Source organism: Ranitomeya variabilis, chromosome 1 (genome assembly GCF_051348905.1).
Source record: "Ranitomeya variabilis isolate aRanVar5 chromosome 1, aRanVar5.hap1, whole genome shotgun sequence".
In the NCBI taxonomy this organism is placed as follows: domain Eukaryota; kingdom Metazoa; phylum Chordata; class Amphibia; order Anura; family Dendrobatidae; genus Ranitomeya; species Ranitomeya variabilis.
The window spans coordinates 769,986,211-770,058,299 of NC_135232.1; the positions used below are offsets into that span (position 1 = coordinate 769,986,211).

Sequence of the window (72,089 nt, forward strand, 5' to 3'; positions counted from 1 at the left end):
CATGGCCATGCGAACCTTTTATAGCTGTCGCAGTTCAGGACCTTCCTAGTGGACCAATAGGAGCGGCTACAGGACCTGAGCGTGTGACCCCCGACCTCCAATGAGAGGTCTTCCCTTGGGCATGCTCAGGAGGAGAAAAGCAGGACTTAGTCCCAGGAGCGCCGCCGAACAGTACTGGTTATAAGGCTAGGTTCACACTGCATTAATGGCAATCCGCTGACGGCATCCGTTACATAGCGGCACTAACGCTATGTAACAGATGCGTTAGCGCACAAATTGACTGCCATTATGTAGCGCATAGCTAACGCATGTCATAATCGGCATGCGTTAATGATGTGCCGTCATTCTGTGACGGACCCTCGGACGCGGTCTGCAGCATTTCGGGGTCTGTCACCGCTAGCACAGATGGTGCATCTGCGCTAGTGCGATCGCATAACGTGATCTTTAAAAGGCACTTGTGTTGCGCAGTCCATTTAACGCATGCATTGAATGGACTGCACTAACGCAATGTGAACCTAGCCTAATGGCTGGACCTGGAAGAGCAGCAATAACCAAACACGCAGTATCTCTCCGCGCCAGGCTCTGGGACTGACGTCTCCACTGCTGCTGGATAAGAATGGGAGACCGCAGTGGACATGGCTCAAGATTCCCCCTGTGCAGCGGCAGGAACTCGACGCCTGACACTTTATAGGCTTATATATCCATTCTTTGTCATCCGGCTGTCAACATTAACCATATCATCTTACTTCATTGCTTGTTACACCAGTATTTGAAACACTGCAAATACTGTATAGATGATTGTTATTAATTACCACCAAGTGTAAAAATTATGTATATGTTTGAAGTAATGATTGTATTTGTAAGTGATGTTTTTTTTACTGTCTATTTCTGCATATAGACCCTAAATAACCTCACTTTGTGGTGAGCTGCTGAGTCACTGTGAGTTAGAAGGAGCCTGCACTTCCTTCTAAGCTGTCACGCCAGCAGATTGTAAATGAATGGAAAAAACAACATTATCTTTCTCTTCTGATTAATGCCCTTTGGAACCTTTTTTTTACACAGAGTAAACGGTTCACAAAAGTTAAACCCAATAAATAAAATATATTTTCAGCTGCATGTAATATAATGGCACAATTTAATGGTTTTACAAACAAATTCTGCATTTTATTTCAAATGGATTACTCCATTAACAATTACTCTATTGCTCGGTTATATTAAAATATGTAGAAAACAAAATATGCACAATCTGACTCACGGATCAAAGCAAGTGCCCCATTGTAAGGCCCATGCCCATCTATCTCTATGAAATATGCCATAATTGTAAAGTTCTGCAGAATTTGTTGCCGCTATTTAAATAGTAATATTTATTTTAAATTATTATATAACCCAAAATCTCGACTGTCTTAAAGGTGTGGTCACATGAAGACAACCTTCGGTCTATATGCCCTATGTTCACATTATATAGTGGGGGAGTCAGCTTTCTAATCTGAATACAGCCAACCTCTAGAGTGAGAGCTGCTGAATCGGGATGGCTGGTTACCGCTTTTGTTTAAAAAGGTGCAAGCCCACCCACGCTTCTTTCCCTTATAGATTATCAGACTCTTTTATCCCTAAACTGGCTTCCTTTCCTTTTTCCCCATTTACTTTTTCCCTAAACCCGTGTATATGTGTATGTATTGCAGTGGATGTGTTAATATACTCACCTATTGCTGTTTTCTCTGGTATTCTGTGCCATTCTGCTGCTCTTTTGAGTGACATCACTACTCTCCAGACTCTCTGGGTCACTCCATGCTATATGTGAGATCCAGGAGTCTCTTTTATAATGTAATTTTTTTGAGCTTTGCTTAAAACCTCCATAGGCTTAGAGCACAGGGAGCAGTGTAACCTGGGGAGTATGAAGTGCAGTGACATCATTAAAAGAGGTCCAGAATGTTGATGGATACCAGAGAAGGTTGTGGTAGGCGAACATATTCATTCAATGACACTACAGTACATACACATACAATGGGTGAAATAAGTATTGAACATGTCATCAATTTTCTAAGTAAATATATTTCTACAGTTGCTATTGACATGAAATGTTCACCAGATGTCGGTAACAACCCATCCAATGCACACAGGCAAAGAAATCAATCCATATATGTCCATAAATTGAGTTATGTGTAATAATGGGAAATTACACAGGGGCAAAGTATTGAACACATGAAGTAAGAGAGGTGCATGTGTGGATTGGGTGGATGACATCTGGTGATAATTTCAGATCAATAGCACCTTTAAAAATATATTTACTAAGAAAATTGGTGACATGTTAAATACTTACTTCACCCTCTGTATACAGTTGAGCTGAAAAGTTTACATATCCCAGCAGAATTTTGGCTTTCTTGGCCCTTTTTCAGAGAATATGAATGATAACACCAAAACTTAGTGGTTGGGTGAGGCAATTTTTTGTCAAACTACTATGTTTTCTCTTTTTAAGTCATAATGACAACCAAAACTATCCAAATGACTCTGATCAAAAGTACACATACCCCATTTCTTAATACTGAGTATACCTCTAACATCAATGACAGCTTGAAGTCTTTTGTTGTAGTTGTGGATGAGGTTCTTTATTTTCTCAGATGGTAAAGCTGCCCATTCTTCTTGGCAAACATCCTCCAGTTCCTGTAAATTCCTGGGCTGTCTAGCATGAACTGCGAACTTGAGATCTCCCCAGAGTGGCTCAATGATATTGAGGTCAGGAGACTGAGATGGCCACTCCAGAACCTTCACTTTGTTCTGCTGTAGCCAATGACAGATCGACTTGGCCTTGTGTTTTGGATCGTTGTCATGTTGGAACATTCAAATACTTCCCATGCGCAGCTTCCGGGCTGATGAGTGCAAATTTGTCTCCAGTATTTGCTTATAACGTGCTGCATTCATCTTTTCTTCAGCTTTGACCAAGTTTCCTGTGCCTTTGTAGCTCACACATCCTCAAAACATCAGCGATCCACCTCCGTGCTTTACAGAAATGGTGTTCCTTTCATCATAGGCCTTGTTGACCTTTCTCTAAGTGTAACATTTATGGTTGTGGCCTAAAAGTTTAATTTTGGTCTCATCACTCCAAATTACCTTGCTCCAGAAGTTTTGAGGCTTGTCTTTGTGCTGCTTTGCATATTGTAGGTGAGATACATTGTGGCATTTGCGCAGTAATGGCTTTCTTCTGGTGACTTGACCATGCAGCCCATTTTTCTTCAAGTGCCTCCTTATTGAGCACCTTGAAACAACCACACCGCTTGTTTTAAGAGAATCCTGTATTTCAGCTGATGTTGTTTGTGGATTTTTCTTTGCATCCTGAACAATTTTTCTGGCAGTTGTAGATGAGACTTTGTTGATCTACCTGACCGTGGTTTTGTTTTTACAGAGCCCCTAATTTTCCAATTCTTAATCTTAGTTTGAACGCTGCTGACTGGCATTATCAATTACTTGAATATCTTTTTGTATTCCTTTCCTTTTTTATGCAGTTCAACTACCTTTTCCCGTAGATCCATTGACCATTCTATTGCTTTCCCCATGACTCATAATCCAGAAACATCAGTGGTTAGATGAAAGATTCAAGAGTCTGTCTGGATCCCAGAAACTCACTCAACTTTTATGCACACATACTGATTACAAGCAAAGAGGTCACAGATTACCTTTAGTAGCCATTCAAACCGATTTGTGTCAACTTCTGTGCATCTTATCAGTCCAAAATTACCAGGGTATGTAAATGTTTGATCAGGGTCATTTGGAAGTTTTGGGTTGCCATTATAATTTAAAAAGAGAAAACACAGTAGTCTGACAATAAATGGCTTCATCCAACCACTAACAAAGTAATGACTGCGTTTGCAATAGAAGGAAAAATGTCAGCAGCAAAGCACAGGTCCGGCCGAAAGTCAAAGTTGACTGAGAGAGACCGTCGGACTCTAAAGCGAATTGTGAGAGGATCGCAAGACCTCGGCTCTGAAAATCACTGCTGAGCTCAATGAACACCTACAGAACCCAGTTTCCATGAAAAATTAGAAAACCGCTGCTCTCAATGACAAGTGTTTCCAAGCATTTAGAGTGGTGTAGAAACCTCCAGAATTGGTCCCTCGAGCAGTGGAAACGTGATATTCTCAGATGAATCATTATTTACCCTATTTCCGACCTCTGGCTGAGTGTACGTTTGGAGACAGCCTAAAGAAGCATTCCATCCAGACTGCCTTCTCCAAACCGTAAAGCATGGCGGAAGTTCTGTGATGATCTGGGGTGCTATTTCGTGGAGATCCACTGGGCCAATGATATCCCTTCATGGAAGAATTAACACCCGAGATTATTTAGGCATTTTGGGCAACCAAGTGCATACAATGGGTCAAGCACTGGTCCTGGAGAAGAACGCCATCTTTCAGGATGATAATGCACCAATTCATACAGCTAGAATCGTTAAAGCATGGCACGAGGAACATTCTAATGAAGTTGAGCATCTCATCTGGCCTCCACAATCCCCAGACCTCAACATTATTGAGCATTTATGGTCGATTTTAAAGTATCAAGTTAGACGTCGATTTCCGCCACCATCGTCGCTCAAAGAACTGGAGGGTATTTTAACTCTAGAATGGGCTAAAATTCCTTTGGAAACAATTCACACCTTGTATGAATCCATACCTTGGAGAATTGAGGCTGTAATCGCCGCAAAAGGTAGACCTACACTATATTAAACTAACTTTTGTTGAGGTTTCCAGGTGTTTCCATTATTTTGTCCAACCCCTGTATATATATATATATATATATATATATATATATATATATATATATATATATATATATATATATATATATATATATATATACACACATACACATGCACCAGGATGAAAGACATACATATCAGGATAGGGGATGGGCCCGGTTCAAATCTTGCAACTGTGCTCAGACTCTAGTCGTGGCATTTATTAAAGAGCATGACTTTGTAGTATTGAACAGCACCTGGCTGTTTCATTAGGTATTGCACCTGTGCATTTGCTATTTTGTTTGGGTCCGCTGCACCCTGCTTATGCATTTGTATTGAGGCCCATTCAGACAGGTAAGCATCTCTGCCTGTTTTTGGTGTATTTTCTTGAATTTTTCCTTTTTTGGTGTTTTTCATGTTAGAGTAGGACTGTCAAAACGTAAGGACCCTTGGCGCGGGTTGCCGGCTTGCATATTATGGCCAGAATATCAACTAATACCTTACATATATCTATATGTTTTGTTTTGCACGTATATTTTTTGAAGGGTGCAGTTGGGCCCAAATGGTTCTGTACACTGTGGCCTCTGTTCACACAGGATGCATTTTAGCACTGGGCAGCCCGCCATAGGGCGTCATTAATAGGCTGGAGCCAGTTGCTTTGCATTCCTTGTGTGAACACGCCACATACAGAGTATGTATCTCAGTGCATTGGTGTACCACACGGCCAAACCCTGATTGAAGGCAGGCTGTTTCATTAGATATTGCACCTGTGCATTTGCTATTTTGTTTGGGTCCGCTGCACCCTGCTTGTGCATTTGTATTGAGGCCCATTCAGACAGGTAAGCATCTCTGCCTTTTTTTGGTGTATTTTCTAATATTGAACAGCCCCTACACTTTAGACAAACTCTGAATAAATCTATTGTACAAGCAAATATAAAAAAAACTGTATTATATCTGTAAATCAAGTACATGCAACACAGAGTATAAAAACTTTGTATTACTGTACATGTATATATTATATCAAATAAGTGCAACACAGTATAAAAGCTTTGAATTATATCTAAATATCATATAAAGTACTAGCTGTTTCCAGCCAGCTAATGTTCGGCATGCTCATTGCTATCTAATAAATGCTGCTAGTGATTAAACTAAAGTAAATAATGACAACATTCAATAGCGCTTACGCAGGCGGTAAATTAACTTAAAATTAAGTTAATAACAATAATAATAATTAAAAATCAGAATAATACTAATACATTTTATTCACAGTTTAAAATCAAAAGCAAACTGGATTTGTGTAGTAAATTGTGGGGACAGAGCCTTGTGTGGTAATGTGGAGGGACGGAGCCTCGTGTGGTAATGTGTGGGTACAGAGCCTCGTGTGGTAATGTGTGGGGACAGAGCCTCGTGTAGTAATGTGTGGGGACGGAGCCTCATGTGCTAATGTGTGAGGATGGAGCCTCGTGTGGTAATGTGGAGGGATGGAGCCTCGAGTGGTAATGAGTGAGGACGGAGCCTCGTATGGTAATGTGTGGGGACAGAGCCTCGTGTGGTAATGTGTGGGGACAGAGCCTCATGTGGTAATGTGTGGGGACGGAGCCTCGTGTGGTAATGTGTGAGGATGGAGCCTCGTGTGGTAAAATGGAAGGACGGAGCCTTGTATGGTAATGTGTGGGGACAGAGCCTCATGTGGTAATGTGTGGGGACAGAGCCTCGTGTGGTAATGTGTGGGGACAGAGCCTCATATGGTAATGTGGAGGGACAGAGCCTCGAGCTTCATATGGTAATGTGTGGGGATGGAGCCTCGTGTGGTAATGTGTGAGGACGGAGCCTCGTGTGGTAATGTGTGGGGACGGAGCCTCGTGTGGTAATGTGTGAGGACAGAGCCTCGTGTGGTAATGTGTGAGGACAGAGCCTCGTGTGGTAATGTGTGAGGACGGAGCCTCGTGTGGTAATGTGTGGGGATGGAGCCTCGTGTGGTAATGTGTGGGGACGGAGCCTCGTGTGGTAATGTGTGGGGATGGAGCCTCGTGTGGTAATGTGTGGGGACGGAGCCTCGTGTGGTAATCTGGGGGGGTGGGATTATGTGTGGTAATGTGGTGAGGGGGCGGGATTATGTGTGGTAATGTGGTGGGGGGCGGGATTATGTGTGGTGATGGGGTGGGGGTGGAGCTACTGTGCAGGGGCGGGATTATGTATGGTGATGTGGTGGGGGCGGGATTATGTTTGGTAATGTGGTGGGGGATGATGTGTGGTAATGTGGTGGGGGCGGGATTATGTGTGGTAATGTTGTGGGGGGGCAGGATTATGTGTGGTAATGTGGGGGGGTGGGATTATGTTTGGTAATGTGGTGGGGGGCGGGATTATGTGTGGTGATGTGGTGGGGGGCAGGATTATGTGTGGTGATGTGGTGGGGGGCGGGATTATGTGTGGTGATGTGGTGGGGGGCGGGATTATGTGTGGTGATGTGGTGGGATTATGTGTGGTGATGGGTGGGATTATGTGTGGTGATGTGGTGGGGGGCGGGATTATGTGTGATGTGGTGAGGGGGCAGGATTATGTGTGATAGCGTGGTGGGTGGCGGGATTATGTGTGGTAATGTGGTGGGGGTAGGGATTGTGTGTGGTAATGTGGTGGGGGCGGGATTATGTGTGGTAATGTGGTGGGGGCGGGATGTTGTGTGGTAATGTGGTGGGGGGCGGGATTATGTGTGGTGATGTGGTGGGGGCAGGATTATGTGTGGTGATGTGGTGGGGGGCGGGATTATGTGTGGTGATGTGGTGGGGGCAGGATTATGTGTGGTGATGTGGTGGGGGGCAGGATTATGTGTGGTGATGTGGTGGGGGGTGGGATTATGTGTGGTGATGTGGTGGGGGCGGGATTATGTGTGGTGATGTGGTGAGGGGTGGGATTGTGTGTGGTGATGTGGTGGGGGGCGGGATTATGTGTGATGTGGTGAGGGGGCGGGATTATGTGTGATAGCGTGGTGGGTGGCGGGATTATGTGTGGTAATGTGGTGGGGGTAGGGATTGTGTGTGGTAATGTGGTGGGGGCGGGATTATGTGTGGTAATGTGGTGGGGGGTGGGATTTTGTGTGGTAATGTGGTGGGGGGCGGGATTATGTGTGGTGATGTGGTGGGGGCAGGATTATGTGTGGTGATGTGGTGGGGGGCGGGAGTATGTGTGGTGATGTGGTGGGGGCAGGATTATGTGTGGTGATGTGGTGGGTGGCGGGATTATGTGTGGTAATGTGGTGGGGGTAGGGATTGTGTGTGGTAATGTGGTGGGGGCGGGATTATGTGTGGTAATGTGGTGGGGGGCGGGATTTTGTGTGGTAATGTGGTGGGGGGCGGGATTATGTGTGGTGATGTGGTGGGGGCAGGATTATGTGTGGTGATGTGGTGGGGGGCGGGAGTATGTGTGGTGATGTGGTGGGGGCAGGATTATGTGTGGTGATGTGGTGGGGGGCAGGATTATGTGTGGTGATGTGGTGGGGGGTGGGATTATGTGTGGTGATGTGGTGGGAGGCGGGATTATGTGTGGTGATGTGGTTGGGGGCGGGATTATGTGTGGTGATGTGGTGCGGGGCGGGATTATGTGTGGTAATGTGGTGGGGGTCGGGATTGTGTGTGGTAATGTGGTAGGGGTCGGGATTGTGTGTGGTAATGTGGTGGGGGGCGGGATTGTGTGTGGTAATGTGGTGGGGGGCGGGATTGTGTGTGGTAATGTGGTGGGGGGCGGGATTATGTGTGGTAATGTGGTGGGGGGGCGGGATTGTGTGTGGTAATGTGGTGGGGGGCGGGATTATGTGTGGTAATGTGGTGGGGGCAGGATTATGTGTGGTAATGTGGTGGGGGCGGGATTATGTGTGGTAATGTGGTGGGGGCGGGATTATGTGTGGTAATGTGGTGGGGGCAGGATTATGTGTGGTAATGTGGTGGGGGCGGGATTATGTGTGGTAATGTGGTGGGGGGCGGGCACAGAGACCACACTGGTGACACACTGATGGTAAAAACGGACACAGACCACACTGGTGACACACTGATGGTAAAAACGGACACACAGACCACACTGGTGACACACTGATGGTAAAAACGGACACACAGACCACACTGGTGACACACTGATGGCAGAAGTGGACACAGACCGCACTGGTGACACACTGATGGTAAAAACGGGCACAGACAACACTTGTGACACACTGATGGCAGAAGTGGACACAGACCACACTGGTGACACACTGATGGCAGAAGTGGACACACAGACCACACTGGTGACACACTGTTGTTGGATCTTTTTTCTCTTGTGTCCTTCACTGTTAAAAAAAAAAATGTGTCCATATAATCTTTTAAAATATTGTGTATATGCTATTTTGTACGAGTAATTAATAAAATATTTGATATATTTTATATGGGTGGTTTGTACTCCTTATGTCTTTTGTATATAGGTTAATTAACAGAGCCTGGATGTAATAAATGAATACTAGATTTATGGAATTAGGGTGTTGTCTCAGGTATTTATGCTAATCAACATATTTGAAGTCGGGAACATAGAGTACCGATGTGTCAGCAGACCAGAAAACATATATGTCGGCAATTCAAGGGTATGTGAGCATTTCTGTGCTTTTTTTGGAATGCATAAACAAGTAGAAAAAGATATATAACAAAAGTTTGGACGTAAGACATGAAGTATTAAGAACACAACATTTATTACATATTTATAAATATAACTGGTTGTACATTAATTACATTTTTACAAATATATTTACATTTAGCATTGTTTCTTCTTTTTGGCACAAGAAAAATAAAACATTTTTTTCAAAATTGAATTACAGCAGCTTTACAATTTACTAAATATATGCCACTGACAATAATATTACACAATATTATTATCTAAGATGGCAATATGAACCTATGCACACACACACATGCCATAACTTTAGCAGAGGTAGGCTGTCCAACAATGTGAAATACATATGCAAAAGTGAACTCAATTTTTTAGTCCACTAAAATTGCAGTAAAAACTATGCATAATAACATTCTGATCAGGATTAGAGGGGTTATTCGACAGCATAAAACGTTATTTGGATGTTTTTCACATGTAAATTAATAAAACTTGCTAATGTACTTTAATTCTGAATACTGCGCTCTTGCCCTAAATCCCATATTGTGGTCCTGGAGGCTCCATGTTAACTGAATTTCTGACACATACAGAGAGCTTCCTCCTCTCTCTCTTTGCTGGCACACAATGAAGGGGGCTGGCTAAGTTATTTAGATAAACCAGCTCCTGTCTGCATGGGTCAGATGGGCATCATTAGAGGAGTGCAGTGTTTTTAATTAAAATTAACAATTTTTCTTATCACTAGACAACCACGTGTGATATATGAGAATGATGTGATATCCAAAGTGCTTAATGTCAATCTTCTCCACCCTGCTGGTAACAAAGAATACTTGTGATTTTAATGAAGTGTGCACAAAGTCAACATTTATGTTCTAGACATGCAAGCAATATTATTTTTTACTAAAGTGTACACATTTTAAATTGGCAAATATACTGGCTACAGTAAAAAAAAAATCACCATTGTTGGAAAATATCTAGCAAATTGTTGAGGCATGTGTTTATAATTATGAATACAATTCTATCATAATCGAAAATGTTCATTACTTAGAAGAAATAAGTAACATCTACTTGCCTCAGGCCCATCTCACTGTACACTATTTATGATTATCAAAATGGCATAGACAAGAGAGGCTGTAGGCAAGGGAGTGCACAACTCGGGAAAGGGCCTCCTTCCTTCATTTGAAACTGAGGATTGGCAAGATGTGCTCAAATATCCCTGAATAGCAGACACTCACAAGCATAGCAAAAATATTGTATTTGTTTTCCTTTCTGTTGCAATAAATATGGGTTCCTAACAAATACTAAAGTGATATGTACCTTTTAGAAAAAAAAATTGGGACTATAGAAATCTGTTTATAAAGGGAACCTGTCATCAGCTGTTTTTACCGCTAATTAGTGGCATTTGTGTAAACATCTTTTAATGCTGATTAAATTCTTACCTTGGTTCTAGCATTTCGTTGGCCATTTTGCCACTTTTCCAGGGTTTAAATTATATGATGATGAGCTGCAAGGGCAGAGGTGTGGGACAATGCACTTACAGCTCTCCTGACTCCCTCCCTATTATGGTACCTACCCACCATCTGCCTTCAGTCTTTGATTGACAGGTCCCTCTTGTTTCAGTGGCCTGCCTCACCTGCCCAAGGTTTTGCACATGTATCTCATTGGCTGGGCCAGTGCACTGGTAATAAGTTCACGATTACTTTGCAAGAGGAAGACAACTGATGTGAGCATGCACTTTCCCCTGTGAGAAGATTCCAGGTGCTGATGCGAGTGGCACGAAATCAGGGGCAGGAAGAAGGATCATAAAAACAAGAGTGACCTGTCAAAGACTGGAGTCCAGCTCGGAATAGCTCACTGTGAAATGATAGAGGTGTTATGAGCTCGGATTATGCGTGTCTACTGGATTTCAAAGATGTCAACAATGAGGTCACCTGGCTGGAGCAGTCAATTAAAAGGAAATTATGTTTTTTTCAAATTAATATTTGGTTACTGGCCAGTACACCGTACCGCACAGGTGACTCAGGGTAATGGTTTTCCGCTCACAGAGTTTTTACTTTACAACTATAACAAGACCACCACCCATATTTAAGCTACAAACTTCATGGTAATGATTCATTTCTGCAGGAGCCTGCGATTACCTTATTAAGCAATTTTCTGATGTCAGGTTCCCTTTAAACTTCACTTCTGAGTACCAATCTAGGACCACCCATATGTGCTGCGTAACCTTGCTCTCCTGAACTTTTTCCTTGTAGGACCAATTCACAGATGCAGTTTTTGATCACTTCAAGACATGAATTAAAATAAAAACAGTGTATATTCACCTCCTACAGCTTGTTGTGTCAAGTGTTGGGGGCAGCCACAGCTCATCAATATCCTGTCAGGGCAGACATTTGCTCTGACTTCAGCCAGGGGGCTGCTCACACCCACACCCACACCTGTGTCAACCCAGTCTTTTCCGAACTAATACTGGAGATGCCAGTGGTGATGAGGTAAGAAAAGGCAGCTCTCACTGCTGTCTACTCTGTCTCTCTGATCTAACAATGCAAATATATAAGGGAATAATGGTGTGTGCACTCAGGTCAAAGACAGGGAGTGTGCACTCAGGTCAAAGACAGGGAGGTGCTGGTAAAACGGACCATGTGGCCCAAATAATCATGTGTCAAAAATTACCGCACACTCAGAATTGGTATGATCATTGCATCATACCAATTCTGAGTGTGCGGTAATTACTAACACTGAAAATAACAGGAGTGTTGGTGTTGAAGTAAAAAGGCTGCTCACACTGCTGTCCACCATGTCTATCGGATATAGTACTGGAGATACTAGGAGTGCTAGAGTAATAAGAGGCTGCTCACACCTCTTTCCACCATGTATTTCTAATCTAATACTGGGGAAACCAGCACTGCTGAGGAAACAAGAGGCACACTGCTGTCCACCGTATCTTTCTGTCCTAATACTGGGGATAACAGGGCTGCTGAGGTAAGAAGAGGCTGCTTCCACCTCTGGCCACCAATTCTATCTGAACTAGTACTGGAGATACCAGGTGTTCTAAAGTAATAAGAGGCTGGTCACACCTCTCTTTCTGATCTAAAACTGCGGATACCAAGAGTGTTGAGGTAATAAGAGGCTGCTCCCACCTCTGTCCACCATGTCTATCTGAACTAGTACTGGAGATACTCAGACTTCTAAAGTAATAAGAGACTGGATACACTGCTGTCCACCATGTCTTTCTGATCTAATACTTGGGTACAAGGACTGCTGAGGTAAGAAGAGGCTGCTGTCCTTATCAGTCTTTCTGAATACTGAGCAGAAGCTTTAGGCCATGTGCACACGTTCAGTTTTTTTCGCTATAAAAACGTGATAAAAACGCTAACATATGCCTCCCATTATTTTCAGTGTATTCCGCATTTTTTGTGCAAATGTAGCCTTTTTTTTTCATTAAAATGCGGAATTGCGGGGATTCCGCACACCTAGGAGTGCATTGATCTGCTTACTTCCCGCACGGGGCTGTGCACACCATGCGGGAAGTAAGCAGATTATGTGCGGTTGGTACCCAGGGTGGAGGAGAGGAGACTCTCCTCCACGGACTGGGCACCATATAATTGGTCAAAAAAAAAGAATTAAAATAAAAAATAGTCATATACTCACCTTCGATGGCCTCCGGAGTCTTCCCGCCTCTCCGCTGCATGCTGCCGCTTCGGTTTCTATAGCTGGCGTGCGGTGAAGGACCTGCGATGACGTCGCAGTCATGTGACCGCTCACGTGACCGCGACGTCATGGAAGGTCCTGAACCACACTGGCATCTATAGGAACGGACGCCTGCAGGTGAGTATAAACATTTTTTTTATTTTTTTTATTATTTTTAAACATTCTATCTTTTACTATAGATGCTGCATAGGCAGCATCTATAGTAAAAAGATGGTCACACTTGTCAAACGCTATGTTTGACAAGTGTGACCAACCTGTCAGTCAGTTTTCCATGCGATGCTACAGATCGCTTGGAAAACTTTAGCATTCTGCAAGCTAATTACGCTTGCAGAATGCTAAAAAAAACGCGAAAAAAACGGAAAAAAAACGCAAAAAAAAAATGCGGATTTCTTGCAGAAAATTTCCGGTTTTCTTCAGGAAATTTCTGCAAGAAATCCGGACGTGTGCACATACCCTTAGAGTATATGATATATATTATCACCAAGCCACAGCAGCAGAGCTTCCTATTACACTAGGTCACAAGGCACCTGATCTATTAACACTATTGGACTGTTTTCTGTTAGTATAATAGAGCATTGTCCATTGGAACCTTAGTTATTATATCCCTAGACTAAACTACGGTATATGGGAGTTGAAATTAGTTGCTATTTAGGAATTTATTCAAAATTATATTTTCTCTATTGATTTTTTTTTATATTCTCATAAAGAGTCCCCTTTAATGCCTCTTCAAGGACCAATGCAATGTGGGAGTTCAAATGACAGCTAAACTGTTAAGGGTATGTGCACACGTTGCAGATTTTGCTGTGGATCCGCAGCAGATTGGCCGTTGCGGATCCGCAGCAGTTTTCCATGAGTTTTCAGTACCATGTAATCCTATGGAAAACAAAATCCGCAGTGCACATGCTGCGGAAAAAAACGCACGGAAACGCAGCGTTGTTTATTCTGCAGCATGTCAATTCCTTTTGCGGATTCCGCAGCGGTTTACAACTGCTCCATAATAAGATTCCGCAGGTGTAAAACCGCAGGTGGAATCTGCACAAAATCCGCAAAAAAATTGCAGGAAATCCGCAGTAATTCCGCAGGAAATCCGCAGTGCGATTTACCTGCGGATTTTAAAAAATCAGTCCTAAAAAATCTGCAGAGTAATCTGCAGCATGTGCACATACCCTAATGGGTACGTAACATTTTAATGTAGTGCTGAGTGCTAACTAGAGATGAGCGAATTTGCTCGGGTCCCTGCTTATTTAGCAAACTATTGCATTTACCGAATAATCTGCAGAGGGAACCTGGCTTCCTGGAACGCTTCGGCCGATCAGCTGTTCAGCTCCGCAGCTGCATGTGTCGCGGCTGTGTGACAGTCACAACACATAAAAGGAGAGCCCAACAAACAGGCTCTCCATGCATGTGTTGTAACTGTCACACAGCAACGACACATGCAGCGGCGGAGCCGGACACCTGATTATTGGAACGCACCAGGTATCCGGGTTCCCTCTGCAGCTAATTCGATAAATGCTATAGCTTGGCAAATAAGCAGGGACCAGAGCAAATTCGATCAACTCTAGTGCTAACATCTCTGCTGTTTGCTAAAACGAAGGGGCAGAAGCTCTCGGGTAAGAGATGTGTCCTCTGCTTCTCTCTTCTCAGAGAGTGGAGCAAGTGGAACAAGAGCATAGAAAATCTATTAACAGAGATGTCAGAGGTTTTCTAGGTGCCTAGCTAAGTCACATGTGATAAAGTAAATCAAAGTATTGGCCTGTTACCAGCAGCAATCAGTGGCATTATTAAAGCAGCAATAGATCAGAACGGAAAAAGATAATAAATTAAATTAATTACATTCTAAACTTTCAATATGTTTTTCATGAATTTTCTTCAAGGTCTTTGTCAATATTTGGACAGGGTTCCATGGTTACTGCTACTCCCATACCGCTGCACCCTACGAGCATTTCGGCCACTTCTGTCCATGTGTTGCTTTTTGGGCAAAAACATTCTACTGAAGAAAGAAAACCGTCTGCATTAAAACCACCTGTAAAAAGAAGCATATACATATATTACTATCTAGCACTTTCAATTAACCCTTCAGGTTACAGCAAGTAGTATAAGTAGAATAAAAATAACATTAATAATATTAGAACAACAAAGATTATTATAAAAACAGTTGTCTTGTGTTGTTATAGTATAGATTGTGTGACCATTACATGGAGTATAGTATAGCCTGAATGCTTTTCATGAATAATATAATATTACAGGTTACGGGCACTGGATTCTGTGATGGATGTTGATCCAGGGAACTAGTCTGATTGCCCTATGTGGGGGCAGAAAGAAGTTTTTCTCCAACATGGAGCAATTAATGGCTGTCCCATGAGGTTTTTGCCTTCCTCTGGATCGACATGAAGTTGAATTCAATGGACTTAAAAATTCTACCTTCAACCTATGAAGCTATAAATTGTGCTAATTAATCTAATAATCTTTTGGAATAGCTACTTGCACTCCATAGAAGAGCCATAGATAAGAAGCTTCAAAAGAGGTTTAGGCTCTGGTTGCATAATGACTTTGGCAAGAGCACACACTGCACAGCCAAAGATCACACTTTGAAGATTCTACATTGCATCATGCAGAAAATAAATGTGGTCACATAGCGATAAACTACATATACAGTATACCAACAGGACTAGATTTATTCAGATTTAATTTATTGATGTTGGTGCAATTACCATCTGTATAGTAGTCCAATCTTTAGACATCATAATTCTGGTGTTTTGATTCTTTTTCTCACTATGCTGTTTACCGATCTAATTAATTTATTTTATATTATGATAGATCGGACTTTTGGGAATACAGTAAAACCAAATACGTGTTTTCTATTGTTTTATTTTTAACGAGCCAAAAGGGAAGGGACTTGAACTTTTGTGGGTTTTTTTTTTTCATATTTATAAAAAAAAAAATGTCTTACTTTTTACAGGATTTGTTAGTTCCCTTAGGGGAATTGAAGCTGCAATCTTTCAAAAGATTGTGCTATAAATAGTGCACCAGCAAAATCACGGTCTCCTATGAATGGCAGCCACAGACTGGCTTTCATAGAGGGATCGTGATGATAGACCTCCGGCTGTCATGGCAACCCATCGGTGACCCGCGATCAAGTGGAATGACATGGTCCCCCATGGGAGCGTGGAATGACATGCCCCACCTGACAGCGAGTGTCAAATGCCACTGTCAGAGATTGACAGCAGGATTTAACAGGTTACCAGCCATAGACAGAGCTTCACTCCGTCCGCAGCTGTTAAAGACACATGATTGTTAATTGAATAATGACATTTGACATATAAGTACGTCAAAGGTCGTGAAAGGGTTAAAAATGAAAGAATAATGACACGGTCCCCTTTCTCACTTTACCTAAACTCTATTGCGAACATATGGTCTTTCCGTAAACAGGAGATTTATGGTGAAGAACATTACACCTCTCTGATCTCTCTCTGAATGTCATGGAGGCTGTGGTTTGTGCTTCCCAAAAAATGTATCATCATCAGATTAAGAAACTGGCAGACTGGCATGGATAGAAGGCTGATCATGGTTGTTGAAAATTAGGGTGGCTTAATTAGACACTGATTTTTTTATGAAATGTCAGAAATGTATTTTTGTACATTTGGAGCTGTTTAGTTATCACTTTAACAGATGAAAATAAACAATTGAGATGGGAATATGTACGTTTTTCAACTAGTTACATAATAATTTTGTAGACTAATAGTTGCCCAATAATTCTGCACACAGATATTTTCCTAAGGCCGGGGTCGCACTACCATAGAATATGGGCGAGTGCTATGCGAGTAAACATTGCATAGCACTCTGACGAGTGTTAGTTTATGGGGCAGCTCACATCACCGTATTTTCTCTCAGGCGTATCTGACGTGCCTGTAATATTGCAGCATGCTGCGATTGTTCGCGTATATCGTCCAAGACTCGCCAATGCAAGCCTATGCGTGTGAGAAGAACTCTGACTCCACATGGACCATTCGTCTAGCATGCGACAAATACGCACACATTTCAGCCCATTGAGCCATTAAATTCAATGGGGAAAAGCAGTGAGAAATGTAAAGACATAGGCATGTCATACGGATGTCATACGGATGCATAGGTGCGAAAAAATCGCATCATCGCATTGCAAATGCTTTACACACGGTTGACCATATGGAGAACACTTGTGCAACTCTCGGCAGGGAGACTCGGTCTGATTTTTCATAAGTTAAGTGTGACTCCAGCCTATGGCCGGGGTCACAATAGCATAGAATACGGATGAGTGCTGTGTGAGAAAACATCGCATAGCACTCGGACCAGTGTTAATTTATGGGGTCAGATCACATCTGTGATTATTTTCTCATGCCGAATAGGCATGCAAGAACAATTGCAGCACGCTATGATTGGCACCGCAACTCAGCTGACTCTCGGCTCACTCGCACCCATATAAGTCTATGGGTGCAAGTGGCACAACTCCGAGTGCGGTCTGATTTACGCTAACACCGGCAGTGGAGGAGGTGGAAAAATTACTTTCTCCACCTCCACCACAGCTGTGCTCCAATTCTCTCTGTGCGAGAGGCTCGGAGCACAGTAGCATGACACTCGACTCCCGCTCGCAGCAGAGCAGGAGCCAAGGGTCATTAGCATCTCACATCGGATGCCATATGCTAGTGTGATCCCGGCCGAAGAAAGACATAATCTCGCTCTCATTTTCCTAAGTATTCAGGTTTCAGGTTTGTTAACCTTTTGGATTGACCGACAGCTCTGTAGTTGTTTAATGATAACATTAATCATCAAAGATGCAAATTACCTAATAATTCTGCACACAGGGTATATGGACAATAATGTACTGTTAACAATATCAAATATGTCATATTATTTATCCTCTTTGTAGTAAATGGTAAGATGTTTACTAAGTCATGCCCACTGTACTTTATTTTTAGTCATTTAGTTTACAGTTATGAATTAACGAGCTATGGCTATATACAGTATTTCAGTATTCTTCTGGGTATGGATCGCATTCTGCATTGCATGTGATTTCCTTATTTGTTATTGTTTATTATGGAATTTTTTAATAACTTGGAAAATAGTTTGAATTTTAATTGAAACAAAATATATAGTTTCTATTCCATTTATTCAAACATTTATTTTCTTGCAGGAATGCAGAATTCTATTGCATTTAAAGATTACATTACGGTACATGAGAAGTCACCCCGAGATGCAGCAAAGTATGCAAATATGGAAAAAAAATATTAAATAATTGTTAAAGAGATTTTCTAAAAAGATAAGCATTTTCTATGAGAGGATTCTAACTGCCAGTGATTTTAGTCATACAGTCAATGAAAAACTTACCAAGAGCATAAATTTTTCCTTGGTGTACAGCCAGACCATGTGCACTCCTTTTGTGTTTCATTGGTGCCACTGATTCCCAGTAATCATGGTCTATGTTGTACCGTTCTACAGTATTTAGCTGAATATTGCCATCATATCCTCCAATAGCATATAAATAATTGTCCAGACACACAACTCCTGTCAGAGGAAATCATTTTAATATTTTAGGTATGGGTCAGCATAAAAAGAGATAAAGCTGCTACAACTCTTAACTAGAGATGAGCGAACCTGAACTTAAAAGTTCAGGGTTAATACCAGACACTTGTGTTTGGTGCTAAACACTCAAAATGGACTGCTCCCGGATGTCTGTTGCAAAGTTCTGGGGGAAGAACGAGGGATCCGTTGCAACATTCGGAGTTCCGGGGGAAGAGAGAGAGATCTGTTGCAATGTTCAGAGTTCCAGGGGAAGAGAGAGTTTTCCATCTCAAAAGTTCCGTTCCCTATTCTTTTCAATGGGGTTCGGGTTCTGGTTCAAGTTTGGGCAAAGTTCTGGAACCAAACTTTAGAATAAAGTTTTAGTTAAATATATATATGTATAGCAAATGTGTTGGCCTTATTTATTAGGTAAATATTAGAGGGTCATGTCCTGCTCTTTGAGGTGCAACCTTTCTTTCGGGCTGCACAGCTCTCCTGCTCATATAATGGCTGCAGATAGAGGAAAATGTGACCACATTTTGGAGGTCCATCAGTCTTCTCCAACAGAAAGATAACTCACATGGGAAAGCAGCTTTCTATTTGGTGGCTGATGGACAGGTCTGCTCACATGCTTCCTCATCAACTACTATGTTGAGAACAGGAGCACTGTGCAGTCTTAGGCCAGTCTCACATATCCAGATAATTCCGGTACCGGAAAAATCGGTACCGGAGTTATCCGTGTCCGTGTGTCCGTGAGCTCACGTGGCACATCAGTGTGGCACACGTGCGGCAGCCGTGTGCCACCCGTGTGCCGACTGAGTACCACACGGACCGTGCAGGAGACAGCGCTACAGTAAGCGCTGTCCCCAGCGTGGTGCTGAAGCCGCCATTCATCCCTTCTCTCCAGCAGCGTTCGCTGGAGAGAAGGAATGAAAAATGAAGGTTTTTTTTTTGTGTGTGGTTAAAATCAAGTTCCCGGTAACCTCCCCCCTCCCTCCCCCTGTGCGCCCGCCCGCTGGAAATAAAATACTCACCCAGCTGAGCCAGCTCCCTTGATGCTTCCTCTCAGCGTCGCAGCTTGTCCTGTATGAGCGGTCACGTGGTACTGCTCATTACAGTGATGAATATGCGGCTCCACCCCTAAAGGAGGTGGAGCCACATATTCATCACTGTAATGAGCGTCACCACGTGACCGCTCATACAGGACAAGCTGCGATGCTGAGAGGAAGCATCGAGGGAGCTGGCTCAGCTGGGTGAGTATTTGATTTCCAGCGGGTGGACGCACAGGGGGTGGGAGGGGGGAGGTGACAAGGAACTTGATTTCAAAGACAAAAATAATAAAAAAAACATTGATTTTTCATTCCTTCTCTCCAGCGAATGCTGCTGGAGAGAAGAAATGAATGGCGGCTTCAGCACCACAAGCTGGGGGGACAGCGCTTACTGTAGCGATCTCTCCTGCATGGCACACGGACGGCACATGGACAGCATCAGTGTGCGGTACGTGTTTTACACGGACCCATTGACTTTAATGGGTCCGTGTGATCCGTGCGCTCCCACGAACACTGACATGTCTCCGTGTTTTTCAAACGGACACACGGTCCGTGAAAACACACTGACATGTGCAGAGACACAATGATTTTAATGTGTCTACGTGAGTCAGTGTCTCCGGTACGTGAGGAAACTGTCACCACATGTACCGGAGCCACTGACGTGTGAAACAGGCCTTATGAGGAAGGCTGTACTGACAAGTACCGGAGGAGAACCTGTGATACTTATATACTATTCATTGCAACCGAATGTTGTCCCCCCCAACACATTTATAAAAAAAAGATCACATGAATAATTTTGTTATGTGTATAGTGATTTTAACCATCATGAAATAGTCAATTGTTTATGTGCCCAAGAAAAAAATTAGCACATGTGAACACTGATAAAGCCATAAATGCACATCTGAATCCAAAGTTTATGTTATTAACACAAATTGTACTGTACACTAGATCGTGTATTTAACTACAATGCACAATCTACATTGCACTGAGATATACTAACCTGCGCCACTTCGAATAGTTTTCATTGGTGTGACAAAACACCATCTATCATTTTCTGGGTGATAACATTCTACAGTGTTCAGTCGGTTTTCTCCATCAAACCCACCAACTGCATACAAAAGTCCACGACATGAGGTTATTCCAGCCCCAATTCGTGCAACATGCATGGAATTTACAAATGTCCACTGGTTCATTTCCGGATCGTACCTAAAAAAAATAAGAAGTGAGGATCACAAATAGGCCATGGTAGGAATAAAACCATAATCAGTATACATAAACAGGGATATGTGGATAAAATATCTCTGTATTCGAGTGATTTTAGGCTTTCCATATACTTTGCCACCAACTTTTAATTTATTGAAAGCTGAAAACCTGGGTCAGACCCTGGAATTAAAGGATGATTGTCCCTTAAGGACTTTGGTGAACTCATATGATATGATAATAATAATTTGGCAGCAAAGTGCAACATTTCTTGTACAGACAGTTCTCTATTGAATGGTTGCCATCATTCTTTTCTGAAACAATACCAAGCATGTTTGAAACCTTTGAGCAATTTTCACAAAATCTATATACTATGATGTGGCACATCTGTCTTCTGACATATCCTTTTTAAAAACTTTTACAGTTTTGCAAAGATAAAATACTAGCTTACATGTAGCACAACCTATCAAGCCATTTACCTTTCAACACTTCTGTGATGTTCAGATCCAGATGATCCTCCTACCGCATAAATGGCACCATCAATTTCGGCAACTCCAACTCGGTTTCTGGGAACATGCATTGAAGTTTTTAATGTCCATTGATTGTTTAATGGATTGAAGCAAGCTAAAGAATGTGAGTCTGTATTGTCTGTTGAGGAATGATTCCTCCCACCCACAGTATAGAACAAACCACTGACGATACAAGCTCCAAGACCACTCCTTGGTTCAAGCATGTTAGCCAGCTTAATCCACTCTCCAGTCTGTGGATTAAAGGCATCCATTGAACTCAGTGAGTTATGAAGGTAGCCACCAGCAACGTAGATTAGTTGGTTGCCTCGTACCTTTGCTGGTGGGAGAGGCTTGTGTAAGGACATTTCTTGGAAAATCTTAGATAGATACATCCTGCATGAATTCTCCTTGTTCAGAATTGGACATTGCTTTAGCTGAACTGCCAGGAACTTTGGCGGTAGAGCATAAATATGAACGGCATTTAGCAGGACATTAAAGTACTGGGCTCTGTTGCTCAAATCCCACTGCATCCATCTTACACAGGCATTGTACACTTCTGTCTCACAGAGAACATTCAGACTTTCTTGACTGACCAAGTCCAATAGTTCACAATGAGAAAGATTTAAAAACTCCTCCTCCTTTATAACCTGAAATGAAATAAAAAATGTATTGTGATCATACATGCAGTAAGCCAAATTATTTTAAAATAGTCTCATGCGCAATGTTTCCTAGGAAAAGACTGCAGTTTTTTAATAGTACTAGCTGAAGAGCCCGGCGTTGCCCGGGCATAGTAACTAACTGTGGTTAGATATAACAAATTATAATGATTATATTGCACATAAAAACATTTCACATCATATATTCAACACTACAGATTTGCAACACAAATTAACTAAATTATTACCTAAGTATTGATAGTATTTTAATTTCAACTCATTCATGATCCTTTTGATAAACAACATTTTTGTTTTTTCCTTCTGGTACAAAGATGAACAGGCCCCGTAAAGTTGACCATGAGAAAAGCATGGAGATTGCAAATAGATCCCTACTACTTTCATGGACTGTGCCTAGCCTAGCCTAGCCTGATCATGATCATTCTGGGCGTAAATGACAGGTCACTGAACCTTCAGTGATGTGCTTCCTACTTTAAATACTGCGCCTGCGCATTTAATATTGTGGTCTTCAAAAGCAAAAAATGTTGCTTCAACAAAACGATGCTGGCCCATGCGCAATAGCATCTATCTGCAAGCAATGCTCTCAATCTGCACATGTGCAGCCCTCTGAGTTCCGAGGACCAGTGTGGGAACGCGCACAGGAAAAAGAAATTATGATGCCAAAAAGAAGAAAAGCACTACTGTAAGGCATGCACACTACACTAAAATACAATAAATTTATTGACCCACAATTAAAGAAACATAAAACATCTATTTATATTTCCACAGTATATTTATTAGGAGCTATATTGCCTCAGGGTTATAAGATTGCATTGCACTTACTGTATCTGTTTATTGCAGTGGGTTTGAGTGGTTGTTCTCACATGTTTTTACTTGTATTTTATGTTTCTGTAATTGTGGGTCAATAATATTATTATTTTGGTGTAGTGTGCATGCCTTACAGTAGTGCTTTTCTTCTTTTCAGCATCTTTATTTGTTTATACCACTGGCTTTTGCACTTCCCTTGATTATCTTTGCATAATAATGGCTCCATTATTATTGCAAGAAAAAGAAATTGTCACTAATGAACATAGCAACGCTCCCGCACTGGTACACGGAAAACAACCGGCGCCATTTTGTTGAAGCAAAAGGCTTTTTTTTTAACATAATATTAACCCCTTAATGACTGCCTATACGACTTTTAACGGCGGCAGTTAAGGGGCCTTATTCCTCCTGCACCTTATGCTCCTTCTTTTTACACAGCCTCCTCCTGCACCCCACGCTCCTCCTTTATACACAGCATTTTTCTGCAGCACAGCTTTTCTCCTTTATAGTCGCCTCCTTCGGCAGCACCTCACACTCCTCTTCCATATACAATTTGAAACACTTGATCCTGAGAGAAATTGCACTAATTGCAATAAAGCGTATCATATACACAGCCTACTTCTTCTGCAGCACCACAGTTTTCGACCTCGTTCACACGTTATTTGGTCAGTATTTTTACCTCAGTATTTGTAAGCTAACACTTGGAATAAATCAATCAAAGGAAAAGTATATTAGAAACACATCACCACTTCTGTATTTTTCTCCCACTCATGGTTTGGCTTATAAATACTGAGGTAAAATACTGACTAAATACAGAATGTGTGAATGTGGCCTTATACACAGCCTGCGCCTGCAGCACCTCACCCTTCTCTATACACAGCCTCATACTGCAGGGCTATGTGGAGTGGGCATGGCTTGATACATACATACACACACATGCATAAACTCAGCTTTATACATATAGGTTTCATGCAGCTTTTTAAGCGAAAGCTTAAAGCTAGTAGTGAATTTTAAAGGTAGGGCTTGCATGTCCTGCTGGGCCCACTTTTCTTTTACTCAAAAATCTTAATTTTGAAACCACCATTATATTGTTTTAAATACTGTAATTACCCATTTAACATAACATTGTAATCTGTTTATGTCCACTGGGTTCCACAGCAACAGATGAACTTGAACACCTGAAAGGTTCAATAGAAGTAAAATGTTGAGCAAGTGTTTCAATACTTGGTAAAAGAAGCAGAATTATTTAAAGAGTTTATCTGGAGAGTAAAAGTTTGAAAGAATTTTTAAGAATTGGTTAAATAAAAATCAAATCATCAATACACCACACATCTCCACTGTTCCCATTCTGTAGCTGCTCATTTCCGTACCCGTCTTCCTTCTACAGCGATGACGTCTAGACACATGAATATGTAACTGCTACACAAAATCACTTGCTGTAGTGGGTCAACGCTTCAGCCTGTGATTGGCTACAAAAGCCACATGTCGATATGTTGTAATGACATCGCATTAGTAGAGACTGGCGGGGAGACCCGGAAGTGTGGGAATGGAAGCAGACAGGTGTCAGTAAGTTTTGCTGTTATTTGTCAAACCCATTTTTTTTACTCTATTCTAATGTTTACTCACCAGTTTATACCTTTAAATAAACCTAATAATAAATTGACCCTGTTAAAAAAAACAAAAACTAGGAGTCCTTGTTGCTTATGGTCATAAAAGCATCTCCATCAATGGTCTCATACAAGGGTGTAACTAATAATATAGAAAGTGTTACAATTTGCAAAGTATGACCATGGTGAACCCAACTATTTTCATTCTACATGGATGGTCGTCACCAGAGTATTAAGCTTTACTATGGGATCCCTTTGGTACTTATAAATAAACTTTTACATTGATGAAATAATTTATGAGTTCTAGTATCCTGTTCATGAGACAAGCACACATTTACACAGACTGATACCGGTACAGTACAAAGATCCTAGCTCTGTCTGGAAAAAGCCATGAAAAAAAAGCTGTGTGGCATTCCTACTGAAGATGCACACATAGGATTCCACTCCACAATGAGTAAAAATTGGAATTTATGCAAAGATTATAGACTTTTATTTCACAAGTTATCCACGTTTGCAATATTTATAACGTTTTGGCCAATTATGTGGTCTTCTTCAGAACTAAGGATGCAATAGGTAACAAAAAAGTGTAAGATATACACAATAATGTCAAGGTTCTATTGCTATGATTTCTATTTAGTTATTTTCTTTACAGCCTTCAAAGCCATGCTTTTTTCTGCAGTATAATAGTAAACCAGTTTCTGCTGTCCAAGCCCCACGATGTGTATTTAATCTATCTGATTTATATTTTGTGCACATCTAGATGTAGTCAATTTCATTGATCTGTACCATGTACCTTGTTTGTGGGTGATCATCAAATGACCCAACAATGAACAATCTTCCACCATGACAAATACAAATATCTTGAATACTGTGAGGGTTTGAGTGAAAAAAGTATATTACAGAATTATGTAATTATGCATTATACAATGAATTACTGTGAAACTATAAGGAGAATTGCACATTAATTGTACCCTTGAGTTTAAAGAGATATCTTACTTTCACTTATTTGCCATATAAAGTTTTTCTACAGAAACAGTTACCGTACCTCACTAAAGTGATTATTGATATATTCTCTTCCTTTTTTATGTAATTCTGTACATCCTATTTGCTCAGCAAAGTTGGAGATTCCAATGACATTGCAGGGCTCAAGATGTTTCATGAGAAAGTCACTGCAAGCCTTTGCCACGTCCTCCATTTGGTATCTCATTGCAGCTAAGAGCACATGTAAGACACACTTTTCCCCAACCGTTATCCTTGATGTATAGGCAAATTCTATCAGCCTCTGCATTACTATGGGGCATATATCCTTGATGGTGACTTCCTTGGCGTAGCACTCACGAAAGTTGTTGGTAAACATAGCTCTAAAAAACGAGCTGCAAGATGCCAGGACAATCTTATGCACAGGGAAGTGTTCTTCTTGCCCATTATAAATTACTTTTAAAAGGACATCACACAGTTGATTGTTCTTTCGAAGTTCATCCATCTTTTCAAAAGCTTTGGAAGAATGGTTTTCAATGGTGTAATCAAGGTAGCCATGACCTTTCATAGATGGGACTGCTATTGTTGTAGAGTGCTTAAGACTGGCTTTCTTCTTTCTTGAACATAACATCCTCAGGCTTGAAACTCAGCTTGAAAACATCTAAAATATGACATTATGCTTCATGCAGATTGCTTCACTTAGAAAAATGTAAACCCACATATTAGTCCATTCACTTTCAGTAAAAAAAAAAAAAAGAATATATTAAACTTCCTGACACCTGAAAAGTTCAATGTACTTCTTGGAATGTGTGTGGCCAGAAACTGCTCTGATCAAATCATGGAAGATAATAACTGATGTGTCAAGCCGCCTTCCATAAACAGATAAATCCAAGTACAGGATACATTAAAAGTGCTAAAAAAAGGAAAAAAAAAAAGAAAATTAATCAATGCTTCAGAAAAGAAAAAAACATTTTAAAAAATTATAAGGTGGTTCTTCAGCAGATATATAAAGTATCATATATGCAGTACTATATTTTATTTGGTGTTAGCCTAAGGCTACATGGCAAGTTGTAGTGGTAAGAGATAAAATTATAATGTTGTGCTACTACTTTGCAACTTCTTATAGTGAATGTAGTTGCATTGTAACCCATAACTTTTCATGATGACCACCCGACAATTGACAGAAATCCAATACAGCTGAATTTTTGCATGACTGCATTCCCTTTATATTCAATCTCAATGTCCTACAGGCACAAGTCACAATATAGCCCTTGCCTGTTGGAAATATATCCTTTAGTGAATTAGGTCACTTACTGGCAGACACAGACAGAAAAAGGGCCCCTGTGCAAGGACAATACATGGGCCCTTTGCATGCCAAAAGCTCCTAAAAATGCAAAATTGCACTTGCTTTTGGAGGCAGAAATGGGTTCCTTTACCTCTTGGGCCCCTGTGTTGCACAGGTTACACCAATGATATGTCTGCCCCTAGGTCACTGTATTAACAACAGGTAACAACAAGAAAACCTATGGCTGGGAAGTGAAAAATTACAAGACAATCTTTGTACAGACACATGTCCCTCTCATTTATAAATGCTATGACCCCAGATTCACGCAACCTAACTCAATTGCGAAAATACTTACTATTGCAGGATGGTTAATCTCACAAGTAAAAAAAGAAAATGAAAAATTATATATTTACTATTCATTGACACCGGGCTGACATACTCACATGTTCTTTGTGTGACGGAGATTAAATAATCAACGCTTTCCTTTCCCCTTTGGCTCAGATGGGTCTCCGTAAATTTTCACCATGAATAGGATTATTTCATCATATGTAGCAGTTCATTCAATAAAGCAATTCATTTAGAGAAAATGTGTGGAGGTACGCTAATATATAATATAATGCACAGTGTTTTACACCACTTTTTATGATTGCTGGAGTTTCCTATACTCACATAACAAATGTGATGATTTTTAGTAGAGGCATACTGTATATATTTTTTGCTGTCATAAAATGTCAACATGACTTAGTAATTCTTGTCAGTTTACATTGCGTTTTGTTATAATGGCTATATATGTATCAATTCAGGGTATGCAAATATTATAACCTGTTTTTTACAGCACAGACATAAATTTAGAGAGAATTCCTGGTGCAGGCAAGTCAACGAATAGCGCTTTACACTATTGTTATCGCTGTCGAGGTTTGCTACACTCATATAGCTAATGCGATGACTTTGGTTTTATATTGAACCTAAAGTGATGTGAATATACTTTTTTGCTGATACAAACTAATTTTTGTAATTATGTCACATTTATTCCTTGTATTGTTAGTTGTTGCAACAGCTATCTATGTACCAAAGTAGATTATGTGATTGATGTAGGCTCATTAAAACATACACAGAAACAGTTTTTATATTAACCCTCTTTTTAATCGGAGAGAGTATTAGAAAGCTGCATGTTTCATTCCTCTACAGCAGAGGTCCCCAACCTTTAGCATGGTGCCACATGTGAGTTGTGGTCCCATGAACTGCGGCTCATGGTTGTCTACCAGCTTGATGCACTAGCTCAAGGTCTAGCAAACAGGTATGAAGAGCACATCTCAAAATGGTGAATTTTGTGTGTAGCCCCACACAAAAGACCAGGTCTGAATGCACATATTCTGGTCTTAGGGGTTTAGAGATAATTTAAGTATGGTATGCTGGAAACAGGATATTACCTGTCAGATGAGGTGCATGAAGCTGCATGCGACAGTGTGCTGGGAGTGTTTAATGGAAGAATACCAAATGGGGTATTGTGGGAACCCCTGGATCTTGGTGTACTGCTTCGGGGAGATTTCTGTGGAAAAGCTTGGGTTATCTTTATACTGTACATGTAATGGGGGCTTTGGTTGCCACTACTGTGAGGGGGGGGGGGGGGGCAGGAGCTGGATGTGGCCTGTGACCTTCTCTCAGAGCTGAATGTGGTCAGAAAGGTTTCGAACCATTGCTCTACCTTAGCTGATGAAGGCTGTTATAGCCAAAATGTGTTGTGTTTTAATGTTACAATTTATTCATAAATTCTTTTATTTTTGGAGCACACAGCTTCAGCATTTTTAAAAAAAATATTTTTTGTGGAAGTGCCAGTTTCCTGGATTATCTCTATGGTTCAGCACACTGTTGGAACTATATTGGGAGAAATGCCATGCTCTACCAGGTTGGCTGTAATCTGCATTCAAGATCACATATTGGGTCTTATTCTACAGTTGTGCCTTGGTTAGCACAACTGTATCAGGTGAGCACATTAAATATCATCTCACTCCAGTCTCATTGAGCACCCTAATACTACGCTTAGCTAGCGCCCCTGTTTATTCCCCTTTTTCTAGTGAAATACTTATTTTTGTCTACAATATCCTAAATGGATTAAAGGAATATTTCACATATTTAGGGCATATCCTTAGGTTATGCTTTAAATGTCTAAAATGTAAGGTCCTGAATATTTTGACATAATTGTCCAAGATGCCTGTCCCACATTTTTGAAACCGGAATGTGTTCTAGAGATGGCAAATGCATCTATCTGATGTAGGCATTGTGGATAAAAAAATTATTTTATTACAAGATAGTATAGAGGACTTTCTTTATATTGTCCACCATGTGCATCTGTATCGGATCCAGCCCCTACTCAACCCCAATTTTGTGCCCCTTACAACCTCCTGATCCCCAAGTCTATAAATTCGGGGGATGGAGCATGGAAGCACTTTCCTTTTTAATGGTATCCTCCAACCCCTAAAGTTTACTGTTTAGGCCGGTGTCACACTAGCGAGTTTTACGGACGTATGAGCGCATAAACTACGTCCGTAAAATACGCATTACACACGGCCCAATGAATCTCTATGGCCCAGCTCCTATCTGCCGTATATTACGCATCCCTAATATACGGTCTTGTACGGCCGTAGAAAATCGCAGCATGCTGCGTTTGGCACCGTATTGCGCAAAAAAATTGCCAATGAAAGTCTATGGGGGCGAGAAAAATACGGATTCCACACGGACCAGCAGTGTGATTTGCGAGAAATACGCAGCGGTGTTAGTGAAAAGCCGGTAATTCAATTGCCGGCTTTTGCTATCTCCTTCACAAACCCGACAGGATATGAGACATGGTTTACATACAGTAACCCATCTCATATCCCTTTTTTTTTTGCATATTCCACACTACTGTTAGTAGTGTGTATGTGCAAAATTTGGGCTCTGTAGCTTGTAAAATAAAGGGTTAAATCGCGGAAAAAATTGGCGTGGGCTCCCGCGCAATTTTCTCCGCCAGAGTGGTAAAGCCAGTGACTGAGGGTAGATATTAATAGCCTAGAGAGGGTCCATGGTTATTGGTTCCCCCTGGCTACAAACATCTGCCCCCAGCCACCCCAGAAAAGGCACATCTGGGAGATGCGCCTATTCTGGCACTTGGCCACTCTCTTTCCACTCCCGTGTAGCGGTGGGTTATGGAGTAATGAAGGGTTAATGTCACCTTGCTATTGTAATGTGACATTAAGCCAGGTTAATAATGGAGAGGCGTCAATTATGACACCTATCCATTATTAATCCAATAGTACGAAATGGTTAATAAAACACACACACACATGATTACAAAGTCCTTTAATGAAATAAAGACACATGTTGTTGTAATATTTTATTAGACTCTTAATCCACCTGAAGACCATCGTCCTGGAACAAAGTTAAAAAAACAAACAACAATATTCCATACCTTCCGTCGTTATGTCCCACGATGTAAATCCATCTGAAGGGGTTAAATCATTTTACAGCCAGGAGCTGTGCTAATGCACTCGCTCGTGCCTGTAAAACCCCGGGTACTGAATGGAAAGCTGGGTGATCTGTAGTTACCTTGAGTTGCGGTGATGTGCCCTCTGCTGGATGTCCTCATGAACTGGAGCCTTGGAAAAGTTCCCACGCTCGAGTTCATATGAGGACATCCAGCAGAGGGCGGCTCACCGCAACTCAAGGTAAATACAGGTCACCCTGCACTCCATTCATTCCCGGGGTTTTACAACCATGAGCAGTGCTTTAGCAGAGCTCCTGGCTGTAAAATGATTTAACCCCTTGAGATGGATTTACTTCGTGGGACGTGACTGATCATCGGAAGGTATGAGATATTGTTGATTTGTTATTTTTACTTTGTTACAGATCGAGGGTCTTCAGCTGGATTAAGAGAATAATAAAACATTACAACAACATGTGTCTATTTCATTAAAGGACTTTGTAATAATGTGTGTTTATTAACCATTTAGTACTATCATAATTGACGCTTCTCCATTATTAATCTGGCTTAATGTCACCTTACAATAGCAAGGTGACATTAACCCTTCATTACCCCATATCCCACCTCTACATGGGAGTGGGAAGAGAGAGGCCAAGTGCCAGAATAGGCGCATCTTCCAGATGTGCCTTTTCTGGGGTGTCTGGGGGCAGATGTTTGTAGCCAGGGGGGGCCAATAACCATGGACCCTCTCTAGGCTATTAATATCTGCCCTCAGTCACTGGCTTTACCACTCTGGTGGAGAAAATTGCGCGGGAGCCCACGCCATTTTTTTCCGGCATTTAACCCTTTATTTTAGCAGCCACAGCGCCAAAATTTTGCACATACACACTACTAACATTAGTAGTGTGGAATATGCAAAAAAATAAGGGATATGAGATGGTTTACTGTATGTAAACCATGTCTCATATCATGTCGGGTTTGTGAAGGAGAAATGAAAAGCCGGCAATTGAATTACCGGCTTTTCACATATATCGCGCTGAATTAAATATAAATACAGAATATATATATATATGTGTGTCTCAATGACATATATATATATATATATATATATATATATATATATATATATATACTGTATATATGTTTTACCGAACATTTGAGCCCATAAATCCAAAAAAACGGACCGTATTTACATACGCTGAGTGTGACGCCGGCCTTACAGTGTTAATTTTTTTCATGAACACAAAACAGAGTTACAAAAAAGGGTTATATAACTACTATTTTTTCCCAATTGCCCAAAAGGCAGTACAGGCCTCACAAGTATTTTCTCTTTCACTACTCATTATGCTCCACTGAATATTGTCACTCGCCCAATACACCCGCTGCGGTCAATCACCATAGCTCAGGAGTGCCTCCAACTCTGGCTATGTCACATGCAGGAGGGGAAGCAGAAATATGGCCACCACCTGCACAATTTAGACCTGTATATCCACAAGGAAAAGTCTGACTTCTGTCTCTCCCTACTATGGTCTTGCAACTCCCAAGCCACAGGTCACTTATTTGTAATGTAAGAAAAATCTTGCTTAAGGTTTTTCCTCGACAGGCACTAATAGTTTTTGTGATCTGTCACTATATTTACAGATACTAGCCAATTTTGAAAATAGTGCAGATATAAAAGAATAACTGCATTCATCAAAACAATAAGTGCTACTTATATGATTGATCGTGGAATACAATGAGAAAAAAATGCAGTGGCTTTCATTCCATAGATCATTACACTGAAGGAAGCTAAACTAGTATTTCCACTTGTGGCATTTCTGAGAATTTTACAGTATTTTTCAGAGAGTTATTTAAAGAAGCAGTCCCAAGTTTTTATCCTCTTAATATATTGCAATCATATTATATAGCTCTTTGTATTACAATTTCTCATCTTGCCTTTCAATCCAGCTAATTTTTCACTTTTCTCTGCTCTACGCAGAAACATAAAGTCTCTTGCCCCTGCATATCATTTTCCCCCTACAACTCCTGACCCAGCCAGCAGCACTCCCCCTGTTAGGGAAATTGCAGTGATGACTCACACAAGGAAAATTGCATTTGTCAGGTAATTGTCATGCTGGAAGACCCAGCCACGACCCATCTTCAGTGCTCTTACGGAGGAAAGGAGATTGTTGGCCAAAATCTTGTGATACATGACCCCATCCATCCTCACTTCAATACACTGCTGTCATCCTGTCCCTTTGCAGAAAAGCACCCCAAAAGTATGATGTTTCCTCCACCATGCTTCACGGATGTTGCAGTCATCCTTCTTCCTCCAAACAGGGCAATTGGAGTTGCTGCCATAAATTTCTATTTTGGTCTCATCTGACCACATTAACTACCGACATGCCTCGTCTGGATTATCCAGATGGTCATTAGTGAACCTCAAATGATCCTAGACATATGCAGGGTGGGGGCCTTGTGTATGCTGCAGGATTTTAATCCATGACTGTCCCAGCTCTCTGTAGGTCATTGACCAGGTCCTCCCATGTAGATCTAAGCTGATTCCTGACTTTTCTCAGAATCATCCTTACCCCACAAGGCGAGATCTTGCATGGAGCCACTGACTGAAGAAGATTGACAAGTTATATTGTGTTTTTTCCATTTTCTAATAATTGTGATAACAGTTGTTGCCTTCTCACTAAGCTGCTTGCCTATTGTGCTGTAGCCCAACCCAGCCTTAAGGTACCGTCTCACAAAACGATTTACCAACGATCACGACCAGCGATACGACCTGGCCGTGATCGTTGGTAAGTCGTTGTGTGGTCGCTGGGGAGCTGTCACACAGACAGCTCTCTCCAGCGACCAACGATCAGGGGAACGACTTCGGCATCGTTGAAACTGTCTTCAACGATGCCGAAGTCCCCCTGCAGCACCCGGGTAACCAGGGTAAACATCGGGTTACTAAGCGCAGGGCCGCGCTTAGTAACCCGATATTTACCCTGGTTACCAAAAAAAACAAACAGTACATACTCACCATCTGATGTCCGTCAGGTCCCTTGCCGTCTGCTTCCCGCTCTGACTGAGTGCCGCCGTACAGTGAGAGCAGAGCGCAGCGGTGACGTCACCGCTGTGCTGTACTTTCACTTTACGGCCGGATCTCAGTCAGTGCGGGAAGCAGACGGCGAGGGACCTGACGGACATCAGATGGTGAGTATGTACTGTTTGTTATTTTTTACATTTACGATAGTAACCAGGGTAAACATCGGGTTACTAAGCGCGGCCCTGCGCTTAGTAACCCGATGTTTACCCTGGTTACCAGCGAAGACATCGCTGAATCCGTGTCACACACACCGATTCAGCGATGTCAGCGGGACCTCAACGACTAAAAAAAGGTCCAGGCCTTTCCGACACGACCAGCGATCTCACAGCAGGGGCCTGGTCGCTGGTACGTGTCAAACATAGCGAGATCGCTACTGAGGTCGCTGTTGCGTCACAAAACTTGTGACTCAGCAGCGATCTCGCTCGCGATCTCGCTATGTGAGACGGGGGCTTTATGCAAGTCTACAATGTCATCCTAGGTGACCTTAGACAGCTTTTTGGTCTTGGCCATGGTGGAGTGTGTGGACAGGTGTCTTTTATACAGGTAACGAGTTCAAACAGGGGCAATTAATTCAGCTAATGAGATCAAATTGAAGAAAAACTAACATGTCTATAAGAGGCAGAACATTTGCTGGCTGGTAGGTGATCAAATACTTATTTCATGCAATAAAATGCAATTTAAATATTTAAAAATCATGCAATGTGATGTTCTGTTTTTATTTTAAGATTCCGTCTCTCACAGGTGAAGTGTACCTACGTTACAAAATTACACACCTCTCCATTCGTTGTAGGTGGGAAAACTTGCACAATCCCCACTGTATACTGACTTCACATGAATGTAATATTTGTCTATTAGAGCATATAGAACTGTTTGATTGAACATGATGCACAAACTTGTTAACTAATATATATGTACAGCCAGGCATACCCACTATTTGCATCTTCTGTGGTTTCTCACTTTTTTATTTGTGTTCATTTCTGGTTTTATATGTATTTATCTGTTATGATCCCAATGGCAGAGGATCTCTGATATTCCGGCAAGATAGAATTTATATAAATACTGCTCTAGGGAGGTGGAAACTGGGCTAACCGCATACCTGATCCTGACACAAACAACTAAAAGTAGCCGGTGAACGTGCCTAGGTTGGTTCTAGACGTCTCGAGCCAGCCAGAGAACTGACTACCCCTAGAGGGAAAAAATAAGACCTCGCTTGCCTCCAGAGAAATTGAACCCCAAAGATATAGAAAGCCCCCAACAAATAATAACGGTGAGGCAAGAGGAAAACACAAACGTAGAGATGAACTAGATTCAGCAAAGTGAGGCCCAATAGTCTAGATAGCAGAAAATAGATAGTGGACTATGCGGTTAGCAGAAAACCCTACAAAACATCCACGCTGAACATTCAAGAACCCCCACACCGACTGACGGTGTGGAGGGAGAATATCAGCCCCCTAGAGCTTCCAGCGAGTCAAAAATCAAATGTAAAGCAAGCTGGACAAAAACACTGAATAATGCAAACGATCCAAATTGTACAAAACAGACTTAGCTTATCTTGCATGAGGCAGACTGAAAGGAATCCGGAGGAGACCAAATAGGTCTGGATACAACGATGCCAGGCAAGAGACTGAGTCCAGAGGAGACTCAAATAGGAAACACCCGCTGCTTAACGACACAGCTGGAGCTCAGGCCTAACATACCTAACACAATACCGTTAGTGACCACCAGAGGGAGCCCAGAAACACAGTTCACAACAGTACCCCCCCCTTGAGGAGGGGTCACCGAACCCTCACCAAGACCCCCAGGGCGATCAGGATGAGCAGCGTGAAAGGCATGAACCAAATCAGCCGCATGAACATCAGAGGCGACAACCCAAGAATTATCCTCCTGACCATAGCCTTTCCACTTAACTAAATACTGGAGTTTCCGTCTAGAGATACGAGAATCCAGAATCTTCTCCACCACGTACTCCAACTCGCCCTCAACCAAAACCAGGGCAGGAGGCTCAACAGCAGGAACCATAGGCACCACGTACCGCTGCAACAAGGACCTATGGAACACATTATGAATAGCAAAAGACGCTGGAAGATCCAAGCGAAAAGACACCGGGTTAAGGATTTCCAAAATCTTATAAGGACCGATAAAGCGAGGCTTGAACTTAGGAGAGGAGACTTTCAAAGGAACATGCCGAGAAGACAACCAAACCAAATCCCCAACACGAACTCGGGGACCCACACCGCGGCGGCGGTTGGCAAACCGCTGGGCCTTGTCTTGTGACAATTTCAAATTGTCCACCACATGGTTCCAAATCCGCTGCAACCTATCCACCACAGAATCAACCCCAGGACAGTCAGAAGGTTCAACCTGACCCGAGGAGAAACGAGGATGAAAACCAGAGTTGCAGAAAAAGGGTGAAACCAAGGTGGCAGAACTAGCCCGATTATTAAGGGCAAACTCGGCCAGTGGCAAAAAGGTAACCCAGTCGTCCTGATCAGCAGAAACAAAACATCTCAAATAAGTCTCTAACGTCTGATTAGTTCGCTCGGTCTGGCCATTAGTCTGAGGATGAAAAGCCGACGAAAAAGACAAATCAATACCCATCTTAGCACAAAAGGATCGCCAGAATCTGGACACAAACTGGGATCCTCTGTCAGATACAATATTCTCAGGGATGCCATGCAAACGAACCACATTCTGAAAGAACAAAGGAACCAAATCAGAGGAGGAAGGCAACTTGGGCAAGGGCACCAAATGGACCATTTTAGAAAAACGATCGCACACCACCCAGATGACAGACATCTTCCGAGACACCGGAAGATCCGAAATGAAATCCATGGAAATGTGCGTCCAAGGCCTCTTTGGGATAGGCAAGGGCAAAAGCAACCCGCTGGCACGAGAACAGCAGGGCTTAACCCGAGCACAAATCCCACAGGACTGCACAAAAGAACGCACATCCCGCGACAAGGAAGGCCACCAAAAGGACCTGGACACCAAATCTCTGGTACCAAAAATCCCAGGATGTCCCGCCAACACGGAAGAATGAACCTCAGAAATAACTCTGTTGGTCCATCCATCAGGGACAAACAATCTCTCTGGTGGACAATGATCAGGCCTATCAGCCTGAAATTTTTGCAGCCCTCGTCGCAAATCTGGGGAAATGGCAGACAAAATTACTCCCTCTCTGAGAATACCAGCCGGCTCAGAGACTCCCGGAGAATCAGGCACAAAACTCCTAGAAAGTGCATCAGCCTTCATGTTCTTCGAACCAGGCAGGTACGAGACCACAAAGTCAAAACGGGAGAAAAACAATGACCAACGGGCCTGTCTAGGATTCAGGCGCTTGGCAGACTCGAGGTAAATCAGATTTTTATGATCAGTCAAGACCACCACACGATGTCTAGCTCCCTCGAGCCAATGTCGCCACTCCTCAAATGCCCACTTCATGGCCAACAACTCCCGATTACCAACATCGTAGTTCTGCTCAGCAGGCGAAAATTTCCTTGAAAAGAAGGCGCATGGCTTCATCACGGAGCCATCAGAACTTTTTTGCGACAAAACAGCCCCTGCACCAATTTCAGAAGCATCAAATTCAACCTGGAAGGGAAGAGAGACATCCGGCTGGCACAAGACTGGCGCTGAAGTAAACTGACGCTTCAGCTCCCGAAAGGCCTCCACGGCCGCAGGAGACCAATTCGCAACATCAGAACCCTTCTTGGTCATATCCGTCAAAGGTTTAACCACGCTGGAGAAATTAGCGATAAAACGACGGTAAAAATTAGCAAAGCCCAAGAACTTCTGCAGGCTCTTAACAGACGTGGGCTGAGTCCAGTCATGAATGGCACGGACCTTAACTGGGTCCATCTCCACAGTAGAAGGGGAAAAAATAAAACCCAAAAAAGAAACCTTCTGTACCCCAAAGATACATTTTGAGCCCTTCACAAATAGAGCATTCTCCCGCAAAACCTGAAACACCATCCTGACCTGGTTCACATGGGACTCCCAATCATCAGAAAAAAACAAAATATCATCCAGATAAATAATCATAAATTTATCCAGATATTTCCGGAAGATGTCATGCATGAAGGACTGAAACACAAAAGGAGCATTAGATAATCCGAAAGGCATCACCAGGTACTCAAAATGACCCTCAGGCGTATTAAATGCCGTTTTCCATTCATCTCCCTGCTTTATGCGCACAAGGTTATACGCACCACGAAGATCTATCTTGGTGAACCAACTGGATCCCTTAATCCGAGCAAACAAATCAGACAACAATGGCAAAGGATACTGAAATTTAACAGTGATCTTATTCAGAAGACGATAATCAATACAAGGTCTCAGAGACCCGTCTTTCTTGCCCACAAAAAAGAATCCCGCACCAAGAGGGGACGAGGATGGGCGAATATGTCCCTTCTCCAAAGACTCCTTTATATAACTCCGCATCGCGGCATGCTCTGGCACAGATAAATTAAAGAGTCGTCCCTTAGGAAACTTACTACCAGGAATCAAATCTATAGCACAATCACAGTCCCTATGAGGAGGAAGGGCACTGGACCTGGCCTCATTAAATACATCCTGAAAGTCTGACAAAAACTCAGGGATCTCAGAAGGAGTAGAAGAAGCAATAGACACCAATGGAGAATCGCCATGAATCCCCTGACACCCCCAACTAGACACAGTCATAGCTTTCCAATCTAGAACTGGATTATGGGCCTGTAACCATGGCAGACCCAAAACAACAACATCATGCATTTTATGCAGTACCAAAAAACGAATCACCTCCTGATGTACAGGAGTCATGCACATGGTCACCTGCGTCCAATACTGAGGTTTATTCTCTGCCAATGGCGTAGAATCAATTCCTCTAAGAGGAATAGGATTTTCCAAAGGCTCCAGGACAAAACCGCAGCGCTTGGCAAACGACAAATCCATCAGACTTAAAGCAGCACCAGAATCCACAAAAGCCATAACTGAGTAAGAAGATAATGAACAAATTAAAGTCACAGACAAAATAAACTTAGGCTGAAAAGTACCAATGGCGACAGGATTAACTTTTTTCTTTAAACGTTTAGAGCATGCTGAGATAACATGTGTTGAATCACCACAGTAGAAACACAACCCATTTTGACGTCTATGATTTTGTCGCTCGGCTCTCGTCAGAATTCTGTCACATTGCATAGAATCAGGTGACCGTTCAGACAGCACCGCCAAAGGATTATCAGATTTGCGCTCCCGCAAACGTCGATCAATTTGAATGGCTAGAGCCATTGAATCATTTAGACCTGCAGGGATAGGAAACCCCACCATCACATCTTTAATGGCTTCAGAAAGACCATTTCTGAAATTTGCGGCCAGTGCACACTCATTCCATTGAGTAAGCACGGACCATTTCCGAAATTTCTGGCAATATACCTCAGCTTCGTCCTGACCCTGAGAGATAACCAGCAACATTTTTTCAGCCTGATTTTCAAGATTAGGCTCCTCATAAAGCAAACCAAGTGCCAAAAAAAACGCATCAACATTCACCAATGCAGGATCTCCTGGCACCAGAGAGAAGGCCCAATCCTGAGGGTCGCCACGCAAGAAGGAAATAACAATCTTAACTTGCTGAGCGGAATCACCAGAGGAACGAGGTTTCAGAGACAGAAACAATTTACAATTATTCCTAAAATTCAGGAATTTAGATCTATCTCCAAAAAACGGCTCAGGAATAGGTATTTTTGGTTCAGACATAGGGCTATGGATAACAAAATCCTGAATGCTTTGCACCCTAGCAGCAAGCTGATCCACACTAGAAGTCAGAGTCTGGACATTCATATCTGCAGCAGAGTTTCAGCCACTCAGAGAAAAAGGGGATTTAAGAAGCTAGGCAAACTGCAGCAAAAAAAAACAAAAAAAAAACTCAGAACTTCTTTTTAATCCCGCTTCTGCGATGCATTAAACATTTTCTTTTTGGCCTGGCATTCTGTTATGATCCCAATGGCAGAGGATCTCTGATATTCCGGCAAGATAGAATTTATATAAATACTGCTCTAGGGAGGTGGAAACTGGGCTAACCGCATACCTGATCCTGACACAAACAACTAAAAGTAGCCGGTGAACGTGCCTACGTTGGTTCTAGACGTCTCGAGCCAGCCGGAGAACTGACTACCCCTAGAGGGAAAAAATAAGACCTCGCTTGCCTCCAGAGAAATTGAACCCCAAAGATATAGAAAGCCCCCAACAAATAATAACGGTGAGGCAAGAGGAAAACACAAACGTAGAGATGAACTAGATTCAGCAAAGTGAGGCCCAATAGTCTAGATAGCAGAAAATAGATAGTGGACTATGCGGTTAGCAGAAAACCCTACAAAACATCCACGCTGAACATTCAAGAACCCCCACACCGACTGACGGTGTGGAGGGAGAATATCAGCCCCCTAGAACTTCCAGCGAGTCAAAAATCAAATGTAAAGCAAGCTGCACAAAAACACTGAATAATGCAAACGATCCAAATTGTACAAAACAGACTTAGCTTTTCTTGCATGAGGCAGACTGAAAGGAATCCGGAGGAGACCAAATAGGTCTGGATACAACGATGCCAGGCAAGAGACTGAGTCCAGAGGAGACTCAAATAGGAAACACCCGCTGCTTAACGACACAGCTGGAGCTCAGGCCTGCAACAAGACATACCTAACACAATACCGTTAGTGACCACCAGAGGGAGCCCAGAAACACAGTTCACAACATTTATCGTGGCCTGTGTTTACCCCTTAATGACCTCCAATACGTCTTTTAACTGACCTGACATATAAGAGAATAGCATCCCCATACAGGTGACAATCCAGCAGCTGTTGGCTGTACACTATAGCTGACAACTTGCTGCATCAGCCACCATCAGTATTTGCACCGTCCAAATCTTTTTAACCCCTTAGATGCTTCTGTAAATAGTGACTACATCATTATATATGGTTAACAGAGTGTGGGGGCTTCCTCTTTATCCCAATTGGTGCCCTCAGATCATGATTTTGTGGTCCTGATGTTTGCCGTGGCAATTCATGACCAAATAGCGGCCTTAGCGTCTGACAGCTGTAGTAATCTGTTCAGAAGTTAGAGACATTTAGGTGATAAAAATACACTTTTTCATTTCTGTCATACCACTTTGCATTAATTCCTGTAAAGCACCTGAAGGGTTAATAAACTACCTGACAGCAGTTTTCGATATGTCAGGGGGTACTGTTTTTAAAATGGTATCACTTTTGGGGGTTTCCCAATATATGAGACCCCTAAAGTCACTTCAAACATGGATAAGTCCCTAAAAAAATAAATTTAGTAAATTTCCTTGAAAAAATGAAAAATCGCTGCTACATTTTTAAACCTCCTAAAATGCTAACAAAATAAAATAACATTTTACAAATGATGCTGATGTAAAGCCGACATGTGGGAAATGTTATTTATAAATGGTTTGCTGTGGTATGACAATCTGGATTAAAGGGATAATAATTAAAATTTTTAAAATTGCCAATTTTTTAACATTTTTCTCAAATTGTTGATATTTTTTATAAATAAACACAAAACATGTTGACCTAAATTTACCATTATCATAAAGTATAATGTGTCACGAAAAAACAGTCTCAAAATCACTGGGATTTGTTGAAGCGTTCCAGAGGTATTACCACATAAAGTGACACCGGTCATATTTAAAAAATTTGGCTCCGTCACTAAGGGGTTAAGGCTCCTTCTCTTCTTTGTGTTTATATAAGCATTAATAGCATCAAGCAGCAATAGGTGCCGATAGGTTCTGATATTTTCAGGGCAATCAAATCATCTTACCATTGAGACATGATCTTAGGGAAATTTTGAAAGCTAATAAAGACAGGCATTTAAAATTCTGCAAAAAAAGATTATGCATGTACAAGTGCTTATTGCCTCTACTTCATTGCAAAACATACGTGAACGATGGTCTGTATTTTTTTTTCAGTGTGCTTGGACCTATTTTTGGACCATATGTCAGTTTTTACAATCCTTGTTGCATTTGTGTGCTATCCATTTTTTTCACAGGACCATTGTCTTGCCTTATCTCAAAGTAGTATATGTCTCCTTTTTTTGCAGATAATCGGTCCCCAAAAGAAAAAAAAATGAAAAAACACATTGATCGTAGAGAGTCCATGATCTATCCTTAAAAATAACTGATAGCACACGTACTACAAAATCTGATATGTGAAAGAGCCCTGACAGCACTTCTAAAACCACAGACCCAGAGGGAAGAAATGCTGACAAAAAAAAAGAGAAATACAGCAACTGTGTGGTTAGCAAATTTCCAGTGCTAGTGTTATGGGAGCAAATCTGACCAGAATCAACATCCGCATATTGTTTCTATTTCCTTCCCACACTTTAAAGACATGTTTGAGCGTGAATGTCAAATATCGAAATCAGATTGTGAGTGGGAGCAGGAAAGGAAGGGTATACGGTAATCATAGGAAATAATATACCTTGTATTGTGGGTCCACACTTCCGAGTCATTCATTTTTCCTTTGCATTTTACCTCCACATTCTCCATTGTCTCCAGAAAGTTTAAGTTTTGTCTTCTCTTCCGAAGTAAGTCACTGTTGAAACTCATTCAAGGAATCAAAGATCTTCACCTATCAATATCCAGCTAATCTCTGTAGTAATGAAAGCCGAATAGGAGGGCTCTCACAACTAGAACAACAAAGAGACAGTGTGCCTGATGTTTTGTGTCAACCATTAAAAGGTTAAACACGTCTAGGTCACAGGCCTGGCTCTTTGTGTAACCATGTCATACCAATACTAATGCATCTTGTGACTATGGGGTGAGTTCAGAGTTCTGGATCTTGTTCTCATCTGATAGCTCTGCTGCTTAGGAAGTGTACACAGTGCCTGAATTACTGCACTGTCATCCATACCAGGCACCTAGCAGTGAATCATTGCAATGCAGGAGAGGAGTTCCTCATTAACCCCTTTATACATGCAAAGATTTTCAGATCACATGTCATACTTTATGGAACATAGAGCTTATGTCTGAAATAAAAACAATATCATTTACCTCCTAAAAGCTACTCACCCGTGAGTCATAGACAGAGAGAGTAGTTTGTACATGAAGTCTTGTGAGGCTTTAGTATCTATCCACCCACCATGCCATGGAACCTAAAAAAAAGTGTTAAAAGAATAAAAGCAATCAAATGGTGAAAACAAAAGCTAAGTGACTCAGCCTCTGAGAGGTGGGACTGGCCATACTCTCTATCCTTTCCTGATTAGGAGGTGACCTGGGTTCAAAGCTCTCTGCTGAGGGGAATTACAGCAGTGACTTGACACTTTTCACGAGTGCAAATGTGTCTCTAACTAGTAAATCTCCAAGCAACTGCCCATAGTTAGAGGAGAGAGGACAGAGCTAAGAACCACCTTAAACCACAAAAGAAAGTGACAAGGACAATGAAAACTATATAGAAGTGAAAATATTAAATATAGAATTATTACATATATACAATTTCATCTGTAATTTTTTTTAATTAATCTTTTAGAGCTTGGACAATCGTTTCACAGGACTCTAATCCATCAGCCAGGTCAGAAATCTGTGACCTGTCGCCTAACATCTCAGCATTCTCGGCTCTTCTTTTGATTAGCCAGGCTGGTGTTGATCATTATTGCATCTTGAGTTGACGCACAAATGTCTCACCAGCCCAGATAATCAACGAAAGATCTGGAATGCTGAGAGATTAGGCGACTCGTAGGCCTCCCGTTGAGCGGTCACAGAGTACTGACCTGGCCAGAGTCCTGCAAACTGATTCTCCGATCTCTAAATTCTTTACCTTTATTTTGCTAAAAGTTACAATTGTAACACATAACATTTGTCCTCTGTGCATTTTTGGAGGAAATGTTTTTTGTTGGACACTTCTATAGGTTTTAGCACTACCTCTATGTAGAGAAAATAATACAAAATAATTTTTCAAAGGTCTGGGAAAGGTTTGTGTTTTCTGAATAGATTGGTTTCTTAGAGCATGCAGTTGTTTATGCATAGTAATAATATCATGACTAGGCAAAATGTCTGGATTTATATAATACCATGGTCATCAATATCTGTGTGATTATGTATTCTCTGAATTATTTGGGAAGGAAATTGACTTATTATTATTATTATTATAGTGGCATTTATTTCATGGCGCTTTACATTTGAAAAGGGGTATGTATAATACAAAACAAGTCCAATAATCTTGAATAAAATGAGTCACTGACTTTTACAGGAGAGAGGACCCTACCCATGAGGGCTCACATTGTACAAGGAATGGGTGAGGATACAGTAGGTAAAGGTAGAGCTGGTCGTGCAGCGGTATGGTTGAATGAGGGTTATTGTAAGTTGTATGCTTGTTGGAAGAGGTAGCTGTTCAGGTTCCTTTTGAAGATTTTCACGGTAGGCGAGAGTCTGATGTGTTGGGGTAGAGAGTTTCAGAGTAGGTGGGTTGCATGGAAAAAATCTTGTATGTGATTGTGGGAAGAGGAGATAAGAGGGCAGTTGAGAAGGAGAGCTTGTGAGGATAGGAGGTTGTGTGCAGGTAAGTGCTAGGAGACTAGGTCACAGGTGTATTGAGGAGACAGGTTATGGATGGCTTTGTATGACATGGTAGGGTTGTACGATTGTAGTTTTCTTTTATCCCTGTCTGTTTACCCCTGTCTGTCAGGTTAGTGTTTTCCAATTGACTTCCACCTCACACTTCCCTAGGTGGGGGAGGGAACAGATAAGGGTTAATATAAGAGCATAGCAAGGTATGACACCCCACCGCCTTCACCATCAGCATAATCTGGGGGACAGGGATAGCCTAGGGTGCACCTAGATTGAGGGATTGAAGCGTCCACAGTCCCTGTTTGGCGGTGAACACACTGCTTGTATATATATATATATATATATATACCAGATGTTTCCAGCCAGCTACCGCTCGGCACGCTCGCTGCTATCTAATTAACGCTGCTGTTGATTAAACTAAAGTAAATAATGACAACATTCAATAACGCTTACGCAGGTGGTAAACTAACTTAAAGTGAAGTTAATAACAATAGGATGGTGATGTGTTGGGGGCGGGATTATGTAAGGTAATGGGGTGGGGGGCGGGATTATGTGTGGTAATGGGGTGGGGGGTGGGATTATGTGTGGTAATGGGGTGGGGGCAGGATTATGTGTAGTAATGTGGTGGGGGGTGGGATTATGTGAGGTGATGTGGTGGGGGGCAGGATTATGTGTGGTGATGAGGTGGGGGGGTGGGATTATGTGTGGTGGTGGGGTGGAGGGGGTGGAATTATGTGTAGTGGTGGGGTGGGGGGACGGGATTATGTGTGGTGGTGGGGTGGGGGGTGGGATTATGTGTGGTGGTGGGGTGGGGGGTGGGATTATGTGTGGTAGTGGGGTGGGGGGCGGGATTATGTGTGGTAGTGGGGTGGGGGGCGGGATTATGTGTGGTAGTGTGGTGGGGGCGGGATTATGTGTGGTAGTGTGGTGGGGGCGGGATTATGTGTGGTAGTGTGGTGGGGGCGGGATTATGTGTGGTAATGACGTGGGGGGGCGGGATTATGTGTGGTAATGTGTGGAAGCGCGATTATGTGTGATGATGTGGTGGGTGTCAGGATTATGTGTGGTAGTGGGGTGGGGGGCGGGATTATGTGTGGTGGTGGGGTGGGGGGGCGTGATTATGTGTGGTGGTGTTTTTATGTGTGGTGGTAGGGTGGGGGGGGCGGGATTATGTGTGGTGGTGGGGTGGGGGGTGGGATTATGTGTGGTAATGTGGGTGGCGGGATTATGTGTGGTAATGAGGTGGGGGGCGGGATTATGTGTGGTGATGTGGTGGGGGGGCGGGATTATGTGTGGTAATGAGGTGGGGGGCGGGATTATGTGTGGTGATGTGGTGGGGGGCAGGATTATGTGTTGTGATGTGGTGGGGGTGTGTGGTTATTTGTGGTGATAGGGTGGGGGGGCGGGATTATGTGTGGTGGTAGGGTGGGGGGGTGGGATTATGTGTGGTGATGGGTGGGGGGCGGGATTATGTGGTGATGGGGTGGGGGGGTGGGATTATGTGTTGTAATGTTGTGGGGGCGGGATTATGTGTAGTAATGTGGTGGGGGGAGGGATTATGCGTGGTGATGTGGTGGGGTGGCTGGATCATGTGTGGTGATGCGGTGGGGGGCGGGATTATGTGTGGTGATGGGGTGGGGGGAGATTATGTGTGGTAATGTGGTGGGGGGCGGGATTATGTGTGGAAATGTGGTGGGGGCGGGATTATGTGTGGTGATGTGGTGGGGGCGGGATTATCTGTGGTAATGTGGTGGGGGATGGGATTATGTGTGGTAATGTGGTGGGGGCGGGATTATCTGTACTAATGTAGTGGGGGGTGGGATTATGTGTGGTAAATTGGGGGGCGGGATTATGTGTGGTAATGTGGTGGGGGGGCGGGATTATCTGTGATTATGTGGTGGGGGCGGGATTATGTGTGGTAATGTGGTGGGGGGCGGGTTTATCTGTAGTAATGTGGTGGGGGCTGGATTATGTGTGGTAATGTGGCAAAGGGTGGGATTATGTGTGGTAATGTGGTGGGGGGCTGGGATTATCTGTAGTAATGTGGTAGGGGGGCGGGACTATGTGTAGTAATGTGGTGGAGTGGTGGGATTATGTGTGGTGATGTAGTGGGGGGCGGGATTATGTGTGCTAATGGGGTGGGGGGTGGGATTGAGTGGTGATGTGTTAGGGGGCAGGATTATGTGTGGTGATGTGGTGGGGTGGCGGGATTATGTGTGCTAATGGGGTGGGGGGTGGGATTGTGTGGTGATGTGTTGAAGGGGCGGGATTATGTGTGGTGATGTGGTGGGGGCGGGATTGTGGTGATGTGTTGGGGGCGGGATTATGTGTGGTGATGTTTTGAAGGGGCGGGATTATGTGTGGTGATGTGGTGGGGGCGGGATTGTGTGTGGTGATGTGGTGCGGATTGTGTGTGGTAATGTGGTGGGGGCGGGATTGTGTGTGGTAATGGGGTGGGGGGCAGGATTATTTGTGGTGATGTGGTGGGGCGGAGCTACTGTGCAGGGGGTGGGATTAGCGAGTAATCACGATGCCATATATATATATATATATATATATATATATATATATATATATATACACTATTTCTTGAATGATGGTAGTGACAGATAATGTACAGGGCCAGCTGGGGACTGTAGCAGGGCCAGACTACAATGATTGTGGGTGTCATTACCTGTAATAGAATTAGGTGCCAACAACTGCGGTCAGGTAAGGAGAGACAGAGTAGGGATAACAGAGGGCTAGAATTAGCATACTAGAGGTCCGCAAGTTTCTTTAATACCCATTTATATATTTTGTCCTCTTGTAAAATGTTTTGTTTTAAAGTAATGGAATAAATATATTTTATGGGGCTTTCTTTTTACTTCTTTTTCTCGAATTGATGAGGCAGTGCATTATCATTTTTTGTTTCTGTCTGTGATAAACGTGATCCCCCCTCCGTGCTCTGATCCCCCCTCATACTTACCGAGCCTAACGGTGTCCGTCCGTCTGCTCCATGGGCGCCACCTTCTTCCAAAATGGCGGGCGCATGCGCAGTGCGGCCGGCAGTTTCGGTCCAGGTACATTTTGATCACTGTCATAAAACCACACAGTGATCAAAATAAAAAAAATTGTAAATGACCCCCCCTTTATCACCTTCATAGGTAGGGACAATAATAAAAATAAAGAAAATATATTTATTTATTTTTTTGCAATAGGATTAGGGTTAGAACTAGGGTTAGGGTTAGGGCTAGGGTTAGAATTAGGGTTAGATTTAGTGTTAGGGCTAGGGTAAGGGCTAGGGTTAGGGCTAGGGTTAGGGTTAGGGTTAGAATTAGGGTTAGAATTAGGCTATATGCACATGGTGCGGATTTGGCTGCGGATCCGCGGCGGATTGGCCACTGCGGATTCGTAGCAGTTTTCCATCAGGTTTACAGTACCATATAAACCTATGGAAAACCAAATCCGCTGTGCCCATGGTGCGGAAAATATCGCGCGGCAATGCTGCATTGTCTTTTCTGCAGCATGTCAATTCTTTGTGCAGATTCCGCAGCATTTTACACCTGTTCCTCAATAGGAATCCGCAGGTGAAATCCGCACAAAAAACACTGGAAATCCGCGGTAAATCCGCAGGTAAAACACAGTGCATTTTACCTGCGGATTTTTCAAAAATGGTGCGGAAAAATCGCACAGGAATCCGCAACGTGGGCACATAACCTTAGAGTTAGGGTTGGAATTAGAGTTAGGGTTGGAATTAGGGCTAGGGTTGGAAATAGGGTTAAGATTAGGCTTGTGGTTAAGGTTATGGTTAGGGGTGTGTTGGGGTTAGGGTTGTAGTTAGGGTTGGGATTAGGGTTAGGGTTGGGATTAGGATTAGGATTAGGGCTGGGATTAGGGTTAGGGGTGTGTCGGGGTTAGAGTTGTGGTTAGGGGTGTGTTGGAGTTAGGGTTGTGATAGGGTTATGGCTAGAGTTAGGATTAGGGTTAGGGGTGTGTTGAGGTTAGTGTTCGAGTTAGAATTGAGGGGTTTCCACTGTTTAGGCACATCAGGGGTCTCCAAACGCAACATGGCACCACCATTGATTCCAGCCAATCTTGCATTCAAAAAGTCAAATGGTGCTCCCTCCCTTCCGAGCCCTGACGTGCGCCCAAACAGTGGTTTATCCCCACATATGGGGTATCAGCATACTCAGAACAAACTGGGCAACAACTATTGGGGTCCAATTTCTCCTGTTACCCTTGCAAAAATAAAAAATTGCTTGCTAAAACATAATTTTTGAGGAAAGAAAAATGATTTTTTATTTTCATGGCTGTGCGTTATAAACTTCTGTGAAGCACTTGGGGGTTGAAAGTGCTCACCATACATCTGGATAAGTTCCTTGGGGGGTCTAGTTTCCAAAATAGGGTCACTTGTGGGGGGTTTCTACTGTTTAGGCACATCATGGGCTCTGTAAACACAACGTTATGCCCGCAGATCATTCCATCAAAGTCTGCATTTCTAAACATCACTACTTCCCTTCCGAGCCCCGACGTATGCCCAAGCAGTGGTTTACCCCCATATATAGGGTATCAGAGTACTCAGGACAACAAGGGCAACAAATATTGTGGTCCACTTCTCCTGTTACCCTTTGGAAAATAAAAAATTACTTAGTAAAACATAATTTTTGAGGAAAGAAAAATGATTTTTTATTTTCACGGCTCTGCATTGTAAACTTCTGTGAAGCACTTGGGGGTTCAAAGTGCTCACCACATGTCTAGATAAGTTCCTGGGGGGGTCTAGTTTCCAAAATGGGGTCACTTGTGGGGGGTTTCTACTGTTTAGGCACATCAGGGGCTCTGCAATCGCAATAACATGATTAAGGCCGCAGACCATTCCATCAAAGTCTGCATTCCAAAACGTCACTACTTCCCTTCCGAGCCCCGATGTGTGCCCAAACAGTGGAAACCCCCACATAAGGGGTATCAGCGTACCCAGGACAAACTGGACAACAACTTTTGGGGTCCAATTTCTCCTGTTACTCTTGTGAAAATAAAAAATTGAGGGCTAAAAATTAATTTTTGAGGAAAGAAAAATGATTTTTTATTTTCACAGCTCTGCGTTATAAACTTCTGTGAAGCACTTGGGGGTTAAAGTGGTCACTGCACATCTAGATTAGTTCCATGGGAGGTCTAGTTTCCAAAATGGGGTGGAGCTCCAATGTTTAGGCACACAGGGGCTCTCCAAACATGACATTGTGTCCGCTGTTATGGACCTGGTGGTTAGGTGCACCAGGAATGACCTGATAGTTAAAAACGGAATCGGGACGAGCTCTGGGGAAATGGGAACTCTGCTGACCGCAAACCCTACTCCTATCAACACAACTAGAAATAGCTGTGGAGCGTGCCTGACTCTGCCTAGACGCCTCTTCACAGCCTAAGAGCTAACTACCCCTAAAGAAAGGAAACAAAGCCTCACTTGCCTCAGAGAAATTTCCCCAAAGGTAAAAGCAGCCCCCCACAAGTATTGACTGTGAGTTAAGAGGAAATCACAAACACAGGATGAAATAAGTTTTAGCAAAGGGAGGCCAGTCTAACTAAACAGATTGAGGATAGAAAAGGGATCTTTGCAGTCAACACAAAAAACTACAAAAATCACGCAGAGTGTGCAAAAAATACCCCCGCACCGACTCACGGTGCGGTGGTGCCACTCTGCACCCCCAGAGCTTCCAGCTAGCCAGGCAGTTTCATGATAGCAACCATATGAAACAAATGAACAAGCAGGAACTTAGCTTCTGCTGGAGTAGACAGGTCCTCAGAAAGATCCAGGAGAGATCTGAACCAGTACTAGAACATTGACAGCTGGCATGGAGTAACGATCTGAGTGGAGTTAAATAGAGAATCCAGCCTAGCCCTAAACGAGGGCAGCTGGGGAAGGAATCTCAGAACCAGCAGCTCCACTCACAGCCACCAGAGGGAGTCCACGGACAGAACTCACCGAAGTACCATTCATGACCACAGGAGGGAGTTCAAGAACGGAATTCACAACAGTCCGCTAACGATTGGAGCTAATTTTTCATTCAAAAGTCAAATGGCGCTCCTTCCCTTCCGAGCCTTGCCGTGTGCACAAACAGTGGTTTGTGACCACATATGAGGCATCAGTATACTCAGGAGAAATTGCCAAATACATTTTAGGATCCATTTTATCCTGTTGCCCATGTGAAAATGAAAAAATTGAGGCTAAAATCATTTTTTTGTGAAAAAAAGTACTTTTTCATTTTTACGGATCAATTTGTGAAGCACCTGGGGGTTCAAAGTGCTCACTATGCATCTAGATTAGCTCCTTGGGGGGTCTAGTTTTCAAAATGGGGTCACTTGTGGGGGAGCTCCAATGTTTAGGCACACAGGGGCTCTCCAAACGCGACATGGTGTCTGCTAAAGATTGGAGCCAATTTTTCATAGGCCTGGTGTATCTGTTTAAAAATCATAGTTTTGCAGTCATACATAGCATACTTGTGTATGCTAGCCTTGTACTACTCCTATTTTTTTTTTTTTATTCACCCAAAATCAATTTTTTTTTTAATACAGTCTGTTATGTCAGGCTGAGTCCTGGTATTTTTATGTTTAAAAAATTGTATTTTCGCATGCATACGTAGCATAGTTCTGTGTGCTATCCTTGTTCAATTTGTTTTTTCGTTAAATTCACCAAAAAGCAAAAAACACATTAATACAGTCTGTTATGTCAGGCTGAGTCCTGGTATTTCTATGTTTAAAAATTTTTATTTTCGCATGCATACGTAGCATAGTTCTGTGTACTATCCTTGTTCAATTTGTTTTTTCGTTAAATTCACCAAAAAGCAAAAAAAACATTAATACAGTCTGTTATGTCAGGCTGAGTCCTGGTATTTCTATGTTTAAAAAATTGTATTTTCGCATGCATACGTAGCATAGTTCTGTGTGCTATCCTTGTTCAATTTGTTTTTTTGTTAAATTCACCAAAAAGCAAAAAACACATTAATACAGTCTGTTATGTCAGGCTGAGTCCTGGTGTATCTGTTTTTGAAAAATTGTATTTCCGCAGGCATACGTAGCAGAGTTTCATCTGCTAGCCTTGTTCGAATTTTTTATTTTTATTTTAAAAATTCTGAAAATCCCCCCCAAAAATGTAATACAGTCTTTTATGTCAGGCTGAGGCCTGTTGTATCTGTGGTGGAAAAATCGTAGCTTCGCAGGCATAAGTTTCATCATTCTGTCTGCTAGCCTTGTTCTATTATTTTTTTTTATTTTAAAAATTCTCAAACCCCCCCCCAAAATTTAATACAGTTGGTTATGTTAGGCTGAGGCCTGTTGTATCTGTGGTGGAAAAATCGTAAGCTTCGCAAGCAAAAGTTTCATCGTTCTGTCTGCTAGCCTTGTTCTATTATTTTTTTATATTGTAAAAATTCTCAACCCCCCCCCCCCCAAAAGTTAATACAGTCGGTTATATCAGGCTGAGGCCTGTTGTGTCTGTGGTGGAAAAATCGTACCTTCGCAGGCATATGTTTCATCGTTCTGTCTGCTAGCCTTGTTCTATTATTTTTTTTATTTTAAAAATTCTCCAAAACGCCCCCAAAAATAAATACAGTCTTTTATGTCAGGCTGAGGCCTGTTGTATCTGTGGTGGATAAATCGTAGCTTTGCAGGCTTAAGTTTCATCGTTCTGTCTGCTATCCTTGTTGTACTCATTTTTAATTTTTTGCCAAATTTCACATACAAGAGAAACAGAAAATATAGAGAATGTTATCTGTGTCTGGGGCCTGTTGTGTCTGTGGTGGGAAAATTGTAGAAGGCATACTGATCAAATATAATTTAACTCCAAATAAATACATTTGTGTTGAGCTTTTGAAATAGTTCAATACTCCATTTAAAATGGGCAAGTCAAGGGTCAAGGGACGGGGAAGCGGACGTGATGCTGATGGTGCATGCAGAGGACGAAGCCGTGGCCAAGCTGAAAGTGTGCCACAACAAAGACCCACATCTTCTCGTTCGACCTTCCTGTCCCAGTTTCTCGGGGATCGCAGCACACCATTGTTGAGGCCAGAGCAGTGTGAAACAGTTGTTGGTTGGATAGCGGATAATGCTTCCAGCCACTCAGCCACCACCACCATGTCTTCCACACGGTCAAGTCTGAGTAGCCATGAGTGTGGCCCGGATATTCCTCACCCTGATCCTCCTTCCTCGCACCATGCCGAGTGCCCTCATACAACTGATCCCACACTTGGACACTCCGAAGAGCTGTTCAGTTTTCCCTTTCAAGATTCCAGACTCTCGACCAGTCAAATTGAAGTGGGGCCAGATGAGATTTCATGTAGCGATGCCCAAAGATTTGACCAGCCACGGTCACACAAAGGAGATGATTGGAAAGTGTCACAAGAGGTGGACGATGATGAGACACAATTGCCAGAAGGTCAGGAGGAGAAGCAGGGTGCGGATGTGGAAGACGAGGTGGTGGATGACATGGTGACTGACCCATCCTGGCAGGAGGACATGCAGAGCGAGGACAGCAGCACACAAGGGGAAGGAGGCATATCACCCCAACAGGCAGAAAGAAGCAGTGTGGGGGCCACAAACAGAAGGTGTGCATCCATTCCCCGTAATATCAACATGATTTAAGTTGCTATTCCAACTGTTTGCAGTTTCCGGCTCACCGACTGGTGTGTGATGTCCCCACGCGCTGGAACTCTATACTGCATATGTTGGAAAGGATTTGTGAGCAGAAGAGGGCAGTTGTTAATTACCAACATCAACAAGGCCTTCGATATTCAGTTTAGACTGTTTTCTCAGACCCTCCCATTGTCCCAGGACAGAGGCAATGGGTGTTGTCACAAGAAGTGCAATTTTTGGGAAGATGCTGAGGGAGTACCTTGCAGATCGTACAAACGTCCTCCGGGATTCCTCTGTGCCTTTTAATTATTGGGTATCCAAGCTGAACACATGGCATAAACTGGCTCTCTATGCCTTGGAGGTCCTGGCCTGCTCTGCTGCTAGCATTCTGTCAGAGCGGGTTTTTCGTTCTGCTGGTGTAATTTTAACAGATAAGCGCATCCGCCTGTCAACTGAAAATGCTGACAAGCTGACTCTTATAAAAATGAACAAGGGCTGGATTGGGAAAAACTCCTGTACACCACCAAGTGAAAACATAACCCTTTGAAACACAACCTCTAATACATTCTCTTTTTTGGGTAGGTGTATTTTCATGCACCTCATCACAACCACACATGGGTATACACTTCCAGATTTGGTCTGTTTGTTGCTAACCTCCTTCTTATCCTCATCACCATCATCCACCACCAGTAAAACACCATGGTGAATGGATTCCATGATGCCAAAGTCAAAATTTTGGGGGGGCAAGGGTGTTTTTTGATGCCCGTTACTAATTGGAAACCAAAACAATTGTTACTTCCACAGGGGGAAATGTCATAAAAAAGAGATGTACTTCTATTATTCTCATTAATTCTTATGTTTTCCATTTTCCCTATCTCTGGACAGTCCTCTAAGGAGCTACTATTAATTGAAAATAATTCAAATACTTTTATATTATATTTTTATTTATAGCCCAATCTCTGAGCTGTTGCTAGGGACAAACATATCTCGTTGGACACATTCTGGCTTCAAATCTATGAACCTGTGTTCACTCCCTTTTGATATTTACTTTCATCGGTGGATTCACATTTTTCATGTATTAGTTTTATTTCATTATGATTTATCTTTATGTCTCCTCATTCTCCACCACTAGATCACCAGGCTTAACGTCTTCTGTGCTGCTACAGTCAATTTTTGGGCAAGGGTGAGACTTGTAATGCCCATTCACTAAGTGTATGGGCTGACAAACATTCCCCAAGGGGGGTTAAATTGTTTAAAAATATACTATGGGCATCATCACTGATGATGCCCATAGTATATTTTTAAACAATTTAACCCCCCTTGGGGAATGTTTGTCAGCCCATACACTTAGTGAATGGGCATTACAAGTCTAGGAGACCAGATCATTTAAATTGGGCCTAGTTTTCAATGAGACCTTCAGCAATGTCTCCTCATTCTCCGCCAATAGATCACCAGGCTTAACTTCTTCTGTGCTGCTACAGACAGTCAATTTTTGGGCAAGGGTGTCTATGATGCCCATGACATATTTTTAACAAATTTACCTCCATTAGGGAATTGTTTGTCAGCTCATGCACTCCATTACAAGTCTCAGAGACCCACACCCCTTCATTGGGCCTACTTCATCACTCGGTTTCCTGCAATGTCTCTTCCTTACCTGCCACAAGATGACCAGGGTGAACGTGCTCTGTACTTTTATAGGCCACTGAATTTTTGGCAAGGGGGGCTGTGAGGGAAGTAGTTTATTTTTTAAAATAAGATACCCTCCATTGGGGAATTGTTTGTCAGCTCATGCACTCCATTACAAGTCTCAGAGACCCACACCCCTACATTGGGCCTACTTCTTAATTCGGTTTCCTGTTTCATCCTTATCTCTGACTACATAACCGGGGTGAACGAGTTCTGTACTATTATAGGCCACAGAATTTTGTGATGGCAATAGTATATTTTTAAAAAGGTACCCCCCATTGATGAAACCACATCCTTGTTGGCAAAGACTTCATAACATTTGTGTACCTTAACAAGCTCACTTGAAAAGCTCCTTTTTGTGTTTTTGTGTTGCCTGGTTGCTCACATTGGACACAATACACTTTATGTAAATTTGATAAAGCAATGCTGTTAGTTTGGCGCAGTAGCTCATTACAAATATTTCTTTGTCCACTATATTATTTTCTCTCCTTTAGAGCCATAACTCTGGCTGCATCAAATAGTAAGTGTTCTATACAAAAAAGTGATGGCTGAATGCTTGTAGATGCAGAGGACTTAATCAATTTTGTGTCATGTCGGACGCTGTTCAGACCAGGTCGTTCGACAGACAGCGGTAATTCCGCTTTTGACCACTATGTGCTCATTGGCGTCGGCTAGATTTTATCTAGCTGATCTGGGGTTAATTTACCTGATGCTCGGATTGGAAGCTGGGCCATGCCCATTGCCTTTAAATAGTTGTTCTGAACATTGGGCGTTGCCGATTATAGCTTCTGTCTTGTGCGTTGTTATCTCGGTCTGCAGTGGTGAGCTAGTAGTTGGAGTATCGTTGCTGGTGGTGTATTTCCCTTTGTCTTATTTACTCCTTCCCATATTTGTATTTATTTTGCCCTGTGCATTTATAGTGTATTCCTGAGTGACTGCGGCGTGGTGTATATTTCCGTATGCGCCCGATCTCCTCAGGTAATGAGGCTCAGCGTGTGTGCCTGGTGTTGTCATTGTTAAGCGGGGATCCCCAAGCATGGGCGTTTTCTTTGCCATCTGATTCTGCTGCATTTGACTCTGTGGAGAGTTTTTTTTCCTTTCTTGGAAATATTTACGATGAGCCAGATAGAATGGCTCTAGCAGAATCTAAGATCCGCACTATTCGCCAGGGGGAGCGAGTTGCAGAGGATTATTGTTCTGAATTTCGTCGCTGGGCGATGGATACACAGTGGAATGATCCAGCGCTGCGGAGTCAGCTTATTCATGGGGTTTCTGGAAGGGTTAAAAAAGCCCTTCTGATGTACGAGACTCCTACTTCTCTAGATTCCGCTATAAGTCTGGTTGTCCACATTGAACGCCGTTTGCGTCAGGGGGAGCATGAGACACCGCCTATGGGAGAGGGTTTAGGTTCACATGTGGTTGCTGCAGGTGAGTCCACGGAGCCTATGCAAATCGCAGGGGTGTCACATGTGAAGCGTCGAGTCCCTGAGCTTAGGAAGCAGGGAGCCTGTTTTTACTGCGGTAAGACTGGTCATTTTATTAACATCTGTCCTCTACTGTCTAAGAAAAACGCAACGGCGGAAAACTTCTAAGCTCAGAGGGTGTGGAGGAGACCAATCTGAGCTTATGTATATCCTCCATGGTGGTCTCTCAATGCATGCTTCCTGCTAAGGTTATAATCGCTGGCAGTGAGCTGCCAATTACTGTGTTTGTGGATAGTGGTTCAGCCACAAATCTCATTGATGAGGAGTTTGCACGCAGATCAGGTTTCAGGATTAGTGTTGAGCGATACCGTCCGATACTTGAAAGTATTGGTATTGGATAGTATCAGCCGATACCCGAAAAGTATCGGATATCGCCGATACCGAAACCCGATACCAATACAAGTCAATGGGACACCAAGTATCGGAAGGTATCCTGATGGTTCCCAGGGTCTGAAGGAGAGGAAACTCTCCTTCAGGCCCTGGGATCCATATTAATGTGTAAAATAAAGAATTAAAATAAAAAATATTGATATACTCACCTCTCCGGAGGCCCCTGCACCTTACCGCTGTTAACCGGCAGCCTCCTTTGCTTAAAATGAGCGCATTTAGGGCCTTCCATGACGTCACGGCTTCTGATTGGTCGCGTGCCGCTCATATGACCGCCACGCGACCAATCACAAGCCGCGACGTCATTCTCAGGTCCTAAATTCCTAGAATGAGGAGTTTAGGGCCTGAGAATGACGTCGCGGCTTGTGATTGGTCGCGTGGCGGTCACATGAGCGGCACGCGACCAATCAGAAGCCGTGACGTCATGGAAGGCCCTAAACGCGCTCATTTTAAGCAAAGGAGGCTGCCGGTTAACAGCGGTAAGGTGCAGGGGCCTCCGGAGAGGTGAGTATATCAATATTTTTTATTTTAATTCTTTATTATACACATTAATATGGATCCGATACCGATTCCCGATACCACAAAAGTATCGGAACTCGGTATCGGAATTCCGATACCGCAAGTATCGGCCAATACCCGATACTTGCGGTATCGGAATGCTCAACACTATTCAGGATTGAAAAACTGCCTCATCCTATCCGTGTGGTCACCATCAATGCTGCTCCTCTCTCACAGGGGGAGATTACTGAATTTCTGGCTAAGGTGAAACTCCACATTGGGGTTCTACATTCCGAGCAGGTTACATGTAAGGTGCTCAGGAATCTTCCTGCTCAGGTGGTTTTGGGTTTTCCATGGTTGTCTAGGTAAAACCCGGTAATTGACTGGAAAACTCAGGACATAATTCAGTGGAGCAAGTTCTGCCAGGAGAATTGCCTGGCCACTAGGGTTGAGCGACTTTCATTTTTTTAAGATCGAGTAGGGTTTTGGGAAACCCGATTTTGTCCAGAGTCGAGTCGAGTGCAGTCGGCCGATTATCGCTAAAAGTCGGGGATCGACCGAAACACGAAACCCAATGCAAGTCAATGGGGAAGCATAGTCGGCAGTGAGTGGAGGCCAGGAAAACACCTACAGTGCCCATTTTAATGCCAAAAACATCCATTCTTGTTTCTGAAGCTTGTCAATCTTAATTAACTTTATAATAATAGTTGGGCATAGGGAATTGGGGGTCATTTGGCAAAAGTTGTGGGGGGAGTAGGGCCGGCTCAAGTTTTTCGTGGGCCCAGGAAATGCGGACTACGTCACGGCGGTGTTGCAGGGAAAGGTAATTATTTAAAAGTTGCAAGTGCTGTGATCCTGAGCAAGCAGGGGGGGGGCCCACTCGTTCGCATTGCCACTGGCACAGGGCCCCTCAAAGTACGGCGGTGTGTTTGCATGGCGGGGGCGCCTCCCACCAGCAGCGACACTTTTGCGTACTCTGAGGGGCCCTGTGCCAGTGACGTCGCCAACGAGTATGCCCCCCCACCTGATGAAGGAACCTGCACTTTCATCTGCACCTTCCTCTTTGTCCCTGTGTAAGGTGGTATAACATGCGGGAAGGGGAACCTTACTTTCAGCAGGGACAGATTCTGGCTGTGTAGAGTACAAGGGGAATGTAGTGGTCTCGGTCAATGTACCAGCAGACTCATTTAGCAGTGGCTGGGCAATGGGCAGGATGAGGAGGAAACAGATATAGGGCCAAAGAATAAAGTAGGCTACATGCAGTTCAAAATTGGTAACAGGACTAAACAGGCGGCATTGCTTTGTTCAGTGGAGTAGCAAACCCAAGAGCAGCAGACACTGTTTCAAGGGCCTAACCACACTAGTAGGCCAAATGCAGTTTAATATCTGATAGTATAGGGCGAAAGCCAGAATGTGGAAGCTCAGCTTTGTTCAGTTGAGGACAACACCAGGGAGGGGCAGACACCTTTAGTAGGCCGGAAAAGCCTATTGCATTTTTTAAAATGGTAATTTGGAGCAGAAGGTTGAAGCTCAGCTTTATTTAGTTGAGGGCAACACCAGGGAGGGGCAGAAGCCGTTAGTAGGCCCTAACCACCATTTTTTTTTTAAAACCACTTAATGAGAGCCGGAAGGTTGAAGCTCAGCTTTATTTAGTTGAGGACAACACCAGGGAGGGGCAGAAGCCGTTAGTAGGCCCTAACCACCATTTTTTTTTTTTAAAACCACATAATGAGAGCCGGAAGGTTGAAGCTCAGCTTTATTTAGTTGAGGACAACACCAGGGAGGGGCAGAAGCCGTTAGTAGGCCCTAACCACCTTTTTTTTTTTAAAACCACATAATGAGAGCCGGAAGGTTGAAGCTCAGCTTTATTTAGTTGAGGACAACACCAGGGAGGGGCAGAAGCCGTTAGTAGGCCCTAACCACCTTTTTTTTTTTTAAAACCACATAATGAGAGCCGGAAGGTTGAAGCTCAGCTTTATTTAGTTGAGGACAACACCAGGGAGGGGCAGAAGCCGTTAGTAGGCCCTAACCACCATTTTTTTTTTTAAAACCACATAATGAGAGCCGGAAGGTTGAAGCTCAGCTTTATTTAGTTGAGGACAACACCAGGGAGGGGCAGAAGCCGTTAGTAGGCCCTAACCACCTTTTTTTTTTTTAAAACCACATAATGAGAGCCGGAAGGTTGAAGCTCAGCTTTATTTAGTTGAGGACAACACCAGGGAGGGGCAGAAGCCGTTAGTAGGCCCTAACCACCTTTTTTTTTTTTAAAACCACATAATGAGAGCCGGAAGGTTGAAGCTCAGCTTTATTTAGTTGAGGACAACACCAGGGAGGGGCAGAAGCCGTTAGTAGGCCCTAACCACCATTTTTTTTTTTAAAACCACATAATGAGAGCCGGAAGGTTGAAGCTCAGCTTTATTTAGTTGAGGACAACACCAGGGAGGGGCAGAAGCCGTTAGTAGGCCCTAACCACCATTTTTTTTTTTAAAACCACATAATGAGAGCCGGAAGGTTGAAGCTCAGCTTTATTTAGTTGAGGACAACACCAGGGAGGGGCAGAAGCCGTTAGTAGGCCCTAACCACCTTTTTTTTTTTTAAAACCACATAATGAGAGCCGGAAGGTTGAAGCTCAGCTTTATTTAGTTGAGGACAACACCAGGGAGGGGCAGAAGCCGTTAGTAGGCCCTAACCACCATTTTTTTTTTTAAAACCACATAATGAGAGCCGGAAGGTTGAAGCTCAGCTTTATTTAGTTGAGGACAACACCAGGGAGGGGCAGAAGCCGTTAGTAGGCCCTAACCACCTTTTTTTTTTTTAAAACCACATAATGAGAGCCGGAAGGTTGAAGCTCAGCTTTATTTAGTTGAGGACAACACCAGGGAGGGGCAGAAGCCGTTAGTAGGCCCTAACCACCTTTTTTTTTTTTAAAACCACATAATGAGAGCCGGAAGGTTGAAGCTCAGCTTTATTTAGTTGAGGACAACACCAGGGAGGGGCAGAAGCCGTTAGTAGGCCCTAACCACCTTTTTTTTTTTTAAAACCACATAATGAGAGCCGGAAGGTTGAAGCTCAGCTTTATTTAGTTGAGGACAACACCAGGGAGGGGCAGAAGCCGTTAGTAGGCCCTAACCACCTTTTTTTTTTTTAAAACCACATAATGAGAGCCGGAAGGTTGAAGCTCAGCTTTATTTAGTTGAGGACAACACCAGGGAGGGGCACACAGACAGACTCCTTTAGTAGGCCTGAAAAGCCTATTGCATTTTTCAAAATGGTAATTTGGAGCAGAAGGTTGAAGCTCAGCTTTATTTAGTTGAGGGCAACACCAGGGAGGGGCAGAAGCCGTTAGTAGGCCCTAACCAAAGTTGAAGGCCAAATGCAGTTTAATTTCTGATACTATAGGCCGAAAGCCAGAAGGTGGAAGTTCCGATTTAGACAGTGGAGCACAATTTGAATTAGGGACTGCAGACAGACTTAGTAGGCTGTCCCCTGTGGACCATGCATCCACCACATTAACCCATTGCGCCGTAATGGACACGTAATCTTCCGTGGCCATGCCTACAGGTCCATGCGTCTGTTGTCAGGTGCACCTTTGTACTCACAGATTGCCAGAGTGCATGGACAATGCGGTCTTCTACATGCTGGTGGAGGGTTGGGATGGCTTTTCTCGCAAAAGAAGTGTCGACTGGTTAGCTTGTAGCGTGGTACAGCGTAGTCCATCATGGCCTTATTAATAGTAAATAAAATATATAACTAGGCTCTATGAACTTTTAAATAGGTTCCAGGGGTACACGGGCAGCATTGGTGTGGTCAGTGGAGGAGTATTGCAAGTAGGGGCTGCAGACAGGCTATCAAAGGCCTAAAATAACAAACAGTAGGCAGTCATGGCAGTTTTACATCGGTTACATGGATACACAGGCAGGCACTCCAGGCAGCATTGTGGTCAGTGGAGGAGTATTGCAAGTAGGGGCCGCAGACAGGCTATCAAAGGCCTAAAATAACAAACAATAGGCTCATGGCAGTTTCACAGCGGTTACATGGATACACGGGCAGGCAGCTTGGTGGTGAGTGGAGGAGTATTTAAAGTAGGGACCGCACACAGGCTATCAAAGGCCTAAAATAACAAACAATAGGCTCATGGCAGTTTCACAGCGGTTACATGGATACACGGGCAGGCAGCTTGGTGGTGGTGAGTGGAGGAGTATTTAAAGTAGGGACCGCAGACAGGCTTCAAAGGCCTAACATAAGAAAATGGGCTGGCTGTAGGCACTTTATAATTGGTTCCAGGGGTACACGGGCAGCAGTGGTCTGGTCAGTGGAGGAGTATTTAAAGTAGGGACCGCAGACAGGCTATCAAAGGCCTAACATAACAAACAATAGGCTCATGATGGCAGTTTCACAGCGGTTACATGGATACACGGGCAGGCAGCTTGGTGGTGAGTGGAGGAGTATTTAAAGTAGGGACCGCAGACAGGCTATCAAAGGCCTAACATAAGAAAATGGGCTGGCTGTAGGCACTTTATAATTGGTTCCAGGGGTACACGGGCAGCAGTGGTCTGGTCAGTGGAGGAGTATTTAAAGTAGGGACCGCAGACAGGCTATCAAAGGCCTAACATAACAAACAATAGGCTCATGATGGCAGTTTCACAGCGGTTACATGGATACACGGGCAGGCAGCTTGGTGGTGAGTGGAGGAGTATTTAAAGTAGGGACCGCAGACAGGCTATCAAAGGCCTAAAATAACAAACAATAGGCTCATGGCAGTTTCACAGCGGTTACATGGATACACGGGCAGGCAGCTTGGTGGTGGTGAGTGGAGGAGTATTTAAAGTAGGGACCGCAGACAGGCTTCAAAGGCCTAACATAAGAAAATGGGCTGGCTGTAGGCACTTTATAATTGGTTCCAGGGGTACACGGGCAGCAGTGGTCTGGTCAGTGGAGGAGTATTTAAAGTAGGGACCGCAGACAGGCTTCAAAGGCCTAACATAAGAAAATGGGCTGGCTGTAGGCACTTTATAATTGGTTCCAGGGGTACACGGGCAGCAGTGGTCTGGTCAGTGGAGGAGTATTTAAAGTAGGGACCGCAGACAGGCTATCAAAGGCCTAACATAACAAACAATAGGCTCATGGCAGTTTCACAGCGGTTACATGGATACACGGGCAGGCAGCTTGGTGGTGAGTGGAGGAGTATTTAAAGTAGGGACCGCACACAGGCTATCAAAGGCCTAAAATAACAAACAATAGGCTCATGGCAGTTTCACAGCGGTTACATGGATACACGGGCAGGCAGCTTGGTGGTGAGTGGAGGAGTATTTAAAGTAGGGACCGCACACAGGCTATCAAAGGCCTAAAATAACAAACAATAGGCTCATGGCAGTTTCACAGCGGTTACATGGATACACGGGCAGGCAGCTTGGTGGTGGTGAGTGGAGGAGTATTTAAAGTAGGGACCGCAGACAGGCTTCAAAGGCCTAACATAAGAAAATGGGCTGGCTGTAGGCACTTTATAATTGGTTCCAGGGGTACACGGGCAGCAGTGGTCTGGTCAGTGGAGGAGTATTTAAAGTAGGGACCGCAGACAGGCTTCAAAGGCCTAACATAAGAAAATGGGCTGGCTGTAGGCACTTTATAATTGGTTCCAGGGGTACACGGGCAGCAGTGGTCTGGTCAGTGGAGGAGTATTTAAAGTAGGGACCGCAGACAGGCTATCAAAGGCCTAACATAACAAACAATAGGCTCATGGCAGTTTCACAGCGGTTACATGGATACACGGGCAGGCAGCTTGGTGGTGAGTGGAGGAGTATTTAAAGTAGGGACCGCACACAGGCTATCAAAGGCCTAAAATAACAAACAATAGGCTCATGGCAGTTTCACAGCGGTTACGTGGATACACGGGCAGGCAGCTTGGTGGTGAGTGGAGGAGTATTTAAAGTAGGGACCGCACACAGGCTATCAAAGGCCTAAAATAACAAACAATAGGCTCATGGCAGTTTCACAGCGGTTACATGGATACACGGGCAGGCAGCTTGGTGGTGGTGAGTGGAGGAGTATTTAAAGTAGGGACCGCAGACAGGCTTCAAAGGCCTAACATAAGAAAATGGGCTGGCTGTAGGCACTTTATAATTGGTTCCAGGGGTACACGGGCAGCAGTGGTCTGGTCAGTGGAGGAGTATTTAAAGTAGGGACCGCAGACAGGCTATCAAAGGCCTAACATAACAAACAATAGGCTCATGGCAGTTTCACAGCGGTTACATGGATACACGGGCAGGCAGCTTGGTGGTCAGTGGAGGAGTATTTAAAGTAGGGACCGCAGACAGGCTATCAAAGGCCTAAAATAACAAACAATAGGCTCATGGCAGTTTTACAGCGGTTACATGGATACACAGGCAGCTTGGTGGTGAGTGGAGGAGTAGTGCAAGGAGTGTCTGTCCCAGTACTCCCAAAATATAAATAGATGTTAATGTCTCGCAAAACAACCAAAACAAAAAAAAAAGGTGGCATACTTAGGTACAGGGGTGGGCTCATCTACTGAGTTTCTGACATTGTAATTTGGCAGTAACTATTTAATGGTGCCAATATAGGACACAGACACAGACTACTTTAAGTTGCATCATAGATGTCTACAAATTTGTATTGTCAGTGCCAGACATTGAATGATGTCAGCGAATAGACTAAAGATTGGTGGAGCTGTGCGACATAATTTTGCACGTGGTAGAGCACATTTTGAGCTGGGGTAGGGGGGAACTCTCTTGAGGCCGGCGGGACCGCCCCAGGGCCCCTCATGTTACAACGGTGTGTCTGACGTTGGGTGCGCACCACCACCGCCAGAGACACTACATTGTACTATGAGGGACCCAGTAGCAATGCCGTCAACCAAAAGCGAGCACACCCACCTCTTCAGACAAACAGCAGTCTCACGGGTGCTTGCGCCAAGTCGCGATACCACGGCCCCGTGTGGGGAGTTTTGCCATTTAGGGAGGTGTAAACATGTCGTATGCTGTACAATCAGCTGCAGCAAATTAGACATTAGAAAAGTAATTCACAGGCAAGAGCTTTTCATAGGAAAGCTAGGTGTCGGCCGGGCAAGGTGGGGCAAAAGATTTCGAAATCCAGTTGTGGTTCATTTTAATGAATGTTAGATCGTCAACATTTTGGGTAGCCAGACGAGTCCTTTTTTCGGTTAATATTGAACCTGCAGCACTGAATACTCTTTCTGATAGGACACTTGCTGCCGGGCAAGCAAGCTCCTGCAATGCATATTCTGCCAATTCTGGCCAGGTGTCTAATTTGGAGGCCCAGTAATCAAATGGGAATGACGGTTGAGGGAGAACATCGATAAGGGATGAAAAATAGTTAGTAACCATACTGGACAAATGTTGTCTCCTGTCACTTTCAATTGATGCAGCAGTACCTGTCCTGTCTGCGGTCATAGCAAAATCACTCCACAACCTGGTCAGAAAACCCCTCTGTCCAACGCCACTTCTGATGTGTGCACCCCTAACACTCCTAGTCTGCTGCCCCCTGGAGCTTGTGTGAGAACGATCACGTGCGCTGTGTGCTGGGAATGCCTGAAGCAAACGGTCAACAAGAGTTGATTGTTTGGTTGCTAATATTAGTTCCAAGTTCTCATGTGGCATAATATTTTGCAATTTGCCTTTATAGCGTGGATCAAGGAGGCAGGCCAACCAGTAATCGTCATCGTTCATCATTTTCGTAATGCGTGTGTCCCTTTTTAGGATACGTAAGGCATAATCCGCCATGTGGGCCAAAGTTCCAGTTGTCAAATCTCCGGTTGTGATTGGTTGAGGGGCAGTTGCAGGCAAATCTACGTCACTTGTGTCCCTCAAAAAACCAGAACCCGGCCGTGACACGCAACCAATTTCCTGTGCCCCCGTGAAAGTTTCCGCATTAAAAATATACTCATCCCCATCATCCTCCTCGTCCTCCACCTCCTCTTCGCCCGCTACCTCGTCCTGTACACTGCCCTGACCAGACAATGGCTGACTGTCATCAAGGCTTCCCTCTTCCTCTGGTGCAGACGCCTGCTCCTTTATGTGCGTCAAACTTTGCATCAGCAGACGCATTAGGGGGATGCTCATGCTTATTACGGCGTTGTCTGCACTAACCAGCCGTGTGCATTCCTCAAAACACTGAAGGACTTGACACATGTCTTGTATCTTCGACCACTGCACACCTGACAACTCCATGTCTGCCATCCTACTGCCTGCCCGTGTATCCTCCCACAAATAAATAACAGCACGCCTCTGTTCGCACAGTCTCTGAAGCATGTGCAGTGTTGAGTTCCACCTTGTTGCAACGTCTATGATTAGGCGATGCTGGGGAAGGTTCAAAGACCGCTGATAGGTCTGCATACGGCTGGCGTGTACAGGCGAACGTCGGATATGTGAGCAAAGTGCACGCACTTTGAGGAGCAGGTCGGAGAACCCAGGATAAGTTTTCAATAAGCACTGCACCACCAGGTTTAAGGTGTGAGCCAGGCAAGGAATGTGTTTCAGTTGGGAAAGGGAGATGGCAGCCATGAAATTCCTTCCGTTATCACTCACTACCTTGCCTGCCTCAAGATCTACTGTGCCCAGCCACGACTGCGTTTCTTGTTGCAAGAACTCGGACAGAACTTCCGCGGTGTGTCTGTTGTCGCCCAAACACTTCATAGCCAATACAGCCTGCTGACGCTTGGCAGTAGCTGGCCCATAATGGGACAACTGGTGTGCAACAGTGTCATCTGCCGATGGAGTGGTTGGCCGACTGCGTTCTGTGGAAGAGCTGTAGCTTCTGCAGGAGGACGAGGAGGAGGAGGAGGGGGTGCGAACGCCTACAGCCAACTGTTTCCTAGACCGTGGGCTAGGCACAACTGTCCCTAAATTGATGTCGCCTGTGGACCCTGCATCCACCACATTCACCCAGTGTGCCGTGATGGACACATAACGTCCCTGGCCATGCCTACTGGTCCATGCATCTGTAGTCAGGTGCACCTTTGTACTCACAGATTGCCTAAGTGCATGGACGATGCGCTGTTTAACATGCTGGTGCAGGGCTGGGATGGCTTTTCTGGAAAAAAAGTGTCGACTAGGTAGCTCGTATCGTGGTTCAGCGTACTCCATCAGGGCTTTAAAAGCTTCGCTTTCAACTAAACGGTAGGGCATCATCTCTAACGAGATTAGTCTAGCTATGTGGGCGTTAAAACCCTGTGTACGCGGATGCGAGGATAAGTACTTCCTTTTTCTAACCAGAGTCTCATGTAGGGTGAGCTGGACTGGAGAGCAGGAGATCGTGGAACTTTCGGGTGTGCCGGTGTACATGGCAGACTGAGAGACGGTTGGAGACGGTATTGTTTCCGCCGGTGCCCTAGATGCAATATTTCCTCCTACTAAACTGGTGATTCCCTGACCCTGACTGCTTTTGGCTGGCAAAGAAACCTGCACAGATACTGCCGGTGGTGCGGAAAATGGTGGCCTTACAGTGACGGAAGGGATGTTGCGTTGCTGACTAGCTTCATTGGCCGAGGGTGCTACAACCTTAAGGGACGTTTGGTAGTTAGTCCAGGCTTGAAAATGCATGGTGGTTAAGTGTCTATGCATGCAACTAGTATTTAGACTTTTCAGATTCTGACCTCTGCTTAAGCTAGTTGAACATTTTTGACAGATGACTTTGCGCTGATCAGTTGGATGTTGTTTAAAAAAATGCCAGACTGCACTCTTCCTAGACTCGGATCCCTTTTCAGGGATTGCAGACTGAGCTTTAACCGGATGGCCACGCTGTCCTCCAACAGGTTTTGGCTTTGACACGCGTTTTGGGCCAGATACGGGCCCGGCAGATGGAACCTGTTGCGATGTTGATGCCTGCTGCGGCCCCTCCTCCACCTCCGCTTCTGAACTACTGCCGCCTGCACCCTGTTCCCCCAATGGCTGCCAATCGGGGTCAATAACTGGGTCATCTATTACCTCCTCTTCGAGCTCGTGTGCAACTTCGTCTGTGTCACTGTGTCGGTCGGTGGTATAGCGTTCGTGGCGGGGCAACATAGTCTCATCAGGGTCTGATTGTGGATCTGTACCCTGAGAGGGCAATGTGGTGGTCTGAGTCAAAGGAGCAGCATAGTACTCTGGCTGTGGCTGTGCATCAGTGCACTCCATGTCAGAATCTACTTGTAATGGGCATGGCCTGTTAAATGTTTCACTTTCTAAGCCAGGGACGGTATGTGTAAAGAGCTCCATGGAGTGACCCGTTGTGTCGCCTGCTGCATCCTTCTCTCTTGTTGTAGTTTTTGCTGAGGAGGACAAGGAAGCGACTTGTCCCTGACCGTGAACATCCACAAGCGACGCGCTGCTTTTACATTTACCAGTTTCGGAAGAGGAGGCAAAAGAGCTAGAGGCTGAGTCTGCAATGTAAGCCAAAACTTGCTGTTGCTGCTCAGCCTTTAAAAGCGGTTTTCCTACTCCCAGAAAAGAGAGCGTTCGAGGCCTTGTGTAGCCTGACGACGAAACTGGCTCCACAGCTCCAGACTTAGGTGGAATATTTTTATCCCCACGACCACCTGATGCTCCACTACCACTACCATCATTACCAGCTGACAATGAACGCCCACGACGACCTCTTGCACCAGACTTCCTCATTGTTTAAAAATCGTAACCAAACTAACTTTATTTGTTGCTGTCAAACAACTTACACGGTGAGCTATAACTTCAGTATGATTTCAATATCCCTTAACAGGTTGGTGAGACCACAAGGAAAATCAGGCACAATGTTACACACTCTGTTTTCTGTGACACCAAATCACAGAGATGACACACACGCAGGACTGTCACTCAAGCACTAATGTCAATATTAATCTCCCACCTAATTTATTTTTTTTTTTTTCTCTGTGAGACTTTAGAAACCAAATAATATTTAAAAAAAAAACAAAAAAACAAGGCTTTCTATGGCCCACTGAATGAGAGATGGCACGCACAGGAGTGGCACACAAGCCCTGACTGAGGCCAATATTTTTCTCCCACTGATTGATGTAGTGTTTTTGTGTTGAGGTTGATTTTAAAACACAAATGAAGGAAAAAAATAAAAAGGCTTTCTATGGCCCACAATTAGAGAGAGAGGTGGCACACCCAGGAGTCAAGACTGGCACACAAGCTGAAATGGCAATATTACTCTCCCACTGTTTTTTTATGTATTTTTTTTTTATTTTCAGGGAGACTTTAGAAACCAAATAATATTTAAAAAAAAAAAAAAAAACAAGGCTTTCTATGGCCCACTGAATGAGAGGGACAGAGGTGGCACACCCAGGAGTCAAGACTGGCACACAAGCTGAAATGGCAATATTACTCTCCCACTGTTTTTTTATGTATTTTTTTTTTTTATTTTCAGGGAGACTTTAGAAACCAAATAATATTAAAAAAACCAAAAAATAAATAGGCTTTCTATGGCCCACTGAATGAAAGGGAGAGAGGTGGCACACCCAGGAGTCAAGACTGGCACACAAGCTGAAAGGGCAATATTACTCTCCCACTGTTTTTTTATGTATTTTTTTTTTTTATTTTCAGGGAGACTTTAGAAACCAAATAATATTAAAAAAACCAAAAAATAAATAGGCTTTCTATGGCCCACAATTAGAGAGAGAGGTGGCACACCCAGGAGTCAAGACTGGCACACAAGCTGAAAGGGCAATATTACTCTCCCACTGTTTTTTTATGTATTTTTTTTTTTTATTTTCAGGGAGACTTTAGAAACCAAATAATATTAAAAAAACCAAAAAATAAATAGGCTTTCTATGGCCCACAATTAGAGAGAGAGGTGGCACACCCAGGAGTCAAGACTGGCACACAAGCTGAAATGGCAATATTACTCTCCCACTGTTTTTTTATGTTTTTTTTTTTTATTTTCAGGGAGACTTTAGAAACCAAATAATATTAAAAAAAAAACAAAAAAACAAGGCTTTCTATGGCCCACTGAATGAGAGGGAGAGAGGTGGCACACCCAGGAGTCAAGACTGGCACACAAGCTGAAATGGCAATATTACTCTCCCACTGTTTTTTTATGTATTTTTTTTTTTTATTTTCAGGGAGACTTTAGAAACCAAATAATATTAAAAAAACCAAAAAATAAATAGGCTTTCTATGGCCCACTGAATGAAAGGGAGAGAGGTGGCACACCCAGGAGTCAAGACTGGCACACAAGCTGAAAGGGCAATATTACTCTCCCACTGTTTTTTTATGTTTTTTTTTTTTTTTCAGGGAGACTTTAGAAACCAAATAATATTAAAAAAAAAAAAAAAAAAAAAAATAGGCTTGCTATAGCCCACTGAATGAGAGATAGCACACACAGCAGTGGCACACAAGCCCTGACTGAGGCCAATATTTTTCTCCCACTGATTGATGTAGTGTTTTTGTGTTGAGGTAGATTTTAGAACACAAATCACGGAAAAAATAAATAGGCTTTCTATGGCCCACTGAATGAAAGGGAGAGAGGTGGCACACCCAGGAGTCAAGACTGGCACACAAGCTGAAAGGGCAATATTACTCTCCCACTGTTTTTTTATGTATTTTTTGTTTTTTCAGGGAGACTTTAGAAACCCAATAATATTTAAAAAAAAAAATAAATAGGCTTTCTATGGCCCACTGAATGAGAGGGAGAGAGGTGGCACACCCAGGAGTCAAGACTGGCACACAAGCTGAAAGGGCAATATTATTCTCCCACTGTTTTTTTAGGTTTTTTTTTTTTTTTTCAGGGAGAATTAGAAACCAAATAATATTAAAAAAAAAAAAAAAAAATAGGCTTGCTATAGCCCACTGAATGAGAGATAGCACACACAGCAGTGGCACACAAGCCCTGACTGAGGCCAATATTTTTCTCCCACTGATTGATGTACTGTTTTTGTGTTGAGGTAGATTTTAGAACACAAATCACGGAAAAAATAAATAGGCTTTCTATGGCCCACTCAGTGAGAGATGGCACACACAGGGATGGCACTGTAGCAGAAATGCCAATCTTAATCTCCCACAAAAAAAAAAAACAAAAAAAAAAAAAAAACTGTCCTACAATTACTATCTCCCTGCAGTAATGTAAGCCAGGTATGGCAGGCAGCAATAGGAGTGGACTGATGCACAAATTAAATAAAAAGTGTGGAAAAACAGAAAAGATAGCTGTGCAGAAAGGAAGGAACAAGAGGATATGTGCTTTGAAAAAAGCAGTTGGTTTCCACAGTGGCGTACACACAGCAATACAGCTATCACGGAGCCTTCTAGGGCAGCCCAATGAGCTACAGCGCTGAGGGGAAAAAAAAAAAAAAATAGCTTCCACAGTCCCTGCACACCGAAGGTGGTGTTGGACAGTGGAAATCGCTGCAGCACAAGCGGTTTGGTGGTTAGTGGACCCTGCCTAACGCTCTCCCTGCTTCTGATGAAGCGGCAGCAACCTGTCCCTAAGCTCAGATCAGCAGCAGTAAGATGGCGGTCGGCGGGAACGCCCCTTTATAGCCCCTGTGACGCCGCAGACAGCAAGCCAATCACTGCAATGCCCTTCTCTAAGATGGTGGGGACCAGGATCTATGTCATCACGCTGCCCACACTCTGCGTTCACCTTCATTGGCTGAGAAATGGCGCTTTTCGCGTCATTGAAACGCGACTTTGGCGCGAAAGTCGCGTACCGCATGGCCGACAAGCACAGGGGTCGGATCGGGTTTCATGAGACGCCGACTTAGCCAAAAGTCGGCGACTTTTGAAAATGATCGACCCGTTTCGCTCAACCCTACTGGCCACATTTGTGTCTGCTGTGACTTCAAGCGTTCCGGAGTCACTTCTGGATTTTGTGGATGTGTTCTCTGAGAAGGGTTGTTCAGAGTTGCCGCCACATCGTCGCTATGACTGTATGATCAGGTTTAAACCAGGGGCCAAATTGCCTAAAGCAAGGATGTTTAAGATCTCTAGTCCGGAGAGACAAGCGTTAAAGGATTACATTGCTGAAAGTTTGAGCAAAGGGCACATCAGGCCTTCATCCTCGCCTGTGGCAGCAGGGTTCTTCTCGTGAAGAAGAAAGATGGCGGATTACGCCCGTGTTTGGATTTCAGGGAGTTGAACCAGATTACGGTTCGTGATCCATATCCTATGCCACTGATACCAGATTTGTTCAACCAGGTGGCAGGTGCTAAGTGGTTTACCAAGCTTGACCTCAGGGGGGTGTACAACCTCATAAGAGTCCGTCAAGGTGATGAGTGGAAGACGGCTTTTAATACCCCTGAGGGTCATTTTGAAAATTTGGTGATGCCATTTGGGTTGACTAACGCACCTGCAGTGTTCCAACATTTCATTAATGATGTGTTTTTGCATGTTTTGGGGAAATTCGTTATCGTGTACCTAGATGACATCCTCATATATGTATTTTCTGTTTAAGAGTTGCCTTTCTTGGGTTATATTGTGTCTGCTTCTGGTTTTAAAATGGACGCCGCTAAGGTGCAAGCGGTGCTGCATTGGGAACGTCCTGATAACCTGAAAGCACTTCAGCGGTTCCTTGGGTTTTCTAACTACTATAGGAAATTTATCAAGGATTTTTCCATCATTGCTAAACGGCTAACTGACATGACTAAAAAGGGTACCAATTCCTCCGTTTGGCCTGAGGCTGCTGTGCGCGCATTTGAATTTCTTAAGAACAGTTTTGTTTCAGCCCCCATTCTAGTGTATCAAAAGGCTCATCTTTGAGTGATTTGCGTCCATGCTCCTATTTCTCCAAGAAACTGTCGTCCGCCGAACGTAACTACGATATCGGCAACAGGGAGTTGTTGGCAATCAAGTTGGCCTTTGAGGAATGGCGACACTTCTTGGAGGGGTCGGTACATCAGGTTACTGTTATTACCGATCATAAGAATTTGCTGTATTTGGAGTCAGCCAAGCGTCTGTCCCCCAGGCAGGCTCGCTGGGCATTGTTTTTCACGCGGTTCAATTTTGTTGTCACTTACAGACCGGGGTCTAAAAACACTCAGGCGGATGCTCTGTCCAGGTGTTTTCCGGGGGAGAACCTCGGGAGGACTCAGTACCCATCCTCCAAAAGGGTGTTGTGGTTTCGGCTCTCACTACCGAGGTTGAGGCTGAGATTGCCGAGGCTCAGGAGGAGGTACCATCTGAGCTTCCCATCAACAAATCTTTTGTACCGCTTCATCTCCGCTTAAAGGTTTTGGCGGAGCATCATGATGCTGTCCTGACTGGCCACCCAGTGGTTAGAGGTACCTTGGAGTTGGTGTCATGTTGGTTTTGGTGGCCCAAGGTCTGACAGGATGTGGTCTCATACGTGTCAGCTTGTACCACGTGCGCTAAGGCTAAGACACCCCGCTCCCTTCCTGTTGGCACACTACTTCCACTTGAGGTACATAATACGCCATGGATGGAAATCTCCATGGATTTCATCACTGATTTGCCCTCCTCAGCTGGGAACACGGTCATCTTGGTGATTGTTGATTGGTTTTCAAAAATGTTGCACTTTGTGTCTTTGCCTTCGTTGCCTAACGCTAAGACCAGAGACACACTGGTGCGAGATACAGCCGAGTCTCGCTGGTTAAAAGCAAGCTGTGGCACCTGCACTCCGGAGCGGAGCGTGCAGCTGCATAGCAATACATGGAGCCGCACGCTCCGCTCCGGAGTGCAGGTGCCACAGCTTGC

At 43.5% G+C, this 72,089-nt stretch overlaps 1 protein-coding gene across 3 annotated transcripts; it reads right to left on the reverse strand.

The window, feature by feature from the left end:
- Positions 1-9,415: 9,415 nt before the first annotated feature.
- Positions 9,416-42,458, reverse strand: LOC143783835 (kelch-like ECH-associated protein 1A). Of its 3 annotated transcripts, none has more exons than XM_077271937.1 (7): positions 42,290-42,458; positions 25,478-26,323; positions 21,318-21,994; positions 20,639-20,844; positions 18,416-18,592; positions 13,508-15,077; positions 9,416-12,659 (listed from the first exon to the last, which is right to left on the reverse strand). In XM_077271937.1, exons 2-6 carry the CDS (start codon positions 26,039-26,041, stop codon positions 14,911-14,913), a joined length of 1,791 nt encoding a protein of 596 aa, XP_077128052.1. In that variant the 5' UTR covers positions 26,042-26,323; positions 42,290-42,458; the 3' UTR covers positions 9,416-12,659; positions 13,508-14,910. The 3 variants fall into 3 exon arrangements, with proteins under 3 accessions (XP_077128052.1, XP_077128051.1, XP_077128053.1); XM_077271936.1 differs by lacking the exon at positions 42,290-42,458 and adding an exon at positions 41,700-42,159; XM_077271938.1 differs by lacking the exons at positions 9,416-12,659; positions 13,508-15,077; positions 42,290-42,458 and adding an exon at positions 41,700-42,170 and having other exon boundaries at positions 18,461-18,954.
- Positions 42,459-72,089: the final 29,631 nt, after the last annotated feature.

Bases quoted from the DNA above. Each gene is read 5' to 3' on its own strand.
- LOC143783835 (XM_077271937.1), bottom strand. From the start codon at position 26,041: ATGTTATGTTCAAGAAAGAAGAAAGCCAGTCTTAAGCACTCTACAACA. The intron at 20,845-21,317 runs GTAAATGGCTTG...TATTTTTTTTAG, and splicing joins CATCACAGAAGTGTTGAAAG to GTACGATCCGGAAATGAACC. The intron at 15,078-18,415 runs GTAAGTTTTTCA...TTCTTTTTACAG, and splicing joins AGGAAAAATTTATGCTCTTG to GTGGTTTTAATGCAGACGGT.